The sequence below is a fragment of the Salvia hispanica genome, chromosome 3 (genome assembly GCF_029641045.1).
Source record: "Salvia hispanica isolate PSC_SH4W2 chromosome 3, Shi_PSC_v1, whole genome shotgun sequence".
Taxonomy (NCBI): domain Eukaryota; kingdom Viridiplantae; phylum Streptophyta; class Magnoliopsida; order Lamiales; family Lamiaceae; genus Salvia; species Salvia hispanica.
Genome location: NC_142694.1, coordinates 34,385,822 through 34,454,620, shown reverse-complemented (window position 1 = coordinate 34,454,620; position 68,799 = coordinate 34,385,822). Strand labels below are relative to the sequence as shown.

The window sequence follows — 68,799 nt, the reverse complement described above, 5'->3', positions numbered from 1 at the left end:
ACGAGGTCACCTGAGCCCAATGCCGGGAATCCTCTCGCCCCACCTGAGGCTGCAGCAACAGCGACAGTGGCACGATGTTACGTTATGGCTGAAGAAATCAGTTGTGTTGGCTGACGTGGCACATAATTGATGAGCTGGAAAAGTGAGCTCATCAGGCGGTTGAGTGAGAAGAGTAGAGTCCAGCTCACACGCACTCATACTTAAGCTGTGGTGCACACACACACAGTAGAGATTCATAATTGTAACCAACCAAGATCAAGAAACAGAGAGATAGAGAGATTGAGTCAAGAGAGGGTTTTCACTTGAGTTCATAGCTTTATTCATTCGTCTTGATAGATCAGTAGCTAGCTGCGTTTCTAGCTTGTATTTTGTAATCTTGTTCCGATTAGTTTCAGCAATAGAATCGACTCACCTTCGTCCGTGGATGTAGACTTACGTCGAACCACGTAAACCGTTTGTTCGTGTTCTTTTCGCTTTGCTTTCATCATTCACAACGTGGCGCCGTCTGTGGGGAGGGAGTGAATCCGTAGTGAATTTTTTATTTCAATGGCGATCTCGCGGTATGAGGCAGAAAAGTTTTCGGGAAAAAATGATTTCGGTTTATGGAGATTGAAGATGAGGGCAATGTTAGTCCAACAGGGATTAGCAGAGGCGCTGAAGGCAGATCCTAAAGAAAAAGTTGAGGAGACGGATCCCAAGGAAGTTGCCAAGAAAGCGGAGCAGGCAGAGCGCGCTCATAGCGCAATCATTCTGAATCTCGGGGATAAAGTTCTACGGGAAGTGGCCAAAGAAACCACCGCGGCTGGTGTCTGGGCGAAGCTTGAGTCGCTCTACATGACAAAATCCTTGGCCAACAGATTATACATGAAGCAAAGGTTGTATTCATATCGAATTGTGGAAGAAAGAGGGATCAGCGAGCAGATCGAAGAATTCAACAAAGTCATCGATGACCTTGAAAACATAGATGTGAAAATGGTTGATGAAGACAAGGCCATTATTTTGTTGAATGCACTACCGAGGGCTTTTGATCAATTAAAGGATGCAATGCTTTATGGTAGGCAAACCACCATTTCTCTGGAGGAGGTCCAATCGGCTTTGAAATGCAAGGAGTTGCAGAGGTCAAATCTGAAGAATGAGCCTCATGATCAGCAGGCTGAAAGCTTGAATGTGAAATCATTCAAAGGCAAGAAGTTCTCAAAGAAGAAGGATGGAGTGCAAAAGTTCCAAGATCATCATGGGAAGTCAGCTGCTGATTCGAAGGAAAAAGAAACCAGATCATGTCACTACTGCAAGAAGCCCGGGCACATCAAGAAAAATTATTTTTCGTGGAAGAAGAAGCTAGCTGAGGAAGAAAAGGAACAACACAGCTCTGATTGTGTAGAGGGGATTGAAATCCCTCACATCTTGAATATCATGGACAGAGATGATAGGAGTTCATGGATAGTGGATTCTGGTTGTACTTTTCACTTATGTCCAGTGAAAGATTGGTTTGAGGAGCTGACAGAGATGGATGGATCTGTATTACTTGGCAACAATCAGACATGCAGGATTCGGGGCATAGGTAAAATCAGATTGAGGCTTGCTGATGGCAGTGTAAGCATTCTAACAGAAGTCAGGTACATCCCAGAAATTAAGAGAAATATAATCTCTCTGGGAATGTTGGAGGCAAAGGGATGTTCTACAAGCTCCAGTGGAGGAATGATGAAGATTGCAAAGAATGGTGTAACCATCATGACAGCAGCAAGAAGAAGCAATCTATATTATCTGGTGGCTCAAGTAATCAGTGAGTCTCTGAATGCAGTTCAATCTGCAGATATAAAGCAGTGGCATTCAAGACTTGGTCATCTAAGTGAAGGAGGCATCAGAGAACTCATGAAGAAAGGCTTTATCAGTCTCAGCAATGATCAAGAAAAATTGCAGTTGTGTGAAGAGTGTGTGCTGAGCAAAAGCAAGAAGTTGCCATATCCAAAGGGACAACACTGCTCAACAGCTCCCTTGGATTATGCCCATGCTGATCTCTGGGGACCAGCAAGTCCTTCAACAATAGGAGGTGGCAGGTACTTCTTGTCAATAATAGATGATTTCTCTAGGAAGCTGTGGGTATATGTTCTTAGAGAAAAGTCTGATGCCTTCAAGAATTTCAAACTATGGCATACTGAAGTAGAGACAGAGAAGGGAAGTTCATTGAAGTATCTGAGGACTGACAATGGGCTAGAGTTTCTGAGTCATGAGTTTGAGAATTATTGTAGAGATAAGGGAATAAGAAGGCATAAGACGGTTCCAAGCAACCCCCAACAAAATGGGGTTGCGGAACGAATGAATAGGACTATCTTGGAGGGTAAGGTGTATGTTGTTCAGCTCCGGGATGCCAAAATTTTTTTGGGGTGAAGCAGCTGCTACAGCAGCAAAATTGATAAATAAAAGTCCATCTGCTGCTATAGGATATGAAACACCAGATTCAAAGTGGTATGGCAGAAAGAGTGATTATTCCAGACTTAGACCTTTTGGATGTATGGCCTATGCTCATGTTAGGCAAAGCAAGTTGGAGCCAAGGGCTTTGAGATGTGCTATGTTGGGATACCAAAAGGGTGTGAAGGGCTTCAGATTATGGTGTCTTGAATCAGGAAAGCAGAAGGTAATAGTGAGCAGAGATGTCATATTTGAAGAAGATAAAATGCCTTTTCTTGAAAAACAGAAACAAAAAGATTGTATTGGAAGCAACACTGATGGTGCAAGGGTCCAGGTGGAGCTAGAGGAAGCAGGTCCAGGAGCTGAGAATGATGATGATCTAAGTCATCAAGGAGAGCATGAGACATCAAGGGTTCCGGATGTCACTAGTACTGGAGGTGAAGGAATTGGTGCTGCATCAAGCAGCACTACAGTCAATGATGGATATCAGCTAGTCAGAGACAGAGTCAGGAGGATCCCTAAGCCTTCTACAAAGTACAGTGAATCTGAATATGTTCTATATGCTCTGTGTGTGGCGGAAAATATTGAATATTCTGAGCCAGCAAATTATCGGGAAGCAGTGCTCAGTAAAGAGAGAGTGCAGTGGTTGATAGCCATGAGGGATGAGATAGATTCTCTTGTCAGAAATGGCACTTGGATTCTGGTTGATGCACCAGCTGGGCAGAAAGCTATCACTTGTAAATGGGTTTTCAAGAAAAAGGTGGAGACAACATCAGAAGGAACAAAGATAAGGTTTAAAGCGAGGTTGGTGGCAAGAGGTTTTAATCAGCAGGAAGGGGTTGACTATAACGAGGTTTTTTCACCAGTGGTTAAGCACAGCTCCATCCGAATTCTCCTAGCAGTTGCGAATCAGAATGAATGGGAGTTACAACAGCTAGATGTTAAAACTGCTTTTCTACATGGGGACCTAGAAGAGAGGATCTATATGCACCAACCCGAAGGTTTTGTGGATAAAAGGCAAATTCAGAAAGTGTGTCTGCTGAAAAAGAGCATATATGGATTGAAACAAAGTAGCCGGCAATGGTACAAGAAGTTTGATCAAAATATGGAAAGAATTGGATTCAGCAGGTGCCTATATGATAACTGTGTTTATGTCAGAGGAAAAGGAACTGATGCAGTCACTTATCTACTCCTATATGTCGACGATATGCTTTTGGCTGGACCCAAGAGATCAGAGGTTGAAAAGGTGAAGTTAGAGTTGAAAAAGGCCTTTGAAATGAAAGATCTTGGGGATGCAAAACGTATACTCGGCATGGATATTGTGAGAGATAGAAAAAAGAGACTTCTGTGGCTACATCAGCAAGACTACGTTGGCAGAGTTATCAAGAAATTTCAGATGGATAAGGGGAAGGAGACCTCAACACCGATGCCCCAAAACATCAAACTCTCTAAGGATCAGTGTCCCAAAAATGCTGAAGAAGAGAAGGAGATGAGCTTGATTCCCTATACAAACATAGTAGGGAGCATAATGTACACGATGGTTTGCACTCGACCTGATGTAGCTCATGCAATTAGCGTGGCTAGCAGGTACATGTCTTACCCAGGAAGAGATCATTGGTTAGCTCTAAGATGGATCTTGAGATATTTAAAGGGTTCTGGGCAATGTGGGATTCTTTACAGAGCAAAGAAGTCAGAAAAGGAAGATGCTCCGATTGGATACTGTGATTCAGATTTTGCAGCTAATCTGGATAATCGGAAGTCACAGACTGGTTATGTCTTCAACCTATTTGGCTCGGCTGTGAGCTGGAAGTCGACATTACAGCCGGTGGTTGCTCTATCAACCACTGAGGCTGAATATATGGCTCTGACTGAGGCTATTAAGGAGAGCTATTGGCTAAAGGGAATGATTGAGGAGTTCGGTGTGAAGCAAGAATGTGTTAATGTGTTGTGTGATAGCAACAGCGCTATCTGCCTGACTAAACATCAAGTCTTCCACGAAAGAACAAAGCATATTGATGTGAAGCTACATTTTATCCGCGATGAGATAGAAAAGGGAGAGGTAAAAGTGGTGAAGGTCAGCACAGTGGAGAATGCAGCGGATATGCTCACCAAGCCACTGCCAGTGTCCAAGTTCAAGTATTGCTTGGAGCTGGTGAACTTGTGCAGACAGTAGAAGTTTGGAGTTGATGAAGGGAGTTGGTCTATGTCTGATTTAATCAACCAAGGTGGAGAATTTGTTACGTTATGGCTGAAGAAATCAGTTGTGTTGGCTGACGTGGCACATAATTGATGAGCTGGAAAAGTGAGCTCATCAGGCGGTTGAGTGAGAAGAGTAGAGTCCAGCTCACACGCACTCATACTTAAGCTGTGGTGCACACACACACAGTAGAGATTCATAATTGTAACCAACCAAGATCAAGAAACAGAGAGATAGAGAGATTGAGTCAAGAGAGGGTTTTCACTTGAGTTCATAGCTTTATTCATTCGTCTTGATAGATCAGTAGCTAGCTACGTTTCTAGCTTGTATTTTGTAATCTTGTTCCGATTAGTTTCAGCAATAGAATCGACTCACCTTCGTCCGTGGATGTAGACTTACGTCGAACCACGTAAACCGTTTGTTCGTGTTCTTTTCGCTTTGCTTTCATCATTCACACACGAGTTAGTGATGTCAACAAACGACATACTATTATCTCTGTCTCATTAAAACTGACTCATTTTTCTTTTTGGGATGTCCATTTTAAAGTAGGGGTGAACATTTGGTTTCTTTCTCCACATCGAATAAAAGAAACCCAACTTTTCCAAAAATAAAAACCGAGTTCATTATCCAAAAAACTGAACTAGAAAAATCAAAATTCAAACTACGACCACCTAATCGAACTAAAAAACCAAAATATGCCAAAAAAATTTACCTGGATAGGAAATTCGAATAAAAACGAACTAAATTTACATTTCGATTTGGATCGGATATTCAATTTTTGGATATCTTGCTCACCCCTAATTTAAAGTGACACATTTTCAAAAATAGAAACATAAATCATATTCTTTTTCTACAACACTGTGCTAAAATCTCGTTTCAAACATGAAATGCTCCATTTTAAGTGGGACGAAGGTGATATCTATTAGGACTGAGTTGTTGTTATTGTTGTTAATTGATGTCCTTTCCTATTACAGGTTGAGAGTAGAGAAACTATTGCATCCAATGAGAAAAAGGAGGAAGTAGTAACTCATGTTACGTCAAATGAGGGGAAGGAAAAAGAGATTGAAGTAGAAAAGGTGGTAACCAAAGCATAAGAAAAAACGCATAATGTTGTAGCAAGAATAAGATTTGCAAAAATGATTCATTTTCCTTTTCGGGACGTTCCACCTCAAATGACATATTCCTAAGATAAATATTATCCCTATTTCAATTTATTTCCCCTATTACTTCTTTTGCACAAAATCCCATTTTGAACATGAAATGTTCCACTTTAAGTGGATGAATATAGTATCCATTATAAATAAGTTGTTGATTAATGTCGTTCTTATTTCAGGTGGAGAGTGGAGAAACTAGTGGAACTAAGGAGAAAAATGAGGAAGTAGTAACTCATGTTGTGTCAAATGAGGAGAAGAAAGAAGATATTGTTTCCGAAAAGGTAGTACCAAAGCTTAAGAAAATGCATAATATAGTAGGAAGAAAGAGATTGCAGATGACACAGTTTTCTTTTTTGGACGTTCCACTTAAAATTATGCGTTTCCTAAAAAGGATTATCGCTTCTACTTTGTTTTCCCTCTTTATGTTCTCTCTATAACACTATATAAAATCTCGTTCTTAATATGATATGTTTCACTTTAAGTGGGAAGAATGTAGTAATATGTATTAGGAATAAGTTGTTAATTGATAACCTTTCTTGTTTCAGGTGGAGAAAATTGAAACTATTGCACCCCAAGAAGTAATAGCTCATGTTGTGCCAAATGAGGGGAAGAAAGAATATATTGCAGCAGAAAAGGTTGTACAAAAGCATGCAAAAAAACATACTCTAAATGGTTCAAAATTTTAACCACCATTATAGTTTAAAAAAACACTATTTATGCTTAAAGTGGTAGTGATATATGATTCAATATTTTATTTCTTTCTCTTACTTTTTCCTTTCTCCACTGTAGTGCATAAAATCTCCATACACTAAATAAAATATCATGTAGAACATGAACTACTCCATTTTAAGTAGGAGGAAGGTAGTATCTATTAAAAATGAGTTGTTTTTAATTGATGCCCTTTTTTTTTTTCAGGTGGAGAAAAAAGAAACTAATGTAACCACGGAGAAAAAGGAGGAAGTAGGAACTCATGTTGTGCCAAAGGATGAAAAGATTGAAGAGATTGTAGGAGAAAAGGTTGTATTAAAGCATAATCAGAAATGACTCATTTTCTTTTTTCGGACGTCGAACTTAAATTGACATGTTTCCTAATATGGAAATTTTATTATTTCTACTTTATCCTCTCCCTTAATTTATTTTCCCATCACAACACTGCATAAACTTTCGCTCCAAACACGAAACATTCTACTTTAAATGAGACAAATGCAATATCTATTAGAAATAAGTTATATATAGTTGTTGTTAATTGATGTCCTTTCTTGTTTTAGGTGGAGAAAGAAGAAATTGTTGCACCTAATGAGAAAAAAGAAGTAGTAACTCATGCTGTGTCAAAGGAGGAGAAGAAGGAAGAGATAGTAGAAGAAAATGTTGTTATTTATAATAATCATTATTATAGTTTAAAGAAGCAACTTAATATGAACTGCTTCAATTTAAGTGGGATGAAGGTAGTATCTCTTGTGAATGAGTTGTTTTTATTGGTGATCTTGTTTCAGGTGGAGAAAAAAGAAAATAATGAAACCAAGGAGAAAAAGGAGGAAGTAGGAACTCATGATGTGCCAAAGTATGAGAAGAAAGAAGAGGTTGTCGCAAAAGAGGTAGTACTAAACAACAAGAAAAAAAAGGATAATGTTGTAGCAAGAAAGAGATTGCACAAATAACTCATTTTTCTTTTCGGAACGTCACATTTAAAGTGACATATTTCCGGAAATGAAAAATGTCACTTTTTCTATTTTATTCTCTTCCAACTTCATTTTCGCTTCATAACACATAAAATTTTATTTCGGGCATGAAATATTCACTTTAAGTGGGACAGAAGAAGTATCTATTAGGAATGAGATGTTATTATTGTTTATTGTAGTCCTTTCTTATCTTAGGTGGAAAATAGAGAAATCATTGCAACAAAGGAGAAAAAGGAGGAAGTTGGAACTCACGTTGGGGCAAAGGAGGATAAGAAAACAGAGATTATAGCAAAAAAGATTGTTATCTATAATAATAATTTTTATAGCTGAAAGAAGCATCTTAATTCATGATTATTTTTATAGTTGAAGCAAGACTACAGATATGCTTATAGTTATAGCAATACAGATCATTTGTTCGTTATTTTTCTATAAATTGAAGACAAAACACTATTAACCACTTGCAAATGGAACCAAACCAAAACTCATTCCATGGATATTTTTAACCCACTAATATTTTGACCCTCAAAACAAAGATACAAGTGGTTTGAACATGCAAACGTAGACTAATCAAAATTTGTAAATATATAATAAGCCTTATAATTAATAATAATGACTAAAATGAAAATTAGTCCAAAAAAGAGACTATCAAAAGGAAATACTTCCATCAACCTACTTATTCTTCAACAACTATATAATATAGGCATATAGCCATATTTTTCACTTAGGTAGATACTGTCAAGGAAGCTCGTGTATTGTTGCATGAAAAAAAATAAATATATCGCATCATCGAGTGAGTCGTTAAGTAGGATAATAAGCCACGTCAGCAACGATGCTTGGGCCGTCGCATTCATCATAACATAAATTAATGAGCTAGAGATAGACAATTTTAGTGTGTTAAAAAAAAGAATTACTACTACTTTTCAATTTTGCTTATAGATTTTGGATAACTATACAATTCATATTACAAAATTTCATTATCCTTTTTTATATTCGTATAAAAACTTATAAGTTTAAATGACTGGTAGTAGAGGTGAATTCTGCTTATATTATTCAATAATTTTAGACAAAAACATAAATTCGAATATATAAAAAATATTTAAATATTATGGAGTAGAGTTGTGATCAATATCGAACTCTTCTTAAAGATTGAACTAGAGATCAAATTTGGGCCATCCATTTTTCTTAATCTTGTGGTTAAGATTAATTTAAAATTAATTTAATATTTTATTCAATAAGTACTTTTTTTAATTTTTTTTTATTCAATAAAAACTTGATGGAGTAAATAATGAACTATATTCACTAAATAATGAACTAAATGAAGTATGTTATGAAGTAATTTTGACATGTTATTGAAATTCATTAAGGGCTCGCCTGGTAGCCTATAAATGGTGTGAAACACCATTCTCCCCCTTCTTTTCCATCGTTTGGTAGCACATACACCATTCCAGCGACCCGGTATACATTCGCCGGGTTTCACGGCTACATCTACTACTATCAACGTGTTTGTGTCAACGCCATCACAGTGCTAAGGAGGTATAAGGAACGCGCTTTTCACGATTTGGCTGAAAACATTGAATTTGTATGATTTTGCCCTCCGTCTTGTTCAACCGAATCATAGTATTTCTAACCGTTGGTGGTCCAAACCGCTGCCTTTCAACGATACGCTCCTCCGATTTGCCGCTGATGCGAAATTGAAGAAGGAGATCGAGGATTTGCTGGAGGGGAATTTCGCCAGCAGCGGCCAGCGCTCCTTCCTTTCCTCGGGGAAGTACCACATCGATGTGAGGCTGCGGACGGCGCGGGGGATGCCGTTGCAGCTCCGATCGCCTGAATTTCACCGCAATTGGCAAAAATTGTTGCGGCATCTGAGCGATTGGGCGAGGAATCAGAGGTTTTTCCATCCGGATATAATGCCGGAGCTTGTGAATGAGATCAAATCCTCCATTTGTGAGTGAGGATCGGTAATTGGAAATCATCCGAGAGAGGAGGTGGTTTAGTAAGGAGCTTTTTTGTTTTAGCCATTCTCCCTTTCAACCAAACAATTGAAATTGGGAAAAAAATTTCGGTTGGGTTGAACCAGGATCCTATGAGTGCAGTGCAGGTTCGTGTTGTGTGTGATATCACTCGATCTAACAGGTCCAGAGGATTCGACTAGATTTCAGAGGCTAGAAAACCGTGGAACTATCAGAAAGGGGTCGTCGGGTGCACTCTGTCCCTTCAAAAACCTCAACCCACTATACTACAACTAGCACAGGGAAGTAAAGGATCGATCCCAAAAGGAAGCAGGTGTTACGGAACTGTATTTGAGGATGTTTTGGGAAAGGGTTTGGCTGCTGCCACGCAATTTTTGTGGGTCGAGAACTTAAAACTACTGGGTTTGAGAGATAAGCGAAACTTTACTCTACCTATTGGGTCTAAAGGATCAGAAGAACTTTACTCTACCTATTGGGCCTAAGAAATGAAAGCGTACGGAACATACATGACTCAGAGAAAATGAGATATTTTTAAGTTCTAAGACAGCTGGGGTAAACTTAGCTAGACAGACTTTCCTAATTTGGGAAAACAAGCATAAAGCGAAAAGCAAGACAAATTTCCTTAAACTACCAGGGTCTGGAAAAGCATGCAGAAAAGTAAAAGAGACAAAGTAGATCGTACTGACAGGTCTAGCAGATATGCAGAAAAAGTAAAGTACATGCAGAAAAGTACTGACATAAAGCAGATCTGGTTCTAACTACCAACAACTTCATCTTCTTCGGGAATCAAACGAGAATAGCAGATAAAACAGAGTTTTAAACACCATGAAAACAGAGCAAACTTTAGATCTAGACTTAAAACGAGAAATTAAAGCATAAACTAACAGATCTACGCTACTGGACCTAAAGGATGCAGAAACAGAAAATAAATAGCCATAATCATGCATAACGTAAACATCAAGCACCAAATATGCGAAACTCCAACTCCGAAACACCAAGATTCAACAAATCCAAACATCTTCATATGCAAATTCCCAACCTCCAACAACAAACACAGATCTCAGCTCCAAACATCCAACAACAAACAAAAACGAGAGCTAAAAACTAGAGATGAACATAAACTCAGAGATATTCAACCAAAAGCAAACATAAACTTCCATAATAACTTGAAATAGGTCTGAATCCAGTAGATCAAAGCAAGAAACTAGAGTTGTGAAACTTAGAAATCAACAAGGTACTAAACAAAAGCAAATAAAATTGTTTCTTCGCCTCCACAAGGCGGTGTTACACAGCAAAATAACAACGATGATGATGAGAACCACGGTGGCCAGAATCCTCCATGTCCAAGTGCGCAGCAGTCGAAGATAAAAATTTCAAGTAGAGAACTAGAACTAGAGCTAGGAGAGCGTAGAAGTGGCTGTTCACCGATTCCCTTTTTTCTTCTTCAAGGTTGAGCTCTTTATATATGTGAGGCTCTGATCCCTAGGGTATCTCCTCTGGTGATTTTACGCTCCTGCCCTTGAGTAAGAATCTTTAAAATAATTTGCTCTCGCTCCATTCTGCTCCTGTCGCCAACTTTTGATTCTCCCAGGTCTGAACGACGACTTCTGATTTTTGCTTCAATTTCATCTCTTTTGCATCTGCCAGGTCAGGTAACAACAACTCCTGGGTCCGACAGATTTACTACGCACCTGAACTCAATAACGCACATTAGCGCCCCAAATGCACAGAATTTTAACCCTAAACCGATGCATGAAACGAGCCTTATCACCAAACAACCATTCTATCCACCTACTCATGAAAGCCCATTTACCATAAACTCATGTTATTAAGTATTTTCCAAGCTACTAGATGAAATGATACAACAAATTTTAGAGTTAAACGTTAAGCGGTAGTAATAAACTATATTCAACAAATAATGAACTAAATGAACTTAGTAATGAGGTAAAAATATGACATTTTATTGAAATACCCCCTCTGTTTCATAGTATTAGGGTCATTTTGTCATTTTAGTACGTTCCATGGTAATAAAGTCATTTCCCTTTTTAATAAAAGTCAACACATTTTTCCATACCTACGTTACTCCCTCTTACTTTTTTCTCTCTTCATCTCTCTATCTTTTTCATTTTTCGTTTCATTCTCCCTTTACTTAACTCACCTAACACAATTTTTCTTAATCTCTGTGTCTGTGCCGAAAAGAAGCGCCTCCATTACTATGGAACGGAGGGAGTACAATGTTAAGTGTGTTGAACGTCAAATAGTAGTAATGAACTTATTACTTCATTCATTCATGCTATTACTTCATTTCATTAGTTTATTACTTCATTTCGTTAGTTTATTCCTTCATTCCATTAGTTTATTAGTACTTCATAATGAGTTATGACATAATTATCTTTCAGTTGAAGTAAATTCGGTATGTAATGAATGCGAAAAATTACTTCATAACATACGTTCATTTAGTTCATTATGTAGTTAATATAATTCATTATTTACTCCAGCAAGTTTTTATTGAATAAAAAAAATTAAAATTAAAAATAAAAAAATTTTAAAATTTTAAAAACTTAAAAAATTAAATTTTTTAAAAAAATAAAAAATTATAAAAAAATATTTATTGAATAAAATATTAAATTAATTATAAATTAATCCTAACCACAAGACTAAGAAAATGGATGGCCCTAATTTGGTGTCTAGTTCGGTATTTATAAAGTAGATTTGTGAATAAGAGCAACTCGAAGGGGAGAAGGTAAATGAAAAAGGTATATCATGTATATACCTTCTCAAAAAGTGCAATATACCTTTCTAAAAATCAATCAACTCCAAGGATAAAAGGTACATAGAAAGGTATATCATTTAAAAAAAAATAATAGTACAAAAACATTAAAAAAACATAAAGTGTAATATCTTCTTAAATATCTTCCCCTCTGGAGAATGATTTTTTATGAAAAGAAGGTAAATATGGTGGTTATATAATTTTACCTCTCCATCAATTGAGAGGTAAAGATATCTCTTCAAAATGGGAAAATGTATAATATCTTCTCAAATACCTCTCCCCTTGGAGAACGTTTTTTCATGAAAAAAAGGTAAATATGGTAGTTATATTAGTTTATCTCTCCATTTATAAGATGTTCTAATGGAACTCTTACGGAGTATCATCGTTGAAAAGTTAAAAAGGATCGTTGAAAAGTTAAAAAGGACATCATATATGATTATATCCTAAATATAGGGATTGGTGGTGATAATGTGTGTGCAAGCTCAATAATTTAAGGCTATTATGTACTTCACTCAAACAAAAATAGATTCATTATACATGGAGTACATTAATTCTCCATTAGTCCAATTACACGAAATTTACAAACCAATAAATATCTAATTAAAGAGCAATAAATTGAAAATATCCTCCACTCCGAAAAAAAAATAAAGATCCTTAATATTTTGAAAAGCCATTTAATCTTTCATGCTTAACAAACCACACATAATATGTTTTCAAAACATGCCAAATAATCAATGAATATGATCCTCTCATTGCTCAAAATCTCATAGTTCAAGATCATCACAACTACAAATAAAGCCATAAACTTTGCCTTGTAACCGTCATAACTAATTAATTTGTAAAGAAGTTGAAGAATATAAATCCCTTTGTAAAATTTCTTAACTCGAATAGTTGATCATGGGAGGCTGCGCAGGCAAACCGAATGTCGCGGACACCACGAGGCCGGCGTCTACGCCCGCCCCGCGTGAGGATGCTGCAGCAGCCACAGTGGCACAGGTTAGTGATGTGAACAAATGAGACATATACTCCCTCTGTCCCACTTAAAGTGACTCGTTTCCTATTCATGACATTGCACTTAAAGTAGGAGTGAGCATTTTGTATTTTCTCGAAATCGAATCGAAAAACAAACTTTTTGTAAAATCTAAACCGAATCAAATGATTTAGAAAACCGAAATTTGCCAAAATTTAAACTGAATTGAAATGAAATTAAAAAAAAAAAAAAGACGAACTAAATTTTTAAGTTTCGATTTGGGTCCGATATTCGGTTTTTGAGTATTTTGCTCACCCCTAACTTAGAGTGGCAAGTTTTTTTAAATGGAGACACTAATATCTTTACTTTAATATTTTTTTTGTAACACTAAATAAAACATCGTTTCAAACACGAAATGCTCCACTTTAAGTGGGATAAAGGTAATAACCCTATTAGGGATGAGTTACTTGCTACAGGTGGAGAGTAAAGAAACTATTGCACCCAATGAGAAAAAGGAGGAAGTAGTAAGTCATGCTGAGTCAAAGAAGGAGAAGAAAGAAGAGATTGTCGCAGAAAAGGTTGTACCAAATCATAAGAAAAATGTAGTATAATGTTGTAGCAAGAAAGTGATTGGAGTTTGACTCGTTTTTTTTCTTTTTTTGGACGTTCCACTTAAAGTAACATGTTTCCTTAAATGGAAACAATATCACACTCTGTCTCCACTCTTAGTTTATTTTCTCTCTACGACATTACATAAAATCTCGTAATGAACATGCTCCACTTTAAGTGGGACGAATGTATTAGGAATAAGTTGTTAATTGATATCCCTTCTCGTTTCAGGTGGAGAAAAGAGAAACTATTGCACCCCAAGTAGTAATAACTCATGTTGTGCCGAAGGACGGGAAAAAAGAAGAGATCATCGCAGAAAAGGTTATACCAAAGCATGAGAAAAAAATATGTTGTGGGGGTCAAAAAAATTAACCACCATCATAGTTGAAACAAAAAAATATATTTATGCTTAACCACAATTATCTATTAATTATCTATTAGAAATGAGTTATTGTGCTTGTTGTAATTGATGTTCTTTCGTGTTTTAGGTGGAGAAAAGAGAAAATGTTGTACCCAATGAGAAGAAAGAGGAAGTAGTAAAAGATGTTGTGTCGAAGCAGGAGAAGAAGGAAGACCTAGTAGCAAAAAAGGTTGTACCAAAGCATAAGAAAATTAAAAGTGAGAAATTAAAGCACGACTTTTCGTTTTAGGACATTCTTAAGTGATATGTTTCCTAAAATGGAAACTATCATTTCATTTCCTTACTTTATTTTTTCTCCACAGCATTGCATAAAATTTCATTCCAGACCGAAGCATTATCTATTAGTATGATGTCCTTTCTCGTTTCGAAGCACTATCTATTAGTAATGAAATGTTGTTATTGTTAATTGATGTTCTTTCTTGTTTTAGGTGAAGAACAGAGAAATTATTGTAGTTGAGGAGAAAAAGGAGGAAGTGGGAACTGATGGTGTGCCAGAGGAGAGGAAAGCAGAGATTGTAGCAAGAAAGGTTGTTATTTACAATCACTACTATAATTGAAAAAAGTAGCTTACTTCATATTCAGTAGTTGAAACTTTGAAACAAAGACTAGTGATAAAAGTGTTAGAAATACCGATGCAACCTCATTTGTTTCTGTTTTTCATTCTATAAAGTTAATCAATTTTGTTTTTTGTTAATCATTTATATATTATATTTATAGTAGTAATACATATGCCAATGCCATCATTCGGCTTTGCTATTCATTCTATAAAGTGAATGAATTAATACAATATTATAATTCAAAAGATGGTACAGTAGTACATTAATTGGGAAGGCATGGCTATCTATGATCATATATCAGAAAATTAGATCAATCAAATCTCCATTATGAAACAAAAACATAAAAGTATGCCCTGTTCAAAAAATTTAAGCGAACCCGAACAAAATAAATTTTCAAAATCAAACATTTTCACCACCAAAAAAAGATGCATAAAAGAGATAAGCATTGTCATTTTTCATCAAAGAAAAATGAAATTCTTTACAAATTCAAGCAAGTCGTTGAACATGTAAATGGAGAGTACTATTCTTACATCAAATGGACTGTGTTTCCATTAAGTAACTCTCGTGATAAAAAACAGTAAATACCATAAGCACCTATCTATCCATAATAAGCTCTATAATAATATTTGACTAAATTGAAAATTAGCCCAAAAATGAGATTATCAAAAGAACACTTCAATCAACTTACTTATTCTTCAACAGCTATAGCCCCCTTTTCACTTACGTAGATGCCGTCAAGGAACTTCCGAATATCCTTGTTCTTCACATGGCATTTCTGTCCAAGTAAAGAAAAGCATAAGCTATGTATGCACTGGAAGATATACAACACATCTGGGTTTGAATCATATAGTCCACCAAAGAATTATGCCCCGTGTTGCGCATAGTAATTAAAGAAAGGCATATGTACATAGGATGTTTATTTGTGAAAGTTGTTTTTCTAGTGCGCAGACATGTTTGTATGAAAATCACAGTAGGACAAATAATGGGTGGAAAGAGTATGCAAAGTGCTTCCAAGAATAGTGTCCGTTTATTATAGAGAAAAGATAATAGTATCAATTTAACATCATTGGTAAATAGTGATGGAATACCTGGTTTATCAAAGCACATGATCTAGAAACGAGCTCGATGTCATTGCCCTCCAAAACAAGCTCATCCTTCACCTTCTCAGACCGCACAATGGAAACCCCTTCGAGCATATCAACCTTCCTCACCTGTGTTCATTTTTACAGGAACAAGTATGTGAGACATTAATCGAACCAAGGACAGATCCAGGCAAGTGGATCCCTCTAAGAATAACAGAGCAATCTTATTCGATAGATGCATAACAAGCATTGGCGGACGCAAATGAGGAGCTCAGGGGGTTTAAGTCCCTACTAAACTTATTTTAAAAACTTAAACAAATTTTAATGCAAAGGACTCTAGCAATGGGCTAAATCACCCAATTTCAAATTTCATTCCAATTCAACCTCTTACTATATAATTTAATCTTTATAAAAAGTACAAATGCCAAGACCACTGGGAATTCAATGTTCATGAAATACTCTAGCATTTCAAATATCAATAGAAACATCAAATTTCTTAGAATTACACTATAAATCGAAATTCTAACTTCAAAACACACAGTATAGGATATGACACAGCTGCAAATGAAAAACAGCATTTCTGAAAAAAGCATCAGAATTGTCCAAAATTAAAGAGAGCAAACATCAAAAGCTCAAACCACTGAGATTTATATGAAATCCAAACAACAAACTCATCAACACTATCATGTGTTATGATTCAACTACGAATGAAGAAACTGCATTTCTAAATCCATCAGAACTGTTTCCAAAATTCAAAGGCGCATAGCCAAACATCAACAAAATCATCAACACGATCAATACATGTGGCAACATTTAAACGTATTAAATCGAAAAATCAACAGAAAAATCGTGCTACCTACCTTCTTCTCGCCGAGGAAATTGCGGATCTCGATGGCGGTGCCGTTGCCGGTGATGGAAGCGTTGATCGGAAAGTGAGCATAAACGAAACGCATCTTGTAACGGTAGCCGCTGGTGACACCGTTGATCAAATTCTGGACGTGACTAAGCGCGGTGCGGATGGAGGCGGTGGCTTTCCTGCTGCCGAACCAGGCATCGATCTGCAGCTTCTTCTTCCCGGTTTCCTGGTCGGTGACGAGCTGGAAATCCAGATTTAGATGCTTGAAGTTGCGGGAGAGTGTTCCCCTCGGGCCTTGGACCTCGATCACCTTGGCGTTAACCTTGATTTTGATGCCGTCGGGGATATCCATGGAGTCGGAGGATAGGATCGTCTTCATTTCTGCTGCGTGTGTGTGTGAGCTCTGGGAAGATGAACAAAAACCCTAGCTATGGCGGATTTGATGTGAAGAACCCTAATTTGATTTAAATGTGGTTATTGCAAAATGGGCTGGTTTTCTAAATTGATTTCTATTTCGATTGGGCCTATCGCTGGTTATTTTTAACTATTCCCCTTAATTTTTTGTTTATAAATAAAAGAGTAAAAGGAAAAACCGGTCTAGAACATATGTCTATTTTATGAGTTTGGTCATATACTACTATCTTTTAAATTTTTGTATCTTGAACATTTCAACTCGGATCACAATTGGTCCTATGTATTAATAATTCCGTCTTTTATAAACGGTTTTAACACGAATGAGACTGTTAAAACCATCAAAATCGGGTTAAAACCGTTTAAAAATTAACGGAATTGTTAGTGTATGACCAATTGTGATCCAAGTTGAAATGTTCAAGATGAAAAATTCAAAAGATAAAGTATAGGACCAAAATCATAAAATACTAAAAAAAGTATATGTTCAGGACCAATTTTGACTTTTACCCTAAAAAAAAGTACTATGATAAAATAGGAGATTGGTGTGAGCCAATTTGTTACGGGAGATTGTTTCTCTCGTCATGGTTCAAATCTACGTGACATAATAATTCTACAAGGAACGTGACATAATGTTGATTTACATCTTGGACCCCATATATTTTATGTCAAGATTCAGGTCAAATTGAAAGATTCGCACGAGTTGCTATTTCTAAAGACCTATTTCAGAGTTTACTTGGACAATAAAATTTTGTTACAAGTTCATAATTTACGCTATCAATGAACAAAATATTTAATAATTAAACGTTTCACTTTAAAATTAGCTATCTTTCTCTATCCTCTATGATATTGATACCATAATATATGATATTTAATAATTAAACGTTTCACTTTAAAATTAGCTATCTTTCTCTATCCTCTATGATATTGATACCATAATATATGATGTACAATTTAATCATAGTAATGATTTTTAAACTATATATTTTGGACTAAAGTCCAACCCTTAATTGTGTCATCATTTTTCCATATTTCACTAGATAGCTTAAAGACAAGAATTTGAGCCTTAAATTATTCTAGGCAAGTGATAACAAGTCATTTCGAACTAATTTTGCGTAAATCTTGAAGTACTATTGAAATTTGAAAATATTAAGATAAATTATAATAACAGTGATAATGATTAATCAATTTTGTGTTTTACAAACATAAAAGTAAACACTCTCTATAGAATGCCAAAGAATTCTAGAGTAAATACCTCCCTCAGGAGAAATTAAAGGATGTGCAATCATTATTTTCAAGGGTGATAAGTCACAAAGCAAGACAACGAATAAAACTAAAAGTAATCATGTGAAAGAAATCAAACTTTATAAAAATCGTCAGCAAATACCCAAATACAAGATTATCCAACAGAGAAATGAGAAACAGAATAGCCAACGTTATCAAAATTGTCAAAATTTAAGGTTGGAAAACACATAAGTTTGCAACAAAACATCCTATAATAGCACAATGATCATCTCATCGTACAACTTCCAAAACAATTTAAACAACTAAGCTGTAGCAGCCTGAGCCTGAAGCCTCTTCCTTGCCTCCTCAATAATGGTCAACTTAATACCTTTACCCTTTGGAAGAGATATCCACGGCTTTGTACCTTTCCCGATTGTGAACACATTACCTGATCTGGTTGCAAACTCATGGCCGGTAGCATCCTGAATGTGAAGAGTCTCGAAGCTTCCCTTATGCTTCTCACGGTTCTTGATCACACCAACACGTCCTCTGTTCCTACCACCAGTCACCATGACAACATTGCCCACATCATACTTGATGAAATCGACAATCTTGTTGTTCTCAAGGTCCAGCTTGATGGTGTCGTTGGCCTTGATAAGAGGGTCTGGGTAGCGAATGGTCCTTCCATCAAAAGTGTTGATGTAAGGAATGCCCTTCTTTCCGAACTGAACTGAACGAACCTTGCACATCTTGAACTGCATGACATAATAATTTGATGAGAACTACAATGGTAGCAAGCAAAACATTGATAATAGTACTACAAAGATAGTAAAATTGGATTAAAAGCATTGCATAGAAGTGATAATCTTTTTCATAAACATTTGAACAAGAAAAGCAGTAAAAGTTCCAACCACAAACGGTAACAATTAGCATGTACACAAGCTGGCTACAGAAACTTAATTTAATTGAAAACCAAGAACGGCTAAGAAGACGCACCTTAGCCTCCTCGTCACGAATAGAGTGAAGTCTGAAGCGGCCCTTGGTGTCGTAGAGAAGACGGAAATTCTCATTGGTCTTTGGAATAGACACAACATCTGTAATGAAAGGAGAGTTAATTATGGTATCAAACTAAACTACACAAAAACTGGTAGAAAAATACACCACAAGTAAAAGAATAGTTCAAGCAAGCTGCTTATCACATTAAACATGTTAAAGCAAAGAAGATTTAATCAAGCATATAACATGACATTGGCAAAAATATCATAAAGAGGTAAAGAGGGGAATGCATACCCATGAAACCAGCAGGATAAGTCTTGTCAGTCCTGACCTTTCCATCAACCTGAATGTGACGTTGCATCAAAATAGCAATAACCTCACGGTAAGTAAGAGCATACTTGAGCCTGTTCCTGAGGATCAAAATCAATGGGAGGCATTCCCTGGATTTGTGGGGTCCAGATGATGGTTTGGGGGCCTGTAACAGATAGGTTGAGGGCGATCAATACAAAACATTCACAACTACTGTTTCAATCACTAACGAGGCCAGCAATTACTTACAAAAGCACCACCAAGCTTGTCAAGCATCCAATGACTGGGAGCATTGAGCCTCTTCAAGTGTTTCTTCAAACCTCTAGCCTGAAGTTCAATAAGGAATTAAAAAACAGACAATTATAACAAGCTTTGTGGAGGAATCAAATACAACCAATGCACCAAAACACAAAGTTAGCAAGTCTTTTCATTGCCAAAACTATGACCTCTACATTTTATTTTGTATGACAACTTAATACTAGCATAAACCAGCAAAACATGGATAACACTACCAATTTGAATTCCAAATTTATGTAGAAGGAAATTTAATTGACTACATCAATTTTGGATCAGAAAGAAGTGAATCAAAACAATTAATGCTAGAATTAATCAGTAAAACATCCATAGGTATCGCAACAGAGTCGGGAAAATTCAACAAAATGCTAGAATTGTAGCAATTGTTTCTCGATAAACAACCAATCGCTTCACTATTGCAGTTTCAATACCAAAAAACTTAGAAAAATTGCAACCCTAAGAATGACAAGCGTGCGAAAACCAAATCCGAGCATGAAGCAGCTACCAAATCCAGAAAAAAAACATCTAAACTTCGAAACCGGCAATTCAGCAGGAAAACAAAATCCTTAGGCGTATGGATGATTAATAGATTATCAAGATAAATCAGTAACATTAAACGTATACGAAAACTAACCATATTGAAGACGAAAGTTAGAACCTACTGCTGCTCCTCTCTCTCTCTGTCTCTCAGGTGAACTCAAGCTGCGGAAATATTAGGTCAATACTTGCGTTTGCTCTTAAGTGGGCTCTTAAGTGCTACTCGGCCCAGCAAATATTACACAGCCCATCAATAATCATTTAATAAGAAATACTCCCTCCGTCCCAAGGAAGATGACCCTTTCTTGGGCGGCACGAGATTTTATGTAAATTTTTTTTGTGTGTTGAGAGGAGAGAGTAAAGTAAGAGAGATGGAATAAAGTAGAGATAAATGTGTTTCCATTTTAAGTAATGTGTCATCTTACTTGGGACAAACTAAAAAGGAAAATGAGTTATCTTTAATGGGACGGAGGGAGTACTACTAATAGGTATTTAAATCAAATTCGATATAATTTAAATTGGTTTCCTAAGAACAAAATATTAAATCAGAAGTTATTTTTCGATGTTTCATGATTCATTCTTGCCCAAAGCGGAATACTGCTAAAAAATATTGGTTTCATGAGCACAACATTGTTTTAAATATTGATGACTAACGTAGGAAAAATACTCTCATTGATAATTGAGACTATATTTGATGTACATAATCATACTTATGCATATAAATAGAGAGAAGAATTTCTTGTCAAGATACACAACTAAAATGACAAGTATAGACCAATTTTATTTATTGATCTAATGATATCAAGCATGTGATGTGATCTTTTTAATTAATTTAAATAAAAATCATGTGACTAGTCATTCAAGATAAGGTAGTTGATTAACATAAACATTCTCCATATTTTATTCAGTTCCAGTCATTCTTAATATACCAATCTATAGCAAATTGATTATCAGTAGCAATGTAGCACTAACTGTGTAATACAAAAAAAATAATATCCGTCAATAACAACAAAAAATGGCATTGGTAGTAAGGGTGTGCATTAGCTACAAATGATGTTGGTTAAGGTATTTGAGCCCCAAATAATTTTTTTGTAGAGTTTTAAAATTTATCCATAGTTTTGTACAAAAATATGTAGTACATAAAATATGGTGCAAAAGCCATATCAACCCTCTAAACAACGAAAATTTATTATTTTTAATGAAATTTGGAAAACTTAGCTTGTATCAATATTTTTTTTATATGCATTCACTTTCACCCATATTAATATGGAGTATATATTATGCATAATCATGATGGCAACGAGTCATGTCCCCATGCAATGCGCGATCTTCAGAATCATATATGATTTTGAATACGTCGGAATTAAAAGCCTCCAAATAAAATCATGAAAATATATCATATATAGGAGAGATGAAACAACACGCGATTCACACTGCGGAAAATTTGGCCACATGAATTTGCCAAGATTTTCGAGCACAATAATTAACACCACCATTCCCTTCCCTCCCTTCCCCTCTCTCTCTCTCTGACTCTCATTCACATTCAAATAAAGCCACGGCCATCGCCATCGCCATCGCCATCGCCATCATCCTCAGGAGCTCCAACATCTTCTCTGCATTCGTTGGTTGCATTCCTTCTCATCGCCGCCTGCGAAGCAAATTCCTCTCTCTCTCCTTCCTCTGCATTATACATTATTCACCCATTGTTTCAATCGCAACTTCAATTTCTCACCTATACTTTGTTATTAATGGGGGGGAAGAACAATGACAGGGTTTCGAGAATTGGCAGTTACGCGATAGCTTCCTCGATCACGGATGCGACCTGTTTCTCCTGCACCACCTTCAACATCCTTGCTCCTATTTACAAACGGCTCGATCATGAGGTTTCGATTTTAGTTGATTCTTCTTCCTCTGTTTTCGATTTTGAAATTACGCAATTTTATGCTGCTGTTGGCGCTGCGTGTTTCGGATTGATTTTGATTTTGATTTTGATTTTGTATTCTTCCTTGAAATAATGTTGGTTGCGATGCTGAGAGCAGGATCCTAAATGTCGAGAAAGCGACGTGAAGGAAGTTTGGCTTAAGAGGAACAAACGGATTTTGGATCGGTTGCTGTGTGAAAGATCTTCCATTATCTGCCTTCAGGTTTTGTTTTCCCTCTTTTTTTTTTTGAAATAGTGCAAGTTTGATTAAGATTGAATTTCAAATGAGCAGGAATTTTGGGTTGGGAATGAGGAGCTTGTGAGCATATATGATAAGAGGCTTGGAGATGCTGGTTATGACAGTTTCAAGCTTGCCAGGACGAATAATCGAGGCGATGGTATTCTATCATCCTTATTTGTAGGATTTGATGCATCTTTACTTTGCCTATTGTTGTTTTGATTTGGTAGATTATGATATTTACTAATCATTCATTTCTTATGCATATTGATGTTGTGTTTGATATCATATTATCCTCTAACTCGCTCAAAAACAAAATTATCATGTAATGTAGAGAGAGGCATTGATGGAACTTATCATCTTAGAGGAAAATAAGTTCAATTATGTAACCTGCATTATGATTTATAGGACATGTAGGTTTAGTCTGTTATACAATGTTTCATGCTCTGCTTATTCAATAATAAATGAACTAAGCTTGTTATCCCATCATGAAGTTTCTATTTCTTGAATTTGGAAAGGTCTTTTGATTGCTGTGCATAAGGACTACTTTAGGGTCATCAACCACAAAGAGTTGCTGTTTAATGATGTCGGTGACCGTGTGGCTCAGCTACTTCATGTCGAGCTAATTCCTCGCTTTTCTCAATTGCGAAGCAACTGCATACGCCAGGAAATCATCATAGTGAACACTCATTTGTTGTTTCCACACGATTCGAGTTTGTGCTTGGAGCGGCTAAGGCAGGTATGTTGAAACTCAATCTCATGATTAAACTGAAATCAATTTCATCCATTGGCAATACTGAATTGGTTTGTGCCATTATTTGTTCGAAAGATCTACAAAATATTGCAATATGTGGAGTCATACCAGAAAGACAAAAACCTCAACCCTTTACCAATCCTACTTTGCGGGTACGTGTTGCTTTATGTTTAAACGCCACGGCCAAATATGAGAGGAGAATAAAATGTTTGGTGTATCTGTTTAGTGACTTGAATGGGAGCAAGAGTGGACATATTTACAAGTTTCTAAGGTCTCAAGGATTCATTTCATCATATGATGCTGCCCATATGTATACTGATGCAGACGCACACAAGGTATTTACTATTTAGTTATCTGTTGCTAACACAAACAAATCATGTTCCTAATGCGATTCTCATTTTCTTGCAGTGGGTGAGCCACCGTAATCACCGTGGAAACATCTGTGGTGTGGATTTCATATGGCTCCTTAATCCTAATAGATATAGGAAATTACTTAGAACAAGTTGGGGTGAAGCATTGTCAGGATTGCTCAAGGTAAGACAAGCAGAGTGAAGTGTTCAAATTTCTGGTCTTCACCATAAATCTCAGTTTGAATTTTTGATACATTGTTGTGTGGTTTCTGGACTTAGTACATATGCATTTCTCATAAAAAACTTTTAAGATATGCAACTAGTGTTTATAATGTGAACACAGTTGTTTAAATATATTTATGCTAGATTTTACACTTGCCACCTCTTCCTTTGCATGTCTTTCTTGTTTTATTCTGCATTTGAGTTGAAAAGAGCAATAAATGGTGTTCTTTTTTAGCCACATCCATTTCCTGCTCAATCCGAATGTTTCTATCGCCTTCCATCAGTCTGTATAATGTTTGACAGATTCGTGTTTGTCTTTCAGTATCACCTGAAGCGAGCTTTATTCACAGAGGACAGTGCGTTTGCGTTCCTAAAGGGGAATGGCCATGGCCACGGCGTCTCATACTATGACTTCTGTGAAGCATTGCAGCAGGTAGGAGCATTTCTACTAGGTCAGCTAGCTTTCTTCATTTATGAAGTCCTTACGTTGCACGCCATGTCTTGGAAAAAACTGACAAAGTAACACATCTTCTTCTTGTACGTGCAGCTGAATTTGGTCGGTCACTGCTACGGGCTCCACAAGGAAGAGATTCACGAGCTTTGGATGCAAGCAGATATCGATGGAAATGGTGTTCTTGACTACGATGAATTCAATGTACTACAGAGACTGCTTTTAGTTTGTCTCCTGAGTAAGGCCATGTGTTTGTTTATTTACTCTGTCGTGTGGTTTCATTACAGCAGCGGATATGGAATGCATACTCGGGGCAAGAGGAGAAAGTGAACGAGGGGGTCCGGGGCGAACCCATATTTGGCATGGAGCAAACAATAGGATTCAGCATCAAGAACGCGGTCCTCTTCCCCACAGAGGTGGAGAAGGGGCTGTGGCCCGAGGATTACTCTCTCTCTGATCACGCCCGACTTACAGTGGTGTTTTCGCCCGTGAGAATGCCATGCTCTCAACTGGAGACATGACTTGAGGGGGGATGGATGGATATGCACCGGCACGCTATTTGAGGCCACGGGCACCGACGATGATCGAGGGTAAAATTGTGATTTCACGGTGCCGCGGTGTATGAAGGAAGTGTGGTGGCGTTGGGAGGTTTTTGAGGGTTGATGATATATCGTTGAGTGGTGATTGATAAATAAAAAGGCATGTACTCTAATTTTTGAGGGTGTGTGGTTTGAGTGGTGAGATTTTAGAGAGATTTTCAAGTGTAGTTAGTTGAATAGATGAGTAGACATATTCTTTATTGTTATGCATAGACCATCGAAATTCAAAGGGAATTCGTCTAAGTAGTGTTTTAGTGTATGTCTATTTGGTGTAAATACTTGATAAGTTGGAGAGTCTAATTGGACATTGTTGTGACTATAAACTTGTTTGGTCATGCCCCCAAACAAATAATTTTGTCGCCTTATCATTCGTGCGACTTTGATAACTGATATACAATTTTTCTTTTGTTCACGTATAAACTAAAAAGTGGATATCTATGAAATCAAGAGTTTTCTTTTACAAAATATAAACCTGTAAAGTAGATTCAACAGTGACATACCTAAACAGTACACGCTAAATACTGACTATCTCACAAAATAACGTTGTTAGCAAAAAAGTTATATTAAAACCACACAAAATGAAGTACTAGTGACGGATCTAGAAATTCGTAACTGTGGGGTCAAATTGAACAAGACAATAAATATAATATTTAAATAATTATTTTTTAACAAATATATAAAATATAACTATCAATATCTTATGTTGTGCGGGGTAGTTGTCTTTCTATGAGTATCCATATTCTGAAAACAATTCAAAATTATTTCGTAATACATATTTTTTACAAATACGATCCCAAATGTTCACGTCAAAACTATTAATAGACTTTAGTAATTCAGGATCGACCTTAATTTCTCTTTCATCAAATTCAATGTTGTCAGATTGTTATCAAATATCACATGATTTTCCAAATTATTGCGGTTCATATTCAACATTAAAAGAAGCAGTAGGAACTCAAGTTTTTTTAGATTTTTTTCCATTAACCTAAAAGTGAAATAACACGATCAATACATTAAATTTTTTTAAAACATATCACTTAAATCTATAATAAAAAAAAATAAAGACAATAATCATATCTATTTAAATTAGGACAAATAGAATTTAAAATTTGAAATTTGAGAAAATAATAATTATAATTGTTAAAATTTGATTTTTCGTAATTGCATTAACTTAGTTCGGAATTGAAATTATGGAACAAATGCTGACATTTTAAAAAAAATAGGGTACATCCATGGACTGGAAAATAAAAAGTATTTGAAATCACGTAAAAAAGGCCAACGGCAAATTAAATTGGGGAGTTTTACAGCTTAGAAAAAACGGCAAAAATGAGAAGAACCAGCGGCGGAGAGTAGGCAACGGGGCAGGGGTTTGGATGTCGTGGGGTCGGCGGCTGCTGGAGGGTATTTTACAATGGGTCGCCGGAGCTGGCGCCTACATCCACCGCTGACTAGATGATATAAAACCATATTAAAACCATACAAATCCAAGTATAAAACCACGCAAAATGAAGTAGATGAAAAAATACCGTATTATAACCACACAGATTAACAATAAGTATAAAACCACACAAAATGATTAAAAAACCATATTAAAAGCACACAAACTGAAATGAATGGGTTTCAAAACAAACAAAATTGCTTGGTAAATGGGTTTAAAATAAAAAATGAATGGGGTGAGAGAGGCTCGAACTCTCGACCTCAGGATTTCTCGTAGCTATGAGACCTACGCGCTAGCCAACTGCGCCACCACCCCTTGGTGTTTATTCATTATACCTATTCTAAATAATTATAATCACAAAGTAAAACTCCAAGTTATGTACCAATAATTTTCTTATTTAATATGGTAATCATATAGACGATAATGGACTATAATAGTTTAATACTCCCTCTATTCTCTGTTAAGACGTTTTTTTTTTCTATACAAAAGATGACTTAGAAGAAAATATATAAATAAAGAGATTATAAAGTTGGATAGATTAAAAATATTAAATAAATAGAAAATGCTCATTTTAATTTGACAACCAAAAAGAGATAGTAGTAGGAGTAGTAATTAATTTGATACTGAGGGGTACTATAACCCATGTATAAAAGGACTAACAATGAAGGGCCTTATTAGTAAGCAATTTTGTTACATGTCACCCTCAGTGACACATCTTACCATTCAAAAATCAATCCTTTTAATAAACTTATTTGTACAAAGTTGTCACAAAGGAATTTTATTTCCCTCCAAAAATAATCTTAATTTTATTCATGGCAAGTGTCTCTCTGTTGAGATAGGTTCAACTTTTTACCAATAGTGTCAAACATTTTCTCTCTTTCTATCTCTATCTTCTTTTATTAATCTTACATGAAAATTCACTAAATTCATGTTAATATAACATTGATTAAAAGGTCGATTACACCAAACAACTCGCACATAAAACAGAGTGAGCCAGTTGTCTCACACTTAATTATATATATTTTTTTCATTTATTTATTTGTTTATATATACTCCCACCTTCCCTAGAAAAATATAACTATTTCTATTTAGTTCGTCCCTTAAAACTATGATCTTTCTATTTAAATTTTTTTTTCTTCATTATGAGGTGAGATCCTGTCTTCGCTAACATCACTTTTTCTTTTTATTTCTCTTTTATTTTACCAATCGTGTATTAAAGCTCATGCTTTTTAAAAATTTATAATTTTCAGGAACGAAAGGAAGTATACAAAATGTGTTCAGTTAAAAAGAATAATTATCTATCCAATTTTCACCTAGATCTAGATGAAGCTCTAAATTGGACCAAACTAACTTTAAGTTATGGTGATTGATGAGATGCATGAGTCCAAGTCTGGAATAACGACAGATCTAGATGGAGCTCTAAATTGAGATGAGTCTAAATACTATGGAAAAATGACTAGCTAGTGTTTTGTCACTTTAAAAAGTGAACATGTAATGTTATGGGCTAAAGAAAATCTTGGCCTACTTAATTTCTGAATATAGCATATTAATGAGCAGTTCATAGCTAGCCATTATTAATTACTATCCTTCCATTTCTTGGTATTTACTATTTAGTTATATATTCTTTGCAATATTCCCCTTTATTTACACACAGAGGGCTCATTTAAAGTTGAGCTGAGATTTGTCATGTTATTTGATAAATAATACTATATCCATCTATAAAAAATAGATAAAATTGTAAGTAATACTTATTTTAATTCGCAATTAGTAAAATAAGAGAGATGGAGGGAAAATGTCGTGGAAATAGTGTTAGTGAATTATGAGACATGCATTTAGAATGATAGGTTAGTATATGTTTACAACTTTTCACATTTTGAATTGGTCTAATTTTGGTGGACAATCTAAAATGATAAAATTAGTCAATTTTTTTTAGACGGAGAAAGTATTATTTTTTCTAATAAAAAAATAGCTTTACGTTTGAATCATAATCTCCTAATCTAGTTAATATATCTTTCAACTACTGTATGAAAATAAAATAAATATTGCTAAATGTGGACTAAACAAGACTGATGCATTTCTTAAGTTGCTAACTGTGCTAACTCATCAACGCGATGTATTAAGAATATTAACACGATGACATTAAAATGTCAACACATAAATTTGTTGACATTTCAATAAATTGTGTTAATATTTTAATGTCATCCTGTTGATATTTTTAATACACCGTATTGATGAGTTAGCAGAGTTAGCAACTTAAAAAGTTAGCAATATAACGCACCCCACCACCTCTAACTATATAATGGCATCATAATTTATTCATCAAACATATCTTGTCCACCTTCAAATCTATCAAATTAAAAGCATCCACCAAAATGGAATCAATCTCCAAAAACATGAGAAAAAGCATTGTTTGTACAAATGAAGAAGAAGGTGCAATCTTAGTAGCTATGGAGCTAGCTTTTGGGTCAGTGCTTCCAATGGTATTGAAATCAACCATAGAACTTGATCTCTTTGAGCTTATCTGTCAGGATTGTCGGCGTCGGTAAACATTAGTTTGATATTGTCCGCTTTGGGTCTAGCCCGCACGGATTTGTTTTTGGGTCACCTCCAAAAGGCCTCAAACTAATTGGGGGTTGGACAGGAATTATATAACCCTTCAACTTCCCTCAAATGTTCGATGTGGGATAGGTTTGTACTAACAAACCTCCCCCTCAAACCGAGACCACATCGAAACACATAATGGACTCCAACTCAGACGGATCGTCGGCCCCACTCAAACATGGGTCTCGCAAATTAGACCAGACTCGACGCCAACCTGGCTCTGATACCACTTGTCAGGATTGTCGGCGTCGGCAAACATTAGTTTGATATTGTCCGCTTTGGGTCTAGCCCGCATGAATTTGTTTTTGGGTCACTCCCAAAAGGCCTCAAACTAATTGGGTTGGACAAGAATTATATACACCTTCCAACTTCCCTCAAATGTCCGATGTGGGATAAGTTTGTACTAACATTATCAAAGGATTTGGTGGTGAAGGAGCTTCTGCTTCTCAACTTGCTTCTTGCCTTCCTGCTAAAAACCCTCAAGCAGCTGTGGTTATGATCGACCGAATTCTCCGCCTTCTCACGGCCCGTTCCGTCCTCACTTGCCGTCTCGACACGCTTCCCGATGGCGGAGTGAGGCCGAGCTACACCTTGGCACCGGTGGCCAAGTATTTCACTAGAAATGAGGATGGGGTTTCTCTTGCCCCTTTTTCGCTCTTGATTCAAGATAGAGTCTTCATCGACTCGTGGTATGTCTCATATATACAGCTGAGTCAGTTATTTTTTTTTTCTTTTTCTTTTTCCAATTAAAACGGTTTAGTTAGATATATACACGGAATGAGATGTGATTAATTACTAACTTTCTTAAGTTGTTAGCTCTGCTAACTCATCAACGTAGTGTATTAAAAATGTCAACATATAATTTTATTGATATTATGTATATTGTGTTGACTTTATGTGTTGACATTTTTAATACATTGCGCTGATGAATTAACAAAGTTAACAATTTAAAAAGCTAGCAATATAACTGATAGACCTTGGGGTCTATCGATTGATTCAGAGCACCGTTTGTGATTGCAAGAACGAAAAGAAAAATAGAGCGTGAGGCTAGGGTTTCGAGAAAAGATTTTATTTCTTAATTCTCGATGATTTTTTGACTCTCTAATGAACTCTTTATATATAGAGTTCGGACCCTGCTTGATTCGACTTACGATTCGGGAAAGAATCAAGAAGAAAACCCAAAAAGATTTAATAACTAAAATACTTAAAGTTCAAAATAAATAAATAAAGCAAAAATACCAAAAATACTTTAATCAAAATAATCCTAATACTAATGGGACGTGAAGTCCCTGAACCTTGCGGGCCTTGATGCATTCCTCTTCGGCGGTCTCTCCTTCCGCGCCTGCTCCGGAGTCAATCGTGCCCTCCGTCTTCCTCTTGTCTTTGGTTCGTGTTCATCACCTTGCTGCTGGGCTGTCTTCTCTCCGTCCGTCGTATCATTGGACTTGGTGGTTGAGTCCCTATCAACTCCCCCTCCGTTAAAACCGACCTTGTCCTCAAGGCGGAGCGCCGGAAAATGGTGCAGCAGAACCTCCTTTGACTCCCAAGATGGCGTTGCCGGGTCAGATGACCAATGTGTAAGCCATTGTTCCTGAGGCAGCCCGTCGACCAATACAACCCTCTCCGCGGACGCCCGTACAGGAGTATCAACAGGTTGACTCTTGCTAAAGTTGGCCGGAAGCTGATGATGTATTGTGTCTGATAGGGGAGGCACGAACGGTTTGAGCAACGACACATGAAACACGTCATGGATGCGACTCTCCAGAGGTAGCTGTAAACGGTATGCCACTTTACCAATCCGCTCTGTAATGACAAACGGACCATAGTAACGCCTACTAAGCTTAGCTGAACCAGGCCGAGCTACAGAGATTTGCCGATATGGTTGAAGGCGTAGTAACACTCGATCCCCCACATTGAACTCTACATTCCTGCGGTGTTTGTTCGCGGACTCAGTCATACGAGATTGTGCTTGTGCCAAGTTCTGCTTCAGTTCCTGTAACAAGGCAGTCCGCTCCCCTAGATTTGCACGAACCGCCGCGTCTTCCGCTGGTCCCGCCGGCGTGGCGAAAATATTAGGAGGATCTCTTCCATAAAGGGCACGAAAAGGAGACATTCCTATACTCACATTAACACTGCAGTTTAGAGCCAATTCGGCCCATGGCAAGAATTCGAACCACTTCTTTGGCTGTTCATGGGTAAAAGCGCGAAGGTACTGCTCAAGAGCACGGTTCGTCACCTCGGATTGACCATCGGTTTGCGGATGATAGGCCGTAGTGAATTGCAATTTTGTACCGCTCATCGTCAGGAGTTCCTTCCAAAAATCACTCATAAAAATTGTATCGCGATTTGACAGCAGCTTGTCGGGAAAACCATGTAATTTCACCACCGTATTGACGAAGAGCTTAGCGACCCTTGGCGCATCAAAACTGGTTGGCAAAGCCCCGAAGTGAGCGTATTTAGATAACCGATCAACTACTACCATAACTGCAGTATACCCATGAGACGGTGGAAGACCCACAATGAAATCCATTGAGGCGGCTGCCCAAACGGAATCCGGAATCGGAAGGGGCTGGATGAGGCCCGACGGACAGTCAGTCACATATTTAGTTGCCTGGCACACTGCACAAGATGCCACATACTTCCGCACATCAGCCCGCATACTCGGCCAATAGAAAGCTGCTGCCACACGCGCGAAAGTGCGCTTTTCGCCCGGATGACCGGCCGATTTGGCGTCGTGAGATTCTCCCAGAATATCCCAGCGAACCGACGAATCTCTACTAAGATACATGCGGCGCTTAAAAAATAATACCCCGTCGACGGCAGAGATGTGTGGCGGTGCACTACCTTCGGCCACTGCGTGATGAAGCTGTAGCAGATCGTTGAGCTTAGAGTTCTCTGCCTTGATGGTCTCCAAAATTGCTGGAAAAGGGCGGGCAAATAGAGTCAACAATTTAGAATCACCCGAAACCAGATCATGATCGCGCCGCGACAAAGCATCCGCCACGCGGTTCGAGGCTCCCGACTTATACTCGATCCTAAACTTGAACCCCATTAGTTTTCGAATGTAGAACTGTTGGTCAGGGGTTTGTACAATTTGTGATAACAAGTCCTTCAAACTTCGCTGGTCACTCCTAATAATAAATTCACGACCAAGCAGGTATTGACGCCATTTCTGGACCGCCTCGACGATCGCGTACAACTCTTTGTGATAGGTAGATGCTACGCGACGTTTTGGTCCCAATTTTTTGCTAAAAAATGCTAAGGGGTGACCCATCTGCAGCAAGACTGCTCCGATGCCGGAGTCGGACGCGTCTGTCTCGATAGTGAATGGGGCATCGAAATCTGGTAGGTGTAGCACAGGGGCTGCTGTCATTGCCTCTTTAAGGGCCGAAAAACTCTCATCCGCTGCAGGCGTCAAGTGAAAGCCTCCTTTTTCAACAAGTCAGTGAGGGGAGCGGCAATAATAGAATAATTCTGAACAAAGCGACGATAATAGCCAGTAAGGCCCAAGAAACCCCTCAACTGTTTCACTGTCGTTGGTGTCGGCCAAGAAGTCATAGCCTCTATTTTTGCCGGGTCAGCTCGAAGCTCCCCCGCCGAGATTATGTGCCCAAGATAATCAATGGTATCCACACCGAACGAGCACTTCGAGAGCTTGATGAAGAAGGAATTCTCGCTCAAAATTTTGAGGACATGCTCGAGGTGTGTTGTGTGATCCTCCATAGAAGCACTATACACCAAAATATCATCAAAAAAAACAATTACAAACTTGCGCAAAAACGGCCGGAAAATACAGTTCATAGCCGCCTGAAAAGTTGACGGTGCATTAGTTAAACCAAACGGCATCACCAGGAACTCAAAATGACCGTCGTGTGTGCGAAACGCTGTCTTGTGGATGTCCGACACATGCATGCGGATTTGGTGGTAACCCGAACGTAGGTCGAGTTTGGAGAAAACTCGTGCCTTGTGAAGTTCGTCGAACAACTCGTCTGCCGTAGGGATCGGAAAATGATCTGGTGTGGTGGCCGCATTTAAAGCTCTATAATCAACACAAAAACGGAAGGTCCCATCCTTTTTGCGTACCAGTAGCACGGGCGACGAGAACGGACTATTGCTTTGCCGAATGACGCCCTGCAGTAACATCTCTTTAACCTGTCGTTCGATCTCGGCCTTTTGGAAGTAAGGATACCGATACGGTCGGACATTCACCGGGCGAGTTCCTTCGGGCAAATGAATCTTATGGTCCCATTCGCGCGGTGGAGGAAGCGTTGTTGGCACCTGAAAAACCGAGCCAAAGGACTCAATGATCGAGGCCACTCGCAGGTCTGTTGGGGGTTGGTCCACGGTGGTGATTGCGAAGTCGGTTTCCGGCAGAGTCGGGATCAATTCGAACAACTGGCACTCTTGTTCTTGCTCGATGAGAGAGAACAAATGGTTGTAAGAGATCTGTTTCGGAGGCGCCTGGTCCCCTTCCAATAAAATCACCTGATTACCCCACTTGAATTCCATCGTCAAGTCTCGAAAATCAATGGAGACCTTTCCAAGTTCCTGAAGCCACTGTACTCCCAAAATCACATCGGGACCCTCAACCTGCAGAATAAACAGATCTATGTCGAAAATGTGGTCGTGCAAGGAGATAGGTGTTTTCAGACATGCAAATTTACAGCGTAAAGAGGCGCCATTGCCAACAAAAACACGAAAAGGAGTAATAGCATGAACCGGTAGACTTAGCTTTTCAGCGATGGTGGGCTTGATGAAGTTATGGGTACTGCCACCATCAATCAGTACGGACACTCGTGAGCCCTGGATCTGGCCTTGCAGACGTAATGAGCGAGGACGCAGCTTTGGGCCTATGGCGTGAATGCATGAGACGTCACCGGATATGGCCATATGCTCACCCTCCTCATCAATTTCGACATCCTGGAAGGGCTCAGGAACATCGTCTTCGTCCTCTGCGCCTATTAAGGCATAAAACTTTTTGTTGCAGACGTGTTCCGGGGTATATTTCTCAGGGCACCACCAACAAAGCTTTAGGCGGGTCCGTTCAGCGCGCTCTGCTGCAGAAATCCTCACCACCGGAATGTTTGAGCGCGGCTGGGAAGCCTGGTTGTTCCGTTGGGGCTGGGATACAGAGAGGGGCGGCTGCTGCTGGCGTGGGCGGGTCTCCCGACCTATCCAAGATGGATTGCGCGCGGCTGGTGGTTGCGCAGATAGGCGGTGGCATGCTGCGGAACGCTGGGCCAGTACGAACGTCTCCTCAAGAGTTTCCGGCCGTTTCGTAAGGAGTTCATGTTTCATCGGCTCCTGTAGGCCTGTGATAAATAGTGAGATTAATGTCGTCTCGCCCACGTCCACCGTTTTCTGTATAATGTCTTCAAAAGCTGATTGATAGGCCTCTACTGTCGTAGTTTGGCGTAACTCCGCAAGGCATCCCACATGATCAACGTACAAATCCGGGTCAAATCTGTGTTTGACGGCCAATAGGAATCGCTCCCATGTTTTGTGCTTACAATTATCTTCCCAATATGTCAACCAACTTGATGCCGGATGATCGAACAGATAAGCCGTGAGATAAAGACGATCCTTCAGTGGTGTATAGTGGTAATTGTAATACCGCTGAATTTTCCGGATCCACTCAGCCGCGTGATCACCGTTAAACCGTGGTGCTTCCGGTTTGACCCGCGGAATCTCCTCCGCTACGATGCCCGCTGGTGGTTGATCGAGGGAAGGCGGAAGTCGCCATCCCTTGCTGGTAGCGCGAGGGCCTGCTGCGTCGGGCGGTTTGTTTTGAAGGCTCGCGTCGAGCAGCAGAGCGAGGCTTTCCTCGATTTTCCTATTGGTTGCCTCTTGCCGTCGTGAGAAGGCCTCGAGGTCGAATTGGTTGGACGACAACTTCTTGTCCTGGTTAGCGTATCTGATTTTCATGTCGAACATCAGTTGAGTCAATTCCTCATTCGAATAGACAGTATGCGGCGACTCCTCGTCATTGTGTGGAGAAGAAACAGATGCCATTGCGAATGGTGGGAGAAGAGAACTCAATGTAAAGCACCAGATGATAGACCTTGGGGTCTATCGATTGATTCAGAGCACCGTTTGTGATTGCAAGAACGAAAAGAAAAATAGAGCGTGAGGCTAGGGTTTCGAGAAAAGATTTTATTTCTTAATTCTCGATGATTTTTTGACTCTCTAATGAACTCTTTATATATAGAGTTCGGACCCTGCTTGATTCGACTTACGATTCGGGAAAGAATCAAGAAGAAAACCCGAAAAGATTTAATAACTAAAATACTTAAAGTTCAAAATAAATAAATAAAGCAAAAATACCAAAAATACTTTAATCAAAATAATCCTAATACTAATGGGACGTGAAGTCCCTGAACCTTGCGGGCCTTGATGCATTCCTCTTCGGCGGTCTCTCCTTCCGCGCCTGCTCCGGAGTCAATCGTGCCCTCCGTCTTCCTCTTGTCTTTGGTTCGTGTTCATCACCTTGCTGCTGGGCTGTCTTCTCTCCGTCCGTCGTATCATTGGACTTGGTGGTTGAGTCCCTATCAATAACGCACCCCTACACGGAAGGGTGATAAATAGGGTACAAATGAGACTTATATTCTCTCTTTATATATACGCTGTTGACTTAATCATTTTTCTTATATTAGTCTAGATATATTGTCAGATCAGTCAATTAATTCTTTGCTTTCAAATAGGCACCATCTAAAAGATGCAGTTCTCGAAGGGGGGGTCGCATTCGATAATGCTTATGGCATGCATGTGTTTGAATATGCAGGCACGAATCCAAGATTCAACAAGGTTTTCAACCAAGCTATGAACGATCATTCAACCCTTTTTATGAAGAAAATTCTTGAAAAATATAATGGATTTGAGGGTGTTGAATCTCTGGTGGATGTTGCTGGTGGAAATGGAGCTTCATCAAAGATGATTATTTCAAAGCATCCTTCAATCAAGGCCATCAATTTCGATCTTCCCCATGCTATTCAACAAGCCACCCCTTATGCTGGCAAGTATTTTAATTTAGGACAATATTTCTTTAAATAACAAAGTTTGGATCAAATTTTGTCACACAATTTTTGAAAATGAAAATGAATTATGAAATTTCATTAAAATAATTATTTGGTCATCTTTTTTTTTTTTTTTTTGCCTTTTCTTATTTTAAGATTTTATGCTGATATTGATTTAAATAACTATGCTTTATGAATGCAGGAGTAGAGCACATCGGGGGAGACATGTTCGCGACCGTGCCCAAGGCGGATGCCATTTTTTTGAAGGTGAATATGCAGTTACAATATTAATTTTCTATACTGTATAACAATATTGAATGGCGAGAGAGTCCATTGTAGTGTAGAATGTTCGTATTTACACCTTATATGTGATTTAATCGTATTTCTATATCATAATTAGTACGGAGTATAAGTTAAGATGGGGTATGACGGTTTATATTCTAATTTTTTTTAGCATTTTTCAACTTTCTTAAATTTATGACCTCAATTTGGTTTTATTTTTTGTGTAGCATTAGCTTTATATTATGACCTCAATTTGAAATAAACGACGTCCCAGTTGTATTTTGGTGCCGAAAATAATTAATTGGCCTACATGAAAAAAAGCTCTTAAACTTTAGGCTATGCAAAAAATTATGAATCAATAATGTTAAACTTCATAAATTGAAAAAATTGAACTTTTAGACTATGATTGCAGTGGATCTGCCATGACTGGAGCGATTCACATTGTGTCACACTATTGAAAAATTGCTATGAAGCAATTCCAGAAAATGGAAAAGTGATTATTGCCGAATCGATCCTCGCGGAGGGCCCACAGAGCGCCGCAACGACTATGAGATTAGAGCATCTCCAACGGCGGACGTCACGGTAGGACGTCGCGGAAGTCCGACCGGACGTCCGCCGTAGTGAGGAAAATGGTAGGACACGGACGTCCCGTGCGCCCATCGGATGGACTCGGATATCCGACCGATGGGCGGGCGGACGTCCGCCACTGTGGCATGGGGTCGGACGTCCGACAAAAAATTAAACTTTAAAAAAAAAAAAAAAAAAATCTATAAATAGGGCTTGTTGAACTTCATTTCATTCACACCACTTGTGTTGACAAATTTCTCTCTCTAATCTACAAGTTTCATTTCTACTACAAAATGGAGTACAATAGGAACTCCCCCACCACGAGCGGAGGAAACACACCCACGTTTCCCGCTGGAACGGAGGGAAACTTTAATGCGGGGATGAATCCCCGAATGGCGGGGATGAATCCCCAAATGGCAGGGATGGCGGGGATTACTCCTCAAATGTTCTACAATATGTACAATTGGATGAGTCAGATGGGTGGGATGATGCCCGGGGCAGCGGGGATGGGCGGTATGACGCCAAATATGGCGGGGGTGGGTGGGATGATGCCCGGGGCAGAGGGGATGGGGTGTATGCTGCCAAATATGGCAGGGATGGGGAGTATGACGCTGGGGATGGGTGGGACGATGCAGCACATGAGCCCGAGGACGCCTAGGGAATCTGTCTATCGCTCATATATAGATTTGTTGTCCTACGATTCCCCTAGTACTGTTCCGGAGACTCAGTACGCCGACATCGAGACTTTCTCTTTTGAGGAGTTGGGGCAGGAGTTGGGGCTATCGCCGATTTGTGAGACTCCCAATGAGGCGGAGCCTGCTGCAAGGGGCAGGGGCAAAGGCAAGGGCAAGGCCAGGGGCGGGGTAGAGGCAAGGGCAAAGCCCCGAGCTCTTCCTCGCAAGCGGGGGCAGAGGAGGAGGAGTGGGGGAAGAGGTCGATCTGGACCGTGTGAAAAAATGCCGCGCTTGCAAAGGCCTGGGTCGGTGTAGTCGAGGATCCCTATGTCGGGGCGAACCAGTATATTGACCGATTGTAGCATCGCATTAGTGAGGCCTACCTCACACTCAAACCGGCTGGGGCGAAGCCTCGCACTCCCGAGCAATGCCGGAAACAGTGGGATCGGTTGAGGCCTAAGCTCAGTCGTTTTGCTGGCCTCTACCAAAACAACCTGCGCATGGCAACCATAGGCATGTCTGAGGAGGATGTGAAGAACCGGGCCTTGTCCCAGTACCCCGACAAAGAATTGAAGTTCAAAGAGCTTGACCAATGGGAGGCCTTTCTCGTGGTCAGGAGTTCGCAAAAGTTTTGGGCGGGTGTCGACTCGGGCTGAAAGCGGACGAAGATCAACTCTTCCGGTGAGTACAGCAGCAGTGCTGGTTCGCACGAGCTCCCCGAAGCCAAGGAAGTGTCCCCGCTACCACGATCAGACTCTCGCTGTCGTCGTCGCCCGATGGGGCAAAAGGCTGCGCAGCGGATGGCGAGGGGAAGCGGAAGCCACATCGGGTCCTTCGAGGTCAAATCGAAGGCCCCAAATGAACTAGACCGTCTCGCCCGCGCGCAGCTAACGAAGACCCTGAGTCAGAACATGCATAGGTGGTTTAGCACGCACGATCCTGTGTACAAAAGGATGTGCAAGGATGTGATCGACGCATGTCGGCGCGATTTAGGAATGCCACCCATTGATGATTATGGCGTCGAGATTGGGGGCGGGGACGTCGGAGGCGGCAGCGGCATGGGCGACGGGGACGAGGACGAGGACGAGGAGGAGTGAGAGCCGAGGGTTGTATTTCTCGACTTTTTATGATTATGTAATTTTTAAGCATTATGTAATTTTTTTTAATGAAGTATTCGAATTTTTCCGTATTCCGTGTCGACATTTTAATTCCGTAAATTGAATAATTATGAATTTAATTTTATTGCGGGAAGCCCTAGTGGGAAGTCCTAGTGCATGGGAAGTCCTAGTGATGTGGCAGTGCATGGGAATCAGAAGAAGAAGAAGAAGAAGAAGAAGGTGCAATGTAGTAGCTATGGAGCTAGCTTTTGGGTCAGTGCTTCCAATGGCATTGAAATCAGCCATAGAACTTGATCTCTTTGAGCTTAACAAAGGATTTGGTGGTGAAGGAGCTTCTGCTTCTCAACTTGCTTCTCATCTTCTTGCTAAAAACCCTCAAGCAGCTTCGGTTATGATCGACAATTTTCCGCCTTCTCGCGGCTCGTTCCGTCCTCACTTGCCGTCTCAACATGCTGCCCGAGGGCGGAATGAGGCTGAGCTACGCCTTGACACCGGTGGCCAAGTATTTCACTAGAAATGAGGATGGGGTTTCTGTCAAGAATCACAGCCAAACGGCTAGTATCAGTTACCAACAAATTGGTAATTGCTATTTCAATAATTAGTGTAGCATTTCCTAGAAAATAAGTAGCAATTAATGGTTGGTAGTTCCTAGAGTAAAGGGAGATGTTTTCCATGTTGTACCATTCCTATAAAAGGGACTTCTATTAACATTCGAAATGCATAACAGAAAATACAACAAAATTCCTTTCCTCTCTACAAACTTTAGCCACCATGTTTTATCTTCCATACACCGCCTCTCTCAATTACCATTTTTAAGAGTTTCTCTTGCTCCCTTCTCTCTCTTCATTCAAGATAGAATCTTCATGGAGCCTTGGTATGTCAAGTTTGTGTTTATGTGATTTTTTTTTTGTTTCGGTTCAGATATATTATAAAAAAAAAAAAAAATAATAATAATAATAATAATATTTTTTTCTCATCGCTCTTTATTGGATTTGAGCATTTTTAATTTTTAATTTTATTACAATAAGAGTCTTATTTTAATTAGTCGGTTATTCTATATTACTTTTATTACAACATAGATCATACATCTCATTAATTAACTTATTTCACTTATATATCATTATAAACTAGCGGGAGTCCGTGACTCACAATTCCATTATAACTTTAAACTTACATTTATTAAAACATGTGTAGTAAACAAAGAGGGCTCCTAATGACGCTCCAAAAAAGTATTTTATTTTAGTAAGAGTTAAAGGTTTTAATTTCCTACTTTTTACATGTCACCTTCATTGCATTCCCTACCTTCACCGTAACGGCCATTCGACCACTACCACCACCACTACACTGTCGTATCATTATCATGTGGTTTTACTTGTGATTATCGAGTTCATGTCGTTACTTGTGTTTATGTTAGGCCATAACGAGCTAGGTTGGATAACTCTTTCCAATCTCGAACAGGTACCACCTAAAAGATGCGGTTCTTGAAGGGGGAGTCGCATTCGACAAAGCCTATGGCATGCATGCTTTTGAATATCCAGGCACAAAATCCAAGATTCAACAAGGTTTTCAACCAAGCTATGAACGTTCAATCAACCCTTTTTATGAAGAAAATTCTTGAAAATTATAATGGATTTAAGGGTGTTGAATCTACGGTGGATGGTGGATGTTGCTGGTGGATATGGAGCTACATCAAAGATGATTGTTTCAAAACATCCATCAATCAAGGCCATCAATTTTGATCTTCCACATGTTATTCAACATGCTTCCCCTTATGCTGGCAAGTATTTTAAATTTAGAATTAAGAGATAATTTTAAAAATCATGAAGTTAGGTATATTCTGGTATGCCCGTAACTTTAAAAATTATCCCAAAAAAACACAAAATTTGAATTTGTTCACGATTATCTCATGGGGAAATATTTCGATGCAAAATTGTAGTATTTGATATGGAACCATGAAATCACACGTAGACGTTATCGCCAATTAATTAAATGATTTAGTGTATTTTATTTTTAAGCAGATTGACATCTTCGATTGAAAAACATCATACTCCCTCCGTCCCACTCAAGATTGCCACATTTCTTGAGTGGCATGAGATTTTAGGAAGTGTTGTTAGGTGGAATAAAGTAGAGATGAAAAATGTAGTTGAATATTTTAATGAGGAGAGAGAGAGTTATTTCCAAAATTGGAAAGTGACCATCTTGATTGGGACAAACAAAAAAGAAAAGGTGACCATCTTGAATAAGATGGAGGGTGTTAAGGATGAAGTTCCTTAACTCGGATAATTCGCATCGAACGTCGTGGGAGCTTTTGCCAGTCGATCAATCCGGCGTCAAATTTAGGGATAAAAGGTAGTCGCTGGAGCTTTGCCGGTCGATCAAACCAAGAATAATACGATAAATGCATAAAAATAAAATAAATGATAATTGATATTACTTGAATGATGGAAAAGAATAACAAAGTCCCTATTTATAATGCTAAATACCCTAACTTAGAGAATAAGAAAATAATCATAAGCATATATGGAAAGATATGAGAAATAATTGATAGACAAATTAATAGAGATATGGAGATATCTCGTATTAGAGGGAGTAATAATTTTGCACGCATGAGAACAAATTAAATCTAAATTTCATGGTTTTTTTTCGAAACGCCATGGTTTTCCGACACTCTCCCCCATTTTAAAACCTTATAATTTGACCAAATTCTGTAATTTAAATGGAGGAGTAGATCACGTCGGAGGCGACATGTTCGTTACCGTGCCCAAGGCGGATGCCATATTTATGAAGGTAATGAAACGTCCATATTAATTTTCTATAATGTGAGACGGTTTATATATAGGACTTCGATTTATTCTCCGACAGTGTGAACATGAACAACGTTGATTTCTTATTTACGTGATAAAACAAATATCTAAGTCACTGTACTTATCAACCAAATCACATTTTCGGCTATAACTAAAAAATATCATAAAGTGCCGGCTATACAAATAATAAATCAAAGTTATGAAGAAAAAAATAAATTTCAGGCAAAAGAAATTAAAGTTAAGACTATAAACTGAAAAAAGATGAAAGTTTAAACTAAAAAAAATAAAAAATAGTATTTTAGTTAATAAACACTCTTTTCGATTTATATTTTGAGGAATATCCTATTATTGTACTCCTGATTGTAGTGGATCTGCCATGACTGGAGCGATGCACATTGCACCAAATTGTTGAAAAATTGCTATGAAGCAATTCCGGAAAATGGAAAAGTGATTGTTGCACTTGCTGAAATGATCCTCGCGGAGGGCCCACAAATCGGGGCAGCGGCGACGCAGACTTTAAGAATTGATACGCTCATGTTAACCATGAATCCCGGTGGGAAGGAGAGGGCAGAAATGGAATTTCACGCACTAGCTATAGACGCTGGCTTTAAACGACTCGTCAAAGTTTGCTTGGCTTTTAATATTTGGATCATGGAATTTCTTAAATAATACTACTCCTCTAGCATATACTTATTTAATATTTTTCAAAATAAACTTATGTTGTAATGTTGTACTCTCTCCGTCCGCCATTAGGAGTCTCGGTCACTTTTGTGCATTCGTTTGTGTTGGTTTATTTTATTTTTCTTTATACTTGTATGCAATCATTTGGGTTGCTGGGATGTTTTGACCTATTGGTCATTTATGAATGATTTTATAAGTTAATGTTGTTATGATTTTATAAGTGCGAAACAAACATGTGACTTGTCCATACCCATGCCCATTAGAAGCTCGACTTAGGCCCAATGTAACTTCGCTACTTTTAACCATATAATGTTACACGTTTCTATCGGTGGATTTGCCATGATTGGAGCGATGGGCATTGCTTGAAACTGCTCAAAAACTGCAACGAAGCTCTTCCTGACAACGGAAAACTGATCATCGCAGACCGCATTATTTCGGAAATACCAAATAGTGACGAATCAACGATCACAGATTTCGCGACATGCAAACTTATTACCAGGGCGGAAAGGAAAGGACAAAAGCGGAATTTCAAGCCCTAGCACAAGCTTCTGGTTTCAAACAATGTCGGAAAGTTTGCTTTGCTTTCACCACTTGGATCATCGAACTTTCCAAATTAAATAGACTTCCCCAATCCCACTTAACATGATATGTTTTCCTTTTTTAGATGTTCCACTTAACACGTAAAATAATACTAGAATAAAATCTTGTGTCCAATAAAACTACACGTTGTTTACAAAAGTTAGAATAGTTTGTAAGCTTTTATCTTGTTTCTTTTCTATGATTCAATACACTGTACACATGTGGAAGTTACCGCCGGTTTGTAAGCTTCGGTTCTAGAAAAAATAATGTCTACGATTACAAAAGACAAAATTAAAATTTTAATAACTTTGTTAGCATCTTACCGTTCAAAAATCAATCCTTAGATGAGCTTATTTGTAAAAATTTGAACAAAGAAATAAGAAGAAGAAATAGTACTAAAAAGTAATTTTTTTTCATCAATTAAAAAGAATATTTATCTAAACTCCCTACATGTTAGTAGTATTAGATTCTAGAGGAAGCTCTAAATATTGCCAAAACCAAATTAATTATGATGAGATAAGTCCAAACAACTACTATTGTTTAGTCACTTTAATAAGTGAACATGAAATGTTTTGGGCTAAAGAAAGACTCGGCCTACTTAATTTCTGAATATAAACATCATATCAATTGATGGGTTGTTCATAGCTGGCCATTTCCATTTAACCTTCCATTTCTTGGTATTTATTAAAAAATTTTTTGCAATATTTCCCTTTATTTACACTTAGATGCCTCATTTAGTAGCTGAGTCGAGATTTGTAATGTTACTTAATAAATAATACTACTATATAAATTATTTTGTTTTGGGTGAATTATTTATATATATGAGTGAGGGATGCGTTAAAATGACAACACCTCTTAAAATAACACCATACCACCATTCCGAGTCAATCATTTGTACACGTGGACGAATAATAAGCTGCCATGTGGCAATAAAAAAATGCTCAAGTGTAAAAATCTCGGTCAGCAATATACAACACTATATACAACAATTTTTTCTCGGCCAGCAATATCCAACACGCTATACAACAATCTATAGATTGATGTGTAGCGTTTATAATATTGTTGTGTAGCGTTTATAATATTGTTGAATATGTGGTGTCACGATGTCACTTTAAGAGGTGTTGTCATTTTAACACAAACATGTGAGTGAGTGTTTAGTATAGTAGATAAATAAAATAGATATTTTAATTTTATGTTTAGCATATTAGTTTGTATTTAAGTTAAATTGTACTGGTTGTATAAAAAGACTCCTAGTGCACCTCAATAAAAATGGAAGAGGTGAAAAGTTTGATGGCAATAGACTAATTTAAATTAGTTATCATGATCTAATTTGCAATATAGATTAATTACTCCACCTATTTGGTGAATTTATTTAATACTCAAAACATGAAAATTAAGAGAGCCAGATAAAGTAACACAAACCAGGAGATAATTTAACTCGTATATCATATATCAAGCCAAACAATGATAAATACCATTATCTTAGTGAAATATAATTACCAAACGGACCTTAATAAATCAACATGGTCGAGCAAGGAAAAAGAATTTAGACATTTACTAATTTGACTTGATTTAGCCCTCAGAAGAATTCGAATTTTATGTTATTTACTTCAAATGGAATGTTCTATTATTTTTTTCATTGAATAATATTCAAGTTAAATTTGCTCGTTTAAATTTTTTAACATAATAATTTTTTTTTTATTAATATCGAAAACACTTCTACAAACCTTCATAAATGAAGTACAGTTCAAAACAATCACGAAAATACAAATTTAGACAAGAGATAGTAGGACCTTCATTACATACACAATACATGTTTAAAGCAAATCGAAAACTATCTAAGTATCTAACAAGCGCATAGCTTAGCAGAAGTTCCTAACAAATAAATGCATAGCAAAATATTAAAAGCCAACAAAACTTTTGAAGAGTCGTGTAAGCCAGCGAAATTCACTGCTCTCGATACTCATGTGCATTATCAATCCGACGCAGGAACAATTCTTTTGTATACAGTTCAGCCATAAAAGCTAGGAAATTTTCAATTGTTGAACATACATGATTATTTTGTATGGAAAAAGAATAGTTCTACGTCCAAAACATTATCAACTGATTTTATATTTCTCTAATGTAGATATATGTATATTTCTCTAATGTAGATATATGTATATAATGACGACACCATAGACTTTGGGTACATGAACTTATATCCTTTTGTCTGCATTAATTAATTAAAAACTTAATCTCTTAATCTAGTTAATATACCTTTTAACTAACGTATAAAAGCGAAACAAATAACGCTAAACATGAACTAAACGAGAGCGATGCATTAAAAACTATATAATGGCCAATGTTTATTCATCAAACATATGTTTTCCACCTTCGAATCGATCAAAAGCATCATTCAGAATGGAGTCAATCTCCAAAAACATGAGAGAGCATTGTTTAGAAAATAGCATTGTCTAAAGAATTACGAAAATCCAATTTCATACAAAGATGGAATAACTTCAATTCATACATATTTAAAGGAAAATAACATTAATCCAACATATATAAGCTTAGTTTGACAAAACAACAAATTAATGAATGCATATATAATAGTAGACCAAAGTTCAAAATTAATCATTTATATTTGGTCGAAAAAACTTTATAATCCTATGCAATAAGTGTGATAGTCTTTTGTCGTAAATAGTATATGTAGTGATTCATATTTAAGGATTTTGTCAAAAAGTCCATTTTGACTAGATGGCTAATTCAAAATGGCAAACTTAAATCCCCGTCATGTGTGATGAATGAGTTTGGCGGCTGCCTCTTCCGTCGCTTCTCTTCATAGCTTCATAGCTCTTTTTTACGAGGATCACGCCTCTGTATGTGTCCAATTCGAAATCATTACTATTGGCACTGCACAGAGCGTAGTCCCCTCTGTGCACGATGATCTCCAATACTGCTCAGTGTCGAAGGTGGTCCGTGGATCTAATAGTGCATATCCCCAAACTGACACACAGTTTAGGCGGAAGACAAATAGGACTCATGTAATTGCATTTATCGGTGTGCCACACGAGCTGCTTATACGCTTACCAAAGAAGAAATCAATCCCACTGATCGGGATTAGCCTGAACCCTCGCGCAACATACTCCACGCTGTAAGCTTGCTCCGTGGAGAACCTCTTTCTGGACCCTCACCTTGATTTTGAAAATGACGATAACGTGCTTCTCAAGGCCTTCTCAATATGAACAAATTAACAGATGATCAATCATGCCATCATACAAATTAAATATCACCCAAAAACAATCATCCATAACCTAAGAATCGCAAATATAGCATCATAAACTTGAAATTGGGGATCGTAAATACAACATAGTATTAGTTTATCATAAGTCATAAAGCATTACAGCTAATTGTCTAATCCGTAAATAACAAGTAAAATCTTGTCAACGAAAACTCACTAAACGGAACAATTTAACGAATAACCAAGTAACAACAAAGAAACAATCAAAATTGAGAGAGAGAATACCTGTGCCGAAGCAAACAGAGAGGTAGAGGGAGAGAGTTTAGCTTACAAGCTGATGGAACTCTGTTTATTACTATTAGGGTTGGGCTGGGCTCATAGCTCACTGCTTTTTCATGAATTATATTTAGAAATGTTCGATTCAAATATATCTAAATATATAGGCCAACCCGTTTAACTAATCGATCATAATGGGTTGGGCTAATCAGTTTAGTTCTTTTTGTATTCAGGTTACAAAATTACGGCCGTAACATGCTAATTCGTAGCACTTTTAATTATTATTTGTTGTGCACTCGTCACGATGCCCGTCTTGAGTCCCCCATAGCGAAGGGGAACGCTTACCACACCTTCTCCCAGCATCGCGACTCCCCCTATTCTCTCCCGCTATGAATGCTCTAATTAATTGTATAGTATCATTGTAAGTTATTAATTTCACCGAGGAACTATAAGTATTTATTTTCGTAATAAGTTAACTATTTTTAGTTCATTGCTTGGAAAGACTAAATGATCTCTATTTTTGGTTGAACCGGTTCTCTCAATTTTTAAATATTTTTGAGAAAGTTTGACTATAAAATCAGAGTTGATAATTTTTCTTTTATTTTAATAAGAAATGTTAGAGTATATATTAGTTCAAAAATTTATAATTTAACTATTTGGCTGAGTATATATATACTCCATAAAGAAAGGAATTCTCATTATCCATAGTTGGAGAAATGGTGGCCTCACTTTACAATTGCTCTTGCACAAGCTCATTGCTTCTTCACCAAAAATTTCCTAGTAATTTATCTCTAACTATTTTATATTCTCTGCTGATTTTTATCATTTTTGTAGGCGTTTGACGTATGAACCCACATCCACTCTATAAGCATTTCATATCTTATGATGATACATATAGAAAATATGTAAAAAATCATGATTTAATGACTGAAGAGAAGGAGTGTAATCAAGTTATTGATATATATAAACAGGTAAGTGCTATAATGCAAGGAAATCAATTTCAATAAGTAATAGTAGTAGTAAATCAGAAGCAAGCAACCTTATTATGAGAAGTGTGAACACCGATGTCGACGTTGAAGTCGGGGAAAAGCTGTATCTCGGAATGGACTTCGGCACATCCGGTGCTCGGTATGCTCTGATCAACAAGGCAGGCGAGATACATGCCGAGGGAAAGAGAGAGTACCCCTTGTATATGGTACATTCCCATTCTTTTTACTCTATTAAATTTTATAATGAAATGTGTAGTGGAATTTTGATAGATTAGTTGTGTAATGTTTTTGGTAAAGATGAGTTTGCAAGTGATTGTTTGTGTTTTCTAGAAAGAGTGAGGATAGAGTAGATTGGGTGAAATCATGGAGAGCAACACTATTCTGTCTGTTGGAGGATATCCCAGTTAGCCTTCGGCCCTTTGTTGCTTCGATTTCGATTGATGGCACTTCTGCAACGACGATGATTGTTGATAGGTTGGATAAAAAAGCTCATTTATAGTCCAACACGGTCGAATGCATCTTATATCTTTGTTTGATTCAGAGAAACAGGCGAATCGTTGTGTAGACCGTTCCTCTACAACGAGAGCTGTCCAGAAGCCTTGGCGACTGTGAAGGAAGTCGCGCCTCTTAATCACACGGTTTGCTCTGGCTCTTCCACGCTGTGCAAGCTCGTCTCATGGTGGCGTAGTACTTGTGCTGCTGAGAGGCCTCCAACTTCAGCAGTGTTGCTGCATCAAGCGGACTGGCTGTTGTCGCTTCTCCACGGAACGATTGGAGTCTCGGATTACAACAATGCTTTGAAAGTAGCACTACTCATATTTCTTCTTGCTTTATTTTCCATACAACATGTCAAGATTGTAAAAAGATTTTCCTTGTTTGGCAGGTTGGTTATGATCCTGAAGTCGAGTCGTATCCTCGTTGGTTGCTGGCTCAGCCGTATTCTAGCGTTCTGCCTCGTGTACAAGCTCCCGGGACCACAATTGGCTATATGCAAGAGAATATCAGAACATGTTATGGTCTGTGATTTATTGCCTCTACAATTGGATTAATAGAAACTGAAGATATATAAGCCAAATCCATGCTCCAGTTATGTAATAATCTAGCTAGCATTTTTTTTTTGTTTTTAAGGACATTTTGTTGTTGTTAGGTTTTGGAAAGGATTGTGTAATCTGCACAGGGACGACGGATAGTATCGCGGCCTTCCTTGCAGCACGTGCTGATCGGCCTGGAAAAGCTGTAAGATGCAAACACATATCTCTTCTACTCTAGCAAGAAAATGGATTGATTCATTTTGAAATTGTGTGAAACAATTAATTAGAAAATTTTCAGATTAGTTTTAGTCCTAATTTAGCAGCACATCTCTGATCCATTCTGAACTCGTGCTCAGGTCACATCTTTGGGTTCGACTCTCGCAATCAAACTACTAAGCACTACGCGAGTGGAAGATGCGCGTTTTGGCGTATATAGCCATAGGCTTGACGACAAATGGCTTGTTGGAGGAGCTTCAAACACGGGAGGAGCTGTTCTCAGGAAAATTTTCACAGACGAACAACTACAAGAGCTAAGCAAGAGGATAAATCCCGCACAAGCCTCTCCTTTGGACTATTATCCCCTCGTAGGCATCGGGGAGAGGTTTCCTAGTGCTGACCCGAATATGGAGCCGAGGTACTCATCTATTTAAAATTTTGATACTACTAACGTATACTCCCTCCGTCCACGAATAGGAGTCCCGTTTTGCCATTTTAGTCCGTCCGCGAATAGGAGTCCCGGTTCACTTTTACCATAAATGGTAATAGGGTCCCACCTTCCACTAACTCATTTCACTCACATTTTATTCAAAACTAATATATTCAAGTGGGACCCCTATTCCACTAACTTTTTTCCACTCACTTTTCTTAACATTTCTTAAAACCCGTGCCGCCAACAAATGGGACTCCTATTGGCGGACGGAGGGAGTATAACTTATAGATTGGTCGAGATTAAAATAGAACTAATTCCTAATGCAGAACTGTCATTGTTAGATAACATTAAGTTCATTTTTAGGAATTAGTTCTATTTTGATCACACACTCAATGTATCAGGTTACAACCTCGCCCGGAAAATGATGCCGACTACCTACACGGTATATTGGAGTCGATTGCTCACATTGAGGTAGTGAATAAATTTATAATCAACTCCATTTGACATTAGTAGTTATATCCTTACATGTTATTCTAGGCAAAGGGTTACACCTTGTTGAAGGAATTGGGAGCCACCCCTGTTGATGAGGTCTTCACTGCGGGCGGTGGTTCAAGAAACGAGAAATGGATCGCTATCCGAGAGCGCGTTTTGGGCCTACCTGTGAGTCGGGCGCTGCACACGGAAGCTGCTTATGGAGCTGCATTGCTAGCTATCAAGGGTGCTGCTGGTCAGCTATAATTACATGGTTATTTATCTATACATATATAAACCACAATATTTTGGCCGCCAAACTTAAACGAAATTTTGTCCGATATCAAAGATGATACAGCTTCAAATGACTTATTATGTAATTCAATTATTTACATAAAGTAGAGTGATATGATTAACACTCCCTTGTAATATTATACCTACAATTATAAAAGCCAATATTTAATCATACAAAAAACATACTGAAGTTCTTATTGTTAGATAAACAACCAAAACAGTTATACAGCCTACATAGGATCAATATCTCCTTGATATCCAATTCTGGAATTTCCACCTGAGGCTGCCGGTGACCGTGAAACCCAACGGGCAGTCTTCCGGCAGCTAGAGATGGGTCGACTGGCTGATTGTTTCAGAACAAGGAGGCAATGGGCGTCGATGATCTTGAAAGAATTGCGGAACGGGAGTATCGGGAGTGATGGAGCAGGATATGGCTATTAACTAACATTATATCCAGGGACGGATGGAAGTGGGGTCGCGCCGGTTGGCCCATGAGTACCCGGAAAATCTATTAAATTCGGTCTTTTGAGTCACCATCAACTCCACGTCCGGAAGCTCCGACCTCACGAGTTCTGTTTCTCAAATCCGTCACTGCTTGATATATCTACAAATCAAGATGAAAAGGGAGGAGAAACCGCTTTTCTACATAGTAAACGCCTAAACAAAGCGATATACATTACATGGAAACCAGCCATTTTTCATAAGCCGTTGGAACACTGCTACTTTGTACTAACAATTACCACCATCTAACCGACCAATCTAATTATTTCCACCAAAATATCTAAAATTGTAAGAGGATGTTGAGCTAACCCGGTGGTCAGCTCCCGGGTTGAGCATCATCGTGTACATGACGCACAAACTGTCCTCTTACACGAGGACGCTGCTCAGCCAGCTTCCTTCTGCTTTCATAGCGCACCTGTCAAACAAAGTCGGATATTGGATACGAAAATACACCAGAGTTTTCAAGGATTGTGCAATTACTACCCTTAACAACACCAGTGCTCTCACAGCATCACCAAACAAGATAATTAGTTTCGTCATACTATGTTTTGTTAGACGAATAAGACTGAGATAAGTAAAACCAACAAACCTTCTTCTCAAAGCATCTCTCCTTCCTCTTCAGTCTGAATTTTTTTAGAGCTGCTTCTCTCTGCACGGAACGGCTTGATGTACTGTCATGAACATGAACTCCATCTTCGCTAGCAACATCTGATGTGGCATTGACAACTGAGATCGAATTAATCTTGCCGATGTCACCAGAACCTATGCTGTGATGGTGGCTTGTATAGCTGTTATAGAAACCACTGTTACGACTCTGATCATTGGCAAAAGAAACATGTCCCGTATCCTCAAAAGTTTCCTGCTCCTGCCCTTTTTTATTATCAGTCTGATGCATGGTACAGTTGATCCTTTGATCAAGAAGGTCACGAACACTCTGGGTATTTGCAGCTTGATGGTCTGTTTGATGGAAAGGATTCGAATAAGCAAAAGGTTGTGAGTTACTAGCTGCGCCTGGACTAGGCAAAGGCGACAGGCCAGACTGTGCAGAATGCATTTCAGGCATCGCAGCACCTAAGCCGTTGATCACATTTTCAAATCTTACGCCTCTAACTGGAAATGGTTGAGATGTTTCTTTTAGCTGAGGGTCAGAAAATGGAGTTTCAAGTAGTTCGGGTTGGATCCCAGTCACAGAAGCACATTTCTGTGAGCTTATTCTCGAACCATGTGCATCGGAAGTATACTCAGGGGTATGATTGGATTGTTGTTTCTCAGAATTGGTCTCGGGGTCTTTCTGTTGATTACAAGTGCTTCGAGATGTGGAATTGGGCAATGACTTGTTGACATACCTGCATGAGTTTATACCCATCACTGTCAATTGCATTCACATTGATAACAAAAGTCATATGGAATATAGGGGGGAACACTTGATTTAAAGATCTTCGATGAGATGATGGTGGTGGAGGGATTAACAGGATAGCATACTTACATAGTATAAGACAATAAGATTGATGAACAATTTCTTTTCGAGTGCAAACTCACCGAGAGAATGCTGATGCATCGGAATGGTTTATCCTGTGGGTTTCGTCATTTTCTTGATTCACTGAGCCACTAGGATGAGATCCTCTCAAAGACAGATCCAACAGTGGCAAAGTATCAAACTTGTTCGTGCTAGTATCTGAGGCAGGACTAGCCAAAGTGCCTTTACAACAGTTACTAAAAGCTCCAATTAAGTCAATAGCCTCTCTGACATGATTATTCATAGCACTCTGACCATTGACATTAACTTGTTCCGAAGCAGAATTCTTGTCCTGTCCCCGTGTCGTTTCATTGCTAACATCTATGCTAGCCACAGTCTGCAGCCCTAATTTCAAAATGACAAAAATTGCAAATTGTTAAGCCTTTAAATGTTCATGGAGCTGAAAGGGTAGATGATTGATACAGGAAAGGCAAAAAGACCATTACCTCCCCCCTCATTATCATGAGCTCTTGTTCTTTTAATTTCTTCTTGACATTCTTTGTGCACATATTTATTTACGTCGTCTGAAAGGCATTTATTGGTTTTTGGTTGTAAGAGGGAATTTAGATGCTCAACATCTGGTTCATCAGTTTCCAGCTCTGGTCTCGTGCATGAACTCTGCAAATATAATCCACAGGTTCTATTTAATCATAACCGCACAGGATTATTTGGAGTTGTGTTCATTCAACTAGGTATTGATAACGTAAAAATTGATGCTTTTATCAGCTGTACCATCACATGGACTAGCGGATAAGGCGAGGTTGCATAGAGTATTCGGAATCCAGAGATGCATCAACTCCTAGAAGGAAAGAAAAAGAGAATGTGTACAGAATTGAAAATACCTGGGCATCGGTTCCTTTCTCGATGCACTCCCTATTTCTCTGAACGCATGCCCTATAACCACTCGAATGATAACTAGCAGCATTGTTCTCAGCTGTGGCTTCAATTTTCTGTTGACTTGAATGATTACTAGTAGCATTGTTCTCGGCTGTAGCTTCGATCTTTTGTTGAGCCATGCTCTCATCTGGAGGTACACGGCCAGCACCACTTGATTGCTTCATGATCAAAAAAAGGAAGGAAACTAGAGAGATAAGATTCTTGATCTTCATGAAACTTTGTTCCTAAAAGTAAGAAAAATGCGAAAAAAGAAAAGAAAAGTAAGGGATCACAACTTGTTTCCTCCACACATGCTGCCACAAGTTCCTGAGCTCGTTTTTCCTTACAGGCTTTACGAGAAAATCAGCTGCACCTCTCAGCATGCATTTGTAAACTATACTGACCGAGTCATACGAAGACATCACTGCATGATCAAAGAAAGGTGTTTGAATCCATCATTATCAAACCATATTGGAAGAAATATTCGAAGAGCCAAACAAGGCAGCGCATATTTGAACGCACTTATCACTGGAATTTTTTTGCAAATATCATGCTCCATAATTAAAGTGAGAAGAGCATATCCAGAGATTGATGGCAATTCAACTTCTGTCAGAATAAGATCAATGTTCTCAGCTCGCGCTTTCAATACCTCCCATGCTTTTAAACCATCAGACACTGCCGCAACTGCTTCAAAAAAAGAAGAGGTGCTTAGTATGTGATTTCTGAACTACCAATCTACCATGCAACAGTATCAATCCACAAGCAGAAGATTTAAATCAAGATCAAACAGACTAAATAACCAGAAACGTAAAATTGCCGGAAGTAAAGCTCAGACGCAAGAAATCCCTTCGTAGAGCATTTCCCTCGTCCAAACATAAACAGGTTCTGATGACCAAATTTGCAGTATCTCATTAAAGCCCCTGTCAGTTGAGATTCAACTATCCAGGAGCATAGCTGGCATTATCTGAACCACGACAGGAAACTACTTAAGTCAATAATTAGCTGGTGAGAGATAAAAGGATGCACAGAAGAAGGACTCAGTATTTGATAAACAAGATGCGATTCACATCACATCTTTTAAGCAGTTATTTTCCAACCAGAACTTAGTAGGTATCGAGCCTATTCTTTTATTGATGATTGACCATCAAAACGAACACCATGAGGGCAGAAAGATAACTGTATATAAGATTATAAATCATATCCTCTGTCCTGAAGGAATGAAAGTGTTGCCTACCAAATTTATTGTTCTTGCCTCTTATAGCTCAGAATCAAACTGACATAGATATTAACAAAATATAACCGCAAATCTACACCCAGCTGGCTAAAAACAAACGTATCTCAAGATTGAAGGCCACAGGCCAAGTTCAAGTTTGATGCATCTTTTACCTCTCCAGCTCAACCTGGTTGCTGCAAGTTAGAGATTATCCTCTTTGCCACATATAAAGCTCCTTAAATGCTAGCAGAATTCGAAAGCGTATAAATATATCCTGCGAATATGTTTCTAATTTCAAGTGTCAGCGTAAATTCAAACGTCCAAAACAACAATTTCAGTTCCAAGTATCTATACCATGGATCCAAGCTTTCCAAATTCTTGTGATAACAGACTCCATGGTGCCAACATACAACCACATGATTTACTCATATAAGCATATGAAAAGATCAAGGCAGCAATGATCACCTTAAGAGGCTTTCAGGATTTGCAGAAACAACAACATTTTTTCACCTTCTATATAGAAGCTATATCTAACTAAACAATCAACCCTAGATTCACCTAAAAATCAAAATAGCTCATCAACAAAATACCTAAACAATTAACCAAACATATCCCCAACCCCAACACACTGCATGCCTTACAATCAAAAGCTAAAAGTTAGAGAAATCACAGAAAATAAAAGCAACCTTTGTAGCTACATTTCCTGAGAAGCGCAGCAATGATCTGTCGAGTGGAATCATCAGCTTCCACCAACAACACTCGCAAAGCCAATTTCGGCAGAAACCTCTCCCACCGGACGAGAGATGAGCTGCCGGCAGCGTCCTCCGCCGCAGCGACGTTTTCCGCGGCTTCAGACGTGATATTCTGGCGGCGATCGCTTTTAGCTGCGGCTGCTTCCATCTCTACGGCTCCGCCTTCACTGCTCAACACAACTTGTCCCATTCCTTTGGAGATTGGTGGCGGTTTGAGAGGAGGAGGAGGAGTGGCAATGTGAGCAAGGATCAACAACTGAATCGATTGGAGAATTATGCTTTCTTCAGCACCAAAATATCTCAGAAATGGAGTCGCCTTTTTCTCAGTATTTTCATCTCAGATTTTTTTTTTCAACATAATTGTGATGTTAACGTCTTTGCAGACTTGCCCCCTGAACAAATTATCATTATGCTTTTTCACCCAAAATTTTGACAAATGTTTACTACTTATATCAGAATGATTTTATATAAATATATTTATAGAAAAAATTGAAAATAAGATTTCAAGAGTTTAACTAGAATAACAAGACAAATTCGCTTAGCATGTGTTCCCTCTATCTCAAATTAATAGATTCATTGAAGTAGTATTTATTCTTCGAACGTTATAAGTAAATAAGTCATTTCTTGTTAACACATGTGAGCATGAGAAAAATTATGCGGTGTTCTCAATTTGATTTGTTGCATCATTAGAAAATTTATTTTCTGTATTTTAGGCTTTCACGAATCATTAGAGATGCTCTAAATTCCAAAGAAATAGGGTAGTAAGATATGGGATTTTTTTATCGGGAACGACACTACTCATTGAGGGTGGGGAAAACGGTCAATCGGTTTAAGTTCGGAATCGGTGATTATAGTTCCAAAATAGTAGACGAACTAGCTCAGTTTAATAAAGTTATGTGAATTTACTCTTAACTATTATGTTGAAAAATGCAATATACATAATTGCAGGGGTTTACCTCTGCAAATATGGGGAGGGGTAAAAGTGGCTGAATATATAAAATATCTGTATGCCTCCATTGTATGGCCCAAATATGCCACGTCGCATAATACTCAAAGTGACGAAAATACCCCCACATCAAAAAGTAGCGGCCCATTGGTTTTTAGTACGTTTACCCTCGTTTTATTTACTAATATGATATTCGGTCACTACATATTTTCCCAATTTATAAATATTGATGTGGGCCCAAATAGTAGATATTTTTTGTGTCTTGTGGATAAGACCTTGACACGTGGACACAAGGACCAAAGATTTTTAAAAAAAAAATTTAATAATATTTATCCCACGATAACTAGAACGCGCGATCTATTAGACAAAGGAGAAGCGGTTATTAGTACAAGTTGTCTTTTCATCGAAACTGAAATAAATGTGGCAATGCAAACAACAATAAAATCTATTAATAAAGTTTTCATTTCGCTAAACAATGTAAAATGTTTGTGACCTTAGAAGTTACAAATTTTATCTTCTTTCAGAAGTTTGTTGGATAGATAATCCAAACTTCGATTAGGTAGGCTAACGATCATGATATGAATTATGGTTTGTACTAGTTATGTTTAGTAACATAGCTAAAAGTTTACATCATCTTTAATTCATGTACAAAACAAAAGAATACCATGTTAATTTTTATATGAACTAAAATAACATTAACAATATATCTACACAAATAAAAATAATTTGATCTCATTATCTAGGTTGAATTTCAAGTTGTTAGTCTAACCAGTCAAAATGGTGGATTAATTTTCTAGGTTAGAAAAATTCAGACATACTTTCTCAAACCATAAAAAATAATACCATGTGTATCAAAATTTAGACCCACAATTAAAGTCACACAAGTGGTTTTGACTTACTCTAACATAGTTTTTAAATAATTCTGAATATTTAGATATTACACTGCTAATAACGTGAATCTCAATATCTATTAACACTATTTCAACTATTTAATTTTTTTCTTATAATTTACTATTAATTTTGTATTAAAATACACATCGTCCTAAAGTCTCTATTTTTAAATATCGGTGGAGTAATTTACAAAAATTAGATTAGTTCATTTGGCACATATCCATTTACATCGTTTGAGAATAATTTTAAAGCATGGATTATCCAATTGAGGTGGGAGTTGAAGATATAGACAAATTTTGCCCCACTTTCTCACCCAAACATTCGTTTATGCCTAAATTTTGAGGTAGCCTTTTCATCTTTATGCCTAAAACCCTACATTCTTGGATCTTTTGCCTCTATTCAAAGAGAAAGATAGGGGAATATGTTACGTTGATCATTGGACTTGTTGATATTTTTTGGTTGCTGATATGAAAGAGGAAATAACACATGGGTCAAAGATATTAAGTCTAGTTAACAACACATGATTATAATGAAATAATCATGAGGGAAAACACCAAGAACTTGAAATGGTCTCATGATATGCAATGATGAAATAATTTTTATTCTTAATTCTTATACTTACTTTTAGTGTCTTAGCTAAAATTAAAGAACACTGTCACTCTACATTTGTTCTAAACACACCAAAATTATAATTGAAATAAAATAAAACCCAAAGCTATAGTCGAGTCCAAAGTTCAAGCGTCTGTGCATCTGTTTTCGATGTTATAATAAAGCTGGAAAACAAGTCCGAAAAAATTAAGAAAACACATTTTTCCAACAAAAACTATTTCAAAGATTGTTCGATGATGAGAAGAAGCAGATAGTAAACAAATGTTTTTATTCCATAACACTAAAAAAGAGTCACATGTACTATGTTGAAGTGAATCAACAGGAATAAACATCACCTACAAAAATATCAATGTGCTTAAAAGTTAAAAAGCAACCTCATCATACAATTATAGATATTTGGTTTCCTACACAAACATCATATGCCAAAACTATATAACCTCCATTGATAAAATTATAGCAATTTGGAAACTGAAGAAGCAACTAATCAAGACTATACCTGCAAAATGTCAACAAATATATTACTAATACTATAAAAAAGTATAGAAGGTTGGGTATTAAGGAAACCATTACTTAAAGGATTTTGAAGTCACTAGGTCAAAGTTAAGTGGATTTTATAAAAAAAAATGCCATGTATTACCTTTTAAGTGGCCATTTTATATTCAACTAGATATTAGTGGATAAAATAAAAATAAATAGATATTGTAGAAACAATATTTTTCAAAAGAAGTAGAAAATATTATAAATTTGTATTTTAGTAGTACTACATTTATTTTAATTATACTTCAATTTTATGCGCATGGTAATATTTGATAACTTTTTTTTACTATAAATATCACATACAGTATAAGATAATGTATATTCACTTCCTCCCTATTTAAGTGTTTAATTTTGATACGTGAATTAAAAAAAATTTGATATTTAGTGAATTAAATAGATAGTATTATAAATAAGAGAGAATAAAGTTTGGAACGGTGAGACTATAGTGTTTTTAATACATAAAAAATAATTACATAGCTTATATAGAGTAGAAATTATATTTAGTTCGATATATACGATAATGAGAAAGAAATAAATATTTTAGCAAATAATTAAAATAGATTGGGTTGAATAAGGCTCACGGATGAGAATAGTCTAACGGCTAACAATCGTCTCGAAGCAATGCAAACCATCAAACTGTGGAGCCAACTTGGGCGCCACCGCCCCCGTCGACTTTTTCTCAATCCTCCCATTTTCCTCGTCCTTGGGCACCGTCATTCCGGCCATTCCTCCATCCTCACCATCCTACAAAACACAAAACTTTAACATAATCCAATATTTTTTAAAAAATCAGAATGAATTGGGTAAATAATACAATAATACATTGGTGTTGGAGATGTTTTTTCCAAAGAAATAGAGCCCCATTGCTGCTGCAGCAGCAGGTGCTGTGACATAAACACCACTTAGAGCCATTGTAATTTTTTTTTAATGCAGATTTTTGAGCTCCAAAGTTTGTTTTAGTGTTTATTGAGAGAGAGATATTATCTAAAGAGAGAGAATATAGAGAAGGGATATTATGAATGGGAAGATAGTATTAAGATTAGATAATGTACAGATAAAGCGTTTATGAAGGACCCATTTTGTGTGGGATTTATTATGGCCATTGCTTTGTAGTTTTGGATATTTTCAACCATTGTTTTTTTTCAATTTTTATTTGGTGGTGACATAAATCCTTTTCTTCAATTCAAGAATTAAGAATTCTTACAAGAACAAAGTCTACATTTTTTTTTACTTTTTGTCAGAGGGTGAAGGTTTAGTTTCAATAGAAATATAATATAATCAGTTTGGTATAGTTGTGGAATTTTTATTTTGTGGTAACATAAATCCCTCGGTACAATTCATGAGGCATGAATTCCAATAAATTGGCAACAAATAATAACCATATTTTAAATGTATAAACTTAATATTTACAAAATCCAAATTGTATATTTTATTTATTTAATAGTAAAATTTCATATTTACTAGATACAGAACATACTTGCATGTAATCGGATAACTTTATCATAGTTAAATCATGAGACAAGAAGTCTCAAGTAAATTGCAATCAAATAGTAATCATTGCTTTACAATATAAACTTACTAATATTTGATAGTAGACGGAATTTAAGAGTAGATGGTGATAATGGTATGTTATTTTGGTCATTCACAAAGGTTAATACGCTTATTTTTCCATCTATTTCTAGTACTCTCAGTTTTGAATTTTCTCTATTTATACTATATTTGTATTAAAATAAAGTACGATGCACAATACCAAAATTACTACTCCTATCAATGGTAAAGGGAGAGTATTATTATAAGAACAAAACATAACTAAAAGATCAAGCAGTGTGATCAAAAATAAAATACACAAACACATAACATTTGATGACACAGAGTAAAATAACATAGAGACGTATGCACGTTTGGGATCAAGCTGAGAATGATACTAGGACTAAAGGTGGAAAAATCAAATCAAGCTTAGCAAAATCTTTAAAAAATTATATTTATTTTCCCAATTGAAAAAATGAACCAAACCTATTGAGGTTTGAAAATTCCAATTCAAACTTGGTTAATTGTTCAAAGATAAGAAAAGGAATACAAAAGCAGAACTAATAGTATGAAAATTGAAGTTCACATAGATGAGTAGATCCCTTGATAACACTCAAAAACTGAGTACCCAGATTGTCGAGCAGTATTAAGACTGCATTACAGTAAGGCATAAAAGCTATAGATTAAAAAAGACCTAACAGAAGTTCAGCAGAACTGTAAAACAAAATGCAATTTCAAACTATAAATTCCCTTAATCAAACAAGCCAAAACCCATGTCATCATCACTTTCCTCCTTTTCTTCCTCCTGTAATTAGAAACAAATAAACACAATATTACACCACAAAACTTCATAACAATATATACAGATAGGATGTATATTAAAATCTACTTCTAATCTTCTGATGCAAAGTTAAACAAGAACTAGTTCGCATGCAAATCGACAAACAATGTCACAAATCAATATCATACCAAAGATAATAATTCTATTATAACAATCCTTGAATCCATTATAAATATCACCAAAATCCTTTAAAGCTATAACCAAATCAAGTAAATCATGAACTACTTCTAATCTTCTTAACTTATTTCAGAACTAGCTCAAGATTCAAATCCAACCAAAACACAATCACCTAAAGTTGTTTAATTGACACAATCTCATGAAATAAATATGATTGCTATTGCCAAAACAGGTAAATTAGAAACAACTTCTACTCTACTTGACTTATTGGAGAACTAGCTAATGATTCAAATCCATAACAAAACGCACAAACAAACTCACAAAATCAATAACTTCTAATGGCATGTTTGGTAGGGGTGATAACTCATCTAGGGATGGAAATTCATGAACAAAAATGTCTAGGGATGGAAATTCATGAACAAAAACATGGCCTAAGTATATTATAATTCCATGATAACAATACTTAAGTCTATCCTGAATATCACAATTATATTCTAGTCCTGCTTATTAGAGATCGTCCACGAGATTCAATTTAATCTACAGAAAATCTAATTAATGAAAAAACAGATCGGATTATACCTTCTTCTTCTCCTCAGCAGCGGGGGCAGCTGCAGCGGCACCACCACCAGCGCCGGTCGGGGCAGCGACGGCAACGGCGGCACCGCCACCACCAGCGCCGACGTTCATGATGAGATCCTCAACATTCCTCTTCTCGCAAAGCTTTGCGAAAAGGCTCGGCCAGTAGGATTCAACCGACAAATTGGCAGCCTTCAACAGAGTCGAGATTTTCTCGGCCTAAAATCGAAATACAACCAAAATAAAACACAAAAACACATCCACCAAAAACAACAACACGAAATTCCAGTGAAAAAAAAACACGAAGATGTAAATCAAAAAGTAATTACAGTGATAGGAATTCCATCGTCGTGGAGGACCAAAGCGGCGTAGGTGCAGGCGAGCTCTCCAACCGACATCTTTCTCTTGCAGTTACGGTAACTAGGGTTTTGCAGATGAAAGAGGGAGACACTGCTGCGAGCGAATTAGGGTTTGCATACACACGGCTCCCCTGTGTGTCTATATATAAGAAGAGGTGTGCAAAGGCCTGCGGCCCAAATCAAAGAGTTTTTGGGCTTTCTCGGTTCATTGATGGAAATTTTCTTAATTGCATTGCAGCGTAAACTGGTAAAATGATTATTATGGTAAATTAGTTAATTCGTAACTTTCAAAAATAAAATTTTAGTATTTTTTCACAATTATTCCATAATTTGGGATTTTTTAATTTTGCTAGACAGAAAATGCATAAAAGCCATGTCTTTAATTTTGTGAAATACAAATGGTGTTGTTTAACCAAAAAAATTTACTATGTGAAAAATATTTATCCGCCAAGATTAAACACAAAAGTAGATTACAAATTTAAATATAAATGTTACTTTTATTCTCACATACCTTACTAAATGGCAATTTTATTCACAGCAGTATAACAATTTTCGATAGTGTAACTTGTAAACATAGTAATTGTAAATCACTTTCATACATAGTAAATATAAAAACAGCAATTACCAAACAAAAAATTTACCAATTTTATAAGAAATCTATGTAGGAAAAAATTAGATTGAAAATGTATATTTCTCATTTATCTTTAAAAAATAAAGATACCTTTTTACAATTAAAAAAATATAGCAGTAATAATACATTCTCATCTAATCTTCATATTATAATGAATAGAATGAATTTGTATAAAAAAAAAAGGTAAATAAGGTAGGTGTTTCTCTTTAAATTTATATTTACTATAACTTGGCCTGGTTTTTCTCTAAGACCTATTCCATCAAAATTTTCTTATTTACAAAAACACTACACATGAACTATGACCACCATCTGTCCTATATACAATTTCTACAATTACATAACATTTATAAAAAAAAAATCAGATAAAATGCTGTTATCAACAAACAAGATGTCCACAGTAGTAACTTCATAATATTCAAAGTTGTCTAGATACTGTTTGATTTAACTAATGACAGAAAATACTTAGAAACACAGCAATGATAATACTAATCCAAAATGCCAATAAAGTAAATCTAGTCGCAGAAAACCATAAAGCCAAACAAATCTCTCCATCGAAAATCAAATTGTGAATAAACTAGATCTCTAAATCGATAACAACAAACATCCCCAAGTTCTAATAATTTTCGATGTCGAATGAAGTTTCAGCTGAAGCCATCGTCCCACTCCAAATCAGGCACTGCCGGACCTCGCCTGCAATATAAAAAAAACGTTACTATATCCATTTTATTCGTTTCCGATTCAAAGGAGAAATTATGCACTTCACAAATCTTAGGGACATTCCGTTTTCATTTGGAACAGGGCATTACCGGAAGTGGGGATGCAGACCTTGATTTGGACCTTGATCTTGATCTGGACCTTGATCTGGGTCTGCAAATATATATCAGGGCAAAGCCCAAGAAAATGAATCGAGATGTTCAGAAAGTGAAACAGCAGTACAGTATCACAGCAGTTTCATATCTACCAACGTACCGAGATGGTTTGACAGGCGATGCTGAGGGTGATCTTGAAGCTGATCGCGGCAGTGACCTGCTGCATAAAGAACGACTATTTTTCAGTGTCTGGAATCAGATATGAATATCATACCATATATTCTGCAGTGAGGCATGTGCTCAGTCTGCTTATAAATAAGAGCTATTCATACCTTCTCCTCCTCGGGCTTCTGCTTCTGCTTCTGCTACGACTCCTGCTTCTGCTTCGGGATGGACTGCCCTTGTATTCCTTCACCTAAATTAAGTTCACAGCAGACAAACCAAAAATGTAAGCATACAATTGATCAACCAAACATCATTGACCGAATAGCAAAGGCATACAGATATGAATGAACAGAAAATGCTGATATGAAATTTTGAATGCTTATAGACAACCCAACCAAAAAGCGTAGGAGATAAAGCAAAGAGTAGAAGAAAGGGGATACCCGGATATAAGTTCTGGTCCAAGGGTTTTTGAACTCACTATCATCAAGCTTACGCATCTGAAGAATCAAAAAGTTTGTTTGAAGATATTAAAAGAATTGGAGTCATTATTAGTACAGTATGACTAGTTAAGATAAACTTACAGCATATTTCATGTCCTCATAATTAGTATAATCAACTAGGCCGTACGTTCCTGCAGAGAAAATATAAGCTCAGCACCCGTTTCAGGCGACTCATTCGTAACCATAAGTTATCTTTAACGACAATAGAAAACATTATCATCAAGATTAAAACAATGCGGCTGACAAACATGAGTCTGTTATCTCTGCTGTCAGTATGTAATACCTTCACTATCTCGGGAAACTTCAGCAAAACACACATCACCAGCTTTCCGCATATGATCCTGAAGCATTTCATGCAAGGATTAGTAAACAAGTCTAGTCAAACATGCACCGCATTAAAAATTAGAATGGAAAAGATCCTACTTAACTAACCTTTAAATCTTGCCAAGAAGCAGAAGAAGGAAGCCCACGCACAATCACTGTTGCACGAGGTACCAGGTCAAGGGAAATCATAAGATTATGAAAGAGACTTTCAGAAAAGCACCCATATTCAGGCAAGCATAGAAACATTTCAAATTTCAACCAGAATCAGCATACCTCGATAATCAGAATGGCGGGACACACCAAATCTGCCACCACCTCCGCCTCCCCCACCACCTCCGCCTCCCCTTTCACTATAACCACCACCACCACCACGACGATCACTAGAGGATGATGGTCCTCTGCCACCGTGAGCAAGTTCAACCTGAATTCAGAACCAAATTAGCAAGAGAGAAGGAAAAATACACTATGAGATTTACAAATAAAAGGATAGGGAAGATATTTAAGTTTGAGAAAATGCTCTCACCCTCAAACGGCAGCCGTCAAAGTTATAGCCATCTCTTCCCCTTATCGCATCTTCAGCATCCCGAGCATTCTCAAACTACATATACGAAATTAAACAAACATGAATAGAATATTTTATATCAAATATTCCTGGGTAAGAAAATAACATGAGAGAGATACAAATTTGCATTGAAATATCTGGAATATAATATTTGAAATGCATCTGGCATAAAGCAAAACTAGTGCAGGGCGCAGAGAAGAAAAGTACCTCAACAAAACAATAGCAAGGTGGACGAGGTGGACTCTTCAGTTCAATATCCAAGATGCGACCATACTACATGAATAAAAGAGTAAGTAAATAAGGTTTACTATTAATGCACTTGGACAAGGTAAAAACAAAATCACAGAAAATACCGAAAGGCAGACAGTAAATAGAGGTCTAGATTTAAATATTTATGCTTTAAATTTCAAATGCAATATGAACTTTCAATTTTGAGAATTAAAGTCATGATTTAAAATTTTCCGATTGCAACATTTTACAGCCCAGTATTATTTGATATAAATGCTAGTTCTTGTCCATTACTATCACATAGATATACACCATTAGAATTTTTTAAGTAGAGAGAGAAAGATTTATATTTTCAAGGTTAAAGGTTGAAAATATAAAAATAAGTAATGGGAAATGGGAATAAAAGAAATATTAATATATATAGCAAGCAATCCAAAAATAACAAATATGGCTTTACCTCACCAGAATCTATAAATGAACTTTCTGTTTTTTACAAAGTATGTAATGTTTATTTTGAAACTGAAATATATGAAAGCTGAATGATATTGAAAAAGCAGTTCACTTTGCAATCGAAAACTGGATGAAAATTCATAATTGTTATGCAACTAACCATTTTTTATCATTAGAATTGTCATGCATATCTAACAAAAAGAATAAAAAACAGAATAATTTTAGAAAATAACTTCCTACAGCAAGAACAATAAGTAACCAACTCAAGTCCATGAGATATTAGAAGGGGAGTTGGCTATCAGAATAATACATAGTCAAATTTAGTCAAAGCTCACAATAAAATGGCAAACCTTATAAAATATGTCTTCAACTTCTGATTCCCTGATATCAGCAGGGAGGTTTCCAACATAGATGGTGCGAGAGAATCGGCCACTCATTCTTGGTCTTTGTAGGTGAAGTCAAAGAAAAATTCTGCAGATAGAAAACACTTATGAATGGGTAGACAAGTTATATCAGTTAACAGTGCCGGCTTAGGTAACCCTATATGTCTTCGTCATTATCTGAATGGTTTGACATGAAGTGAAAAAATCAAACAAGAACAAAACTTATGAAGCAAACCAAGAGAGCAATCCTTGAGGTGAGCAGTGCTCCACAAGCTCCATTGCTCATATGCTCCAAGATACTCCAAAGCAATTATTTATTTGAATTAAAATATGATCTCCTCATCCTCTAATTTTTTGCCAGATCAAATACTCTCCAGAGAGCGAGCAAGTACTTCCAATTATATAAATATACCAAAAACTCCACCCTGACTTCTCCCACTCCCATTCTACATCCCTATGTATGATTGCAACGCTCATATTTGTCCAAGCGCTTGACATCTATCATAAACAAAGCGTGTGTCATGAAATGAGACAATAATGTCATATACTGATGCATTCACCTTATTTAGACCTCTTTACGCTGTGGAAAAAATGGTCCTGGAAAATATGTATACATTCAGGGATCCAGAATTGTTTGCCCTTTCTTGACATGATATTTATATCAGTAAGAGGTAAAACATTTATTAGTAAAAATGAAAACAAAATGGCCTGAACAAACAAGACTCGCTGATGATTTTGCCACTATGGCCTATCCATCAGGCATCAGGAAGTAATTTGTGGGGAAATGATATGGAACCAGACATGTTTAAACACCAGTACATATGCTTGAGGGCTTTGAAAGAAAAGTGTATACAAAACAAACTAATAGATATCTGTTTCCCTAGCTTTTTCATGGACTATTGTCAGCCAAAAAAAAGAAAGATTTTCAAATATAAGTTTCAAGAAAGATTATCACATAATATTTCAAAACAACACTGCACATCAAAATTATATCATTATCACCAAGACTCGGACATTGCACATGGATTAGCATTCAACATAAACGACACAAGGGTGCTAGTTTATTCAGAGTCGGATCAGAATACAGTTTAATTTGTGTGCAACATCTCCCACTCCAGGAGACCACGAAAAGCAAAATGGCTGGCCTACTTACACCAGGTAATGCTGTTTATAATTACACCTCAACTTGTTATCCATTTTGAAATAGTTCTTTCAAGGTTACATAGATGGTTGACACAAAATACAAATACACTTGTATCTCACGACTTCTTAAGGTTTAAAACTTGGGATATTGGTCCCTGAAACAACGAATTTTGGCCTGATTCTGGAATTTCCCACAAACTTCAAAATTGGTCAAATTGGTCTATCCCGACATCAACGAATTGCATTCAAACAAAATTTACTGATACAATTAGCTTTAAATTAGAGAGCTTGGAATTGGAAATACAATACAATGCCTAGTTTATAAAACGCATAATTAGAACGATAAAAGGCCAAATTCCGATCATGAACCCGAATCGGGTAACGAATTACACCGACGCGTGAAGTAAACACATACCCGAGCAAATAATAGTAACTCCTCGCGCAAATCAACTATCTGAAGCAGAGACTCCGATGCCTCGTACAGCTAGGGTTTCTTCAGCTGAATCTGGTGAAACGGTCATGAAAATTCGTGAGTTTAGCGTGAAATGAAATATGAATGCCGGTAATTAGGGTTGAGAAAATGAAGAATCTGCGCGATTTCTACATACCTCTTTCGCAAAATTTGGGCGGCGCCTTTGCAAATTTTTCGAATTCGCTTCGCTGCTTGGTTTAGGGCTCACACAGCCTTCGCCACCAGCGTATTATATTCCCCTTTCAAGTTTTGCTGTGAGGGTGCTCTTCTTTTGTAAAATTGCACATAGCTCCATAAACTACCTATCAATTGGGCCTTTGTATAAAGACGGTGACTTTGAATGCCGATCTATTTATATCAATCGAAATGCATTTCGTACTGTGTTAAATTCAAAGTGAATACACGAATCCAAAACTTTATTTTATTAAATTGAAATTTAGTGTGGCATGAAGTTCATTTATCAATAATATAGTTCTTCGAATCATATATATACATTTCAAATATGTTCTAAGACCTTTTCGATGAAGGCTTTGTAATTGTATAGATAGTATAAAAGATGACGTAATTAGTTGTCACTCAATTCTAATTTTGTAGTTTGAATTTAGATTTATGAAACATATGCCATTATAAATATATCGTTGATAACTTTACAATGTTGTTTTCAAATTCCGCATTCGACTCTAGAGAACTTCTCTAGAGCTAGTATCGAGCAATGCATTTTAGAGATACAAACAAATTTTAAAAATGGTGTACCTTTCGAACTAAAAATAAAAGAAACTTGTTGAAAGTTAATTTTAAAAATGATGTACCTTTCAAACTTAAAGTAAACTGAATCAACGGATCATAGCGCAGTTGGCAGCACAAAGCTTTGATGACCTTAAAGTTACGGGTTCAAACCCAACCACTTTATCGAACATGATAAGTCGAATACCGTCAAAGGCGACATCGGTATACATATGGTCAGACAAAAAAAAAGTCAATTGATTGGTCACTAAAATATTTGTAGTGCACTTGCTATACTATATGTAAATCATATTTTAAAAAATATTCATATGGGCTTATTGTTAAATTCAGTCTCAATTATGTAATGGCTATAAATATTGTGTGGATATTTTTGAGTAACATTAATCTCAATATAGAGTACACATACAACTTTTATAAAATTACTTTCTACATCCACAATCAATAGTTATATTTTTTTAATTTGCTAGTCCACGAAAATTAGTCATAGTATTGTATTTTTTGAAAATATATATTTTTATTGTGTCGAACTCATTCTCCACCAATAATACGGAGTAAGTACTATTTTATCAAATTTTATTTTTATCATATTTTGACAAATTTACATTAAAACTTCTACATCCTTGCGGGATGTTATTAGTGTTTGGGAAAATAAGTTGGTCAAAACTTATAGTTAATGGCGGATCCAGGAACTAAATATCGTGGGGTCGAACCATATAATAAATACTAATAGTATAATTATTCATATAAAAAATATATTTTAATTTAAATACTATAACTCATACTAGTATCGATATTCTAAACTAAATATTCACCCTATCGCATAAAAATAGACTATTTTGCCAGAGTCCGCTCTATAGACACTTCTATTTTTTGTAACTATTTTTCTCTTTTTTGAGGTAGACCTTATTTGACCACAAACACTATATAAATCACTTTTTTATTTCTATATCTCTTTTATTTGACCAAATGTGCATTAAAAATCTCATTTCATCCCAAAAGTGTTAATGGGACGAAGCGTGTATAATTTTTTTCCTAACATCCCCAAATTTGAAATTTCAAAACTAATTTTAATATGAATAATATGGTTGAAAATTTAATAACTCATTTCGTCCTAAAAGAATATATACTTTGAGAAATAAAGTAATTAAAGTAAGAGAATAAAGAGAAAAAGTAATTAAAGTATAATTAGTGGAGAATGGGTCTAAGAAAAAAAATTCAAAATTGGAAAGTGCATATTATTATGGGACAAACTAAAAAGGAAAGAGTGCATATTCTTGTGGGACGAAGAGGGTATAAACTAAAATTAGATGAAATTGAGAAATATTTATTTTATATTATATTTATTGAAGTATTATGTGTTTATTATAAATAAGTTGATTTTTAGATATATAAATACTAGTAATCGTAATTAAAATTAATTGAATTTTTAGATTTGAATATATATTTAAATGATTTTCGAG

General features: G+C 37.0%; 7 protein-coding genes, 1 long non-coding RNA gene, 1 other non-coding gene and 1 pseudogene across 28 annotated transcripts; 3 read left to right on the top strand and 7 right to left on the bottom strand.

The window, feature by feature from the left end:
• Window positions 1–15,145: 15,145 nt before the first annotated feature.
• On the bottom strand, window positions 15,146–17,144 carry LOC125211221 (large ribosomal subunit protein uL6x-like). Its single transcript, XM_048110941.2, has 3 exons — window positions 16,682–17,144; window positions 15,828–15,950; window positions 15,146–15,514 (listed from the first exon to the last, which is right to left on the bottom strand). The coding sequence occupies exons 1-3, from the start codon at window positions 17,054–17,056 to the stop codon at window positions 15,428–15,430; spliced, it is 585 nt and encodes a 194-aa protein (XP_047966898.1). The 5' UTR covers window positions 17,057–17,144; the 3' UTR covers window positions 15,146–15,427.
• Window positions 17,145–18,433: 1,289 nt separating this feature from the next.
• LOC125216850 (small ribosomal subunit protein eS4z-like) lies at window positions 18,434–20,668 on the bottom strand. Its single transcript, XM_048118623.1, has 5 exons — window positions 20,543–20,668; window positions 19,864–19,941; window positions 19,600–19,780; window positions 19,306–19,403; window positions 18,434–19,064 (listed from the first exon to the last, which is right to left on the bottom strand). Exons 1-5 carry the CDS (start codon window positions 20,543–20,545, stop codon window positions 18,633–18,635), a joined length of 792 nt encoding a protein of 263 aa, XP_047974580.1. The 5' UTR covers window positions 20,546–20,668; the 3' UTR covers window positions 18,434–18,632.
• A 1,236-nt stretch (window positions 20,669–21,904) lies between these two features.
• LOC125216397 (putative calcium-binding protein At1g02270) lies at window positions 21,905–25,366 on the top strand. Of its 4 annotated transcripts, none has more exons than XM_048118095.2 (10): window positions 21,905–22,328; window positions 22,485–22,589; window positions 22,659–22,764; window positions 23,123–23,343; window positions 23,434–23,510; window positions 23,585–23,693; window positions 23,767–23,892; window positions 24,253–24,363; window positions 24,478–24,585; window positions 24,672–25,366. In XM_048118095.2, exons 1-10 carry the CDS (start codon window positions 22,194–22,196, stop codon window positions 24,900–24,902), a joined length of 1,329 nt encoding a protein of 442 aa, XP_047974052.1. In that variant the 5' UTR covers window positions 21,905–22,193; the 3' UTR covers window positions 24,903–25,366. The 4 variants fall into 4 exon arrangements, with proteins under 4 accessions (XP_047974052.1, XP_047974051.1, XP_047974054.1 ...); XM_048118094.2 differs by having other exon boundaries at window positions 24,669–25,366; XM_048118097.2 differs by having other exon boundaries at window positions 24,253–24,382; window positions 24,672–24,800.
• Window positions 25,367–26,646: 1,280 nt separating this feature from the next.
• On the bottom strand, window positions 26,647–26,730 carry TRNAM-CAU (transfer RNA methionine (anticodon CAU)). Its single transcript is given in 2 exon segments — window positions 26,647–26,682; window positions 26,693–26,730. It is a non-coding gene; the product is annotated as a tRNA-Met (tRNA).
• Window positions 26,731–28,787: 2,057 nt separating this feature from the next.
• On the top strand, window positions 28,788–42,801 carry LOC125209845 (flavonoid 3'-O-methyltransferase 3-like; annotated as a pseudogene).
• Window positions 42,802–46,898: 4,097 nt separating this feature from the next.
• On the top strand, window positions 46,899–49,802 carry XK-1 (xylulose kinase-1). Of its 2 annotated transcripts, none has more exons than XM_048113296.2 (9): window positions 46,899–47,013; window positions 47,205–47,428; window positions 47,557–47,696; window positions 47,764–48,025; window positions 48,106–48,238; window positions 48,370–48,458; window positions 48,610–48,887; window positions 49,304–49,373; window positions 49,440–49,802. In XM_048113296.2, the coding sequence occupies exons 1-9, from the start codon at window positions 46,950–46,952 to the stop codon at window positions 49,638–49,640; spliced, it is 1,461 nt and encodes a 486-aa protein (XP_047969253.1). In that variant the 5' UTR covers window positions 46,899–46,949; the 3' UTR covers window positions 49,641–49,802. The 2 variants fall into 2 exon arrangements, with proteins under 2 accessions (XP_047969253.1, XP_047969254.1); XM_048113297.2 differs by having other exon boundaries at window positions 49,304–49,344; window positions 49,440–49,704.
• Window positions 49,803–49,816: 14 nt separating this feature from the next.
• Window positions 49,817–54,838, bottom strand: LOC125212974 (two-component response regulator-like APRR5). 12 transcript variants are annotated; one of them, XM_089067478.1, is made up of 10 exons: window positions 54,128–54,592; window positions 53,947–54,047; window positions 53,361–53,524; window positions 53,083–53,244; window positions 52,854–52,984; window positions 52,527–52,739; window positions 52,131–52,302; window positions 51,708–52,029; window positions 50,758–51,514; window positions 49,817–50,583 (listed from the first exon to the last, which is right to left on the bottom strand). In XM_089067478.1, the coding sequence occupies exons 3-10, from the start codon at window positions 53,470–53,472 to the stop codon at window positions 50,485–50,487; spliced, it is 1,968 nt and encodes a 655-aa protein (XP_088923604.1). In that variant the 5' UTR covers window positions 53,473–53,524; window positions 53,947–54,047; window positions 54,128–54,592; the 3' UTR covers window positions 49,817–50,484. The 12 variants fall into 12 exon arrangements, with proteins under 12 accessions (XP_088923604.1, XP_088923605.1, XP_088923606.1 ...); XM_089067479.1 differs by having other exon boundaries at window positions 54,460–54,582; XM_089067480.1 differs by having other exon boundaries at window positions 53,947–54,061; window positions 54,460–54,578.
• Window positions 54,839–57,222: 2,384 nt separating this feature from the next.
• On the bottom strand, window positions 57,223–58,540 carry LOC125216625 (uncharacterized). The gene is made up of 3 exons (XR_007175439.2): window positions 58,331–58,540; window positions 58,090–58,252; window positions 57,223–57,467 (listed from the first exon to the last, which is right to left on the bottom strand). It is a non-coding gene; the product is annotated as an uncharacterized LOC125216625 (long non-coding RNA).
• Window positions 58,541–59,599: 1,059 nt separating this feature from the next.
• LOC125216640 (large ribosomal subunit protein P1y-like) lies at window positions 59,600–61,057 on the bottom strand. Its single transcript, XM_048118399.2, has 3 exons — window positions 60,899–61,057; window positions 60,573–60,788; window positions 59,600–59,840 (listed from the first exon to the last, which is right to left on the bottom strand). The coding sequence occupies exons 1-3, from the start codon at window positions 60,965–60,967 to the stop codon at window positions 59,787–59,789; spliced, it is 339 nt and encodes a 112-aa protein (XP_047974356.1). The 5' UTR covers window positions 60,968–61,057; the 3' UTR covers window positions 59,600–59,786.
• Window positions 61,058–61,902: 845 nt separating this feature from the next.
• LOC125214214 (serine/arginine-rich splicing factor SR34A-like) lies at window positions 61,903–66,882 on the bottom strand. 5 transcript variants are annotated; one of them, XM_048115143.2, is made up of 15 exons: window positions 66,732–66,881; window positions 66,539–66,628; window positions 65,541–65,577; window positions 64,948–65,068; window positions 64,127–64,192; window positions 63,881–63,955; window positions 63,631–63,778; window positions 63,466–63,512; window positions 63,317–63,374; window positions 63,115–63,164; window positions 62,974–63,030; window positions 62,701–62,783; window positions 62,529–62,588; window positions 62,366–62,426; window positions 61,903–62,249 (listed from the first exon to the last, which is right to left on the bottom strand). In XM_048115143.2, the coding sequence occupies exons 4-15, from the start codon at window positions 65,032–65,034 to the stop codon at window positions 62,229–62,231; spliced, it is 813 nt and encodes a 270-aa protein (XP_047971100.1). In that variant the 5' UTR covers window positions 65,035–65,068; window positions 65,541–65,577; window positions 66,539–66,628; window positions 66,732–66,881; the 3' UTR covers window positions 61,903–62,228. The 5 variants fall into 5 exon arrangements, with proteins under 5 accessions (XP_047971100.1, XP_047971101.1, XP_047971097.1 ...); XM_048115144.2 differs by lacking the exon at window positions 65,541–65,577 and having other exon boundaries at window positions 62,529–62,585; window positions 66,732–66,882; XM_048115140.2 differs by lacking the exon at window positions 65,541–65,577 and having other exon boundaries at window positions 64,948–65,478.
• Between the last annotated feature and the right edge of the window lie 1,917 nt (window positions 66,883–68,799).

What these genes read in the sequence shown, in the direction of transcription:
- LOC125216850 (XM_048118623.1), bottom strand. An exon ending in ACAAGCTTGGTGGTGCTTTT is followed by an intron (nt 19,781 to 19,863) that starts GTAAGTAATTGC and finishes TATCTGTTACAG; the next exon opens with GCCCCCAAACCATCATCTGG. An exon ending in TTATCCTGCTGGTTTCATGG is followed by an intron (nt 19,404 to 19,599) that starts GTATGCATTCCC and finishes CTTTCATTACAG; the next exon opens with ATGTTGTGTCTATTCCAAAG.
- XK-1 (XM_048113296.2), top strand. Translation starts at nt 46,950, where the DNA reads ATGGTGGCCTCACTTTACAATTGCTCTTGCACAAGCTCATTGCTTCTT. An exon ending in TCTTCACCAAAAATTTCCTA is followed by an intron (nt 47,014 to 47,204) that starts GTAATTTATCTC and finishes ATATATAAACAG; the next exon opens with GTAAGTGCTATAATGCAAGG. An exon ending in GACCCGAATATGGAGCCGAG is followed by an intron (nt 48,888 to 49,303) that starts GTACTCATCTAT and finishes TCAATGTATCAG; the next exon opens with GTTACAACCTCGCCCGGAAA.
- LOC125211221 (XM_048110941.2), bottom strand. Translation starts at nt 17,056, where the DNA reads ATGAAGACGATCCTATCCTCCGACTCCATGGATATCCCCGACGGCATC. An exon ending in ATTTCCTCGGCGAGAAGAAG is followed by an intron (nt 15,951 to 16,681) that starts GTAGGTAGCACG and finishes AAATGAACACAG; the next exon opens with GTGAGGAAGGTTGATATGCT. An exon ending in CATGTGCTTTGATAAACCAG is followed by an intron (nt 15,515 to 15,827) that starts GTATTCCATCAC and finishes TTACTTGGACAG; the next exon opens with AAATGCCATGTGAAGAACAA.
- LOC125214214 (XM_048115143.2), bottom strand. Translation starts at nt 65,034, where the DNA reads ATGAGTGGCCGATTCTCTCGCACCATCTATGTTGGAAACCTCCCTGCT. An exon ending in CTTCTTGGCAAGATTTAAAG is followed by an intron (nt 63,375 to 63,465) that starts GTTAGTTAAGTA and finishes GAAATGCTTCAG; the next exon opens with GATCATATGCGGAAAGCTGG. An exon ending in TCGCCTGTCAAACCATCTCG is followed by an intron (nt 62,427 to 62,528) that starts GTACGTTGGTAG and finishes ATATATTTGCAG; the next exon opens with ACCCAGATCAAGGTCCAGAT.
- LOC125216640 (XM_048118399.2), bottom strand. Translation starts at nt 60,967, where the DNA reads ATGTCGGTTGGAGAGCTCGCCTGCACCTACGCCGCTTTGGTCCTCCAC. An exon ending in ACGATGGAATTCCTATCACT is followed by an intron (nt 60,789 to 60,898) that starts GTAATTACTTTT and finishes TTTCGATTTTAG; the next exon opens with GCCGAGAAAATCTCGACTCT. An exon ending in CTGCTGAGGAGAAGAAGAAG is followed by an intron (nt 59,841 to 60,572) that starts GTATAATCCGAT and finishes TTCTAATTACAG; the next exon opens with GAGGAAGAAAAGGAGGAAAG.
- LOC125212974 (XM_089067474.1), bottom strand. Translation starts at nt 54,715, where the DNA reads ATGGGACAAGTTGTGTTGAGCAGTGAAGGCGGAGCCGTAGAGATGGAA. An exon ending in CAGGAAATGTAGCTACAAAG is followed by an intron (nt 53,245 to 54,459) that starts GTTGCTTTTATT and finishes TTTTTGAAGCAG; the next exon opens with TTGCGGCAGTGTCTGATGGT. An exon ending in TCATGATAATGAGGGGGGAG is followed by an intron (nt 52,030 to 52,130) that starts GTAATGGTCTTT and finishes TTTTGAAATTAG; the next exon opens with GGCTGCAGACTGTGGCTAGC.
- LOC125216397 (XM_048118094.2), top strand. Translation starts at nt 22,194, where the DNA reads ATGGGGGGGAAGAACAATGACAGGGTTTCGAGAATTGGCAGTTACGCG. An exon ending in CTTCCATTATCTGCCTTCAG is followed by an intron (nt 22,590 to 22,658) that starts GTTTTGTTTTCC and finishes TCAAATGAGCAG; the next exon opens with GAATTTTGGGTTGGGAATGA. An exon ending in GACGAATAATCGAGGCGATG is followed by an intron (nt 22,765 to 23,122) that starts GTATTCTATCAT and finishes GAATTTGGAAAG; the next exon opens with GTCTTTTGATTGCTGTGCAT.